The 72,089-nt window shown below is 51.9% G+C and overlaps 1 protein-coding gene and 1 long non-coding RNA gene across 2 annotated transcripts in view; both read left to right on the top strand.

The window, feature by feature from the left end:
* Positions 1–10,563: 10,563 nt before the first annotated feature.
* Positions 10,564–48,243, top strand: LOC142915486 (uncharacterized). The gene is made up of 3 exons (XM_076061246.1): positions 10,564–10,594; positions 47,008–47,855; positions 48,058–48,243. Exons 1-3 carry the CDS (start codon positions 10,564–10,566, stop codon positions 48,241–48,243), a joined length of 1,065 nt encoding a protein of 354 aa, XP_075917361.1.
* A 21,061-nt stretch (positions 48,244–69,304) lies between these two features.
* The window catches only part of LOC142915487 (uncharacterized), a 5,429-nt gene continuing 2,644 nt past the window's right edge, over positions 69,305–72,089 (top strand). The window contains exons 1-2 of the long non-coding RNA XR_012935974.1: positions 69,305–69,447; positions 70,310–70,395. This is a non-coding gene — a long non-coding RNA (uncharacterized LOC142915487). The remainder of the gene's footprint in view (positions 69,448–70,309; positions 70,396–72,089) is intronic.

Here is a 72,089-nt window from a genome sequence, read left to right on the forward strand (position 1 = left end):
GAGTCTGTGGGTCTCTGTGTGGTGAGTCTATGGGTCTCTGTGTGGTGAGTCTATGGGTCTCTGTGTGGTGAGTCTATGGGTCTCTGTGTGGTGAGTCTGTGAGTCTCTGTGTGGTGAGTCTATGGGTCTCTGTGTGGTGAGTCTGTGGGTCTCTGTGTGGTGAGTCTATGGGTCTCTGTGTTGTGAGTCTGTGGGTCTCTGTGTGGTGAGTCTGTGAGTCTCTGTGTGGTGAGTCTATGGGTCTCTGTGTGGTGAGTCTATGGGTTTCTGTGTGGTGAGTCTATGGGTCTCTGTGTTGTGAGTCTGTGGGTCTCAGTGTGGTGAGTCTATGGGTCTCTGTGTGGTGAGTCTATGGGTTTCTGTGTGGTGAGTCTATGGGTCTCTGTGTTGTGAGTCTGTGGGTCTCTGTCTGGTGAGTCTATGGGTTTCTGTGTGGTGAGTCTGTGGGTCTCTGTGTAGTGAGTCTGTGGGTCTCTGTGGTGAGTCTGTGGGTCTCTGTGTGGTGAGTCTATGGGTCTCTGTGTGGTGAGTCTGTGGGTTTCTGTGTGGTGAGTCTATGGGTCTCTGTGTGGTGAGTCTATGGGTTTCTGTGTGGTGAGTCTATGGGTCTCTGTGTTGTGAGTCTGTGGGTCTCTGTGTGGTGAGTCTATGGGTCTCTGTGTGGTGAGTCTATGGGTTTCTGTGTGGTGAGTCTATGGGTCTCTGTGTTGTGAGTCTGTGGGTCTCTGTCTGGTGAGTCTATGGGTTTCTGTGTGGTGTGTCTGTGGGTCTCTGTGTGGTGAGTCTGTGGGTCTCTGTGTGGTGAGTCTGTGGGTCTCTGTGTGGTGAGTCTATGGGTCTCTGTGTGGTGAGTCTATGGGTCTCTGTGTGGTGAGTCTATGAGTCTCTGTGTGGTGAGTCTATGGGTGTCTGTGTGGTGAGTCTATGGGTGTCTGTGTGGTGAGTCTGTGGGTCTCTGTGTGTTGAGTCTGTGGGTCTCTGTGTGGTGAGTATGTGAGTCTCTGTGTGGTGAGTCTATGGGTCTCTGTGTGGTGAGTCTATGGGTGTCTGTGTGGTGAGTCTGTGGGTCTCTGTGTGGTGAGTCTATGGGCAATCGTCATCAGGAGGAGAAACGAGGGGTAAGAAAGCTGCTGAGCAGGCAGCAGGCTGTTTTAAAGTTTTAAAGTTGGGTGTAGCCCAAGGGTCATAAACGAAGTGGGCACAACTTTACCGAAAGACCCAAAGAAAATGAATTCCTGCAGTCACGAAAGCTTTAGGTCGAGTCTAAGTGTGTCTCTATATATACACTACACTATACACTACACTACTATACACTACACTATACACTACACTATACACTATACTATAAACTACACACTACACTATACACTACACTATACACTACACACTACTATACACTACACTACTATACACTACACTATATACTACACTATACACTACACTACACACTACACTATACACTACACTATACACTACACTATACACTACACTACACACTACACTATACACTACACTATACACTACACTATACACTACACTACACACTACACTAGTATACACTACACTATACACTACACACTACTATACACTACACTACTATACACTACACTATACACCACACTATACACTACACTACACACTACACTATACACTACACTATACACTACACTCACGTAGCCACGGTCACCCTCCGCATTTCTCCGCGGTGCCTTGGGGAGAGTGGGGGGGATCCTCCCTGCACGCATGTGGGTAGTGGGGGGGTAGTGGGGGGGTAGTGAGGGGGTGGTGGGGGGGTAGCGGGGGGGGGGTGGTGGGGGGGGGCACAGCGGCAGGTCGTCACACAGATGACTCCGCGGGCACCGTCGACGTCCGCCCGACGTCCGAGAGAAGCGAGCGACTCACGTGGGGCCCCAGGGCTCCTGCCAATGCTGCTGCTGACGGCGGCGGCGGCGGTAGAGCAGCAGCAGCAGCAGCGTGGCCACCAGGGCGAGGGACACGGCGAGGATTGCGGCCGGAGCGGCCCAGCTGGCCCGGCTCGCCGCGGCCGCCTTCTCTGCGTGGCACAACGATCCCCCGCGTGGCGTCAGCGTGCCGCCGTAGCACGACGACGACAACCGCCGCGATGACCACACGTGCCAGGCTAGGTGCGCTTTGAGGCTCGTGCCGCTCGCACCCGGGCGTTGCGGGTCGAGGGAGCGAGACGGAGGGACGGACGGAGACAAAGTTCCCCCGTAAAGGCCCCGGCGGACGGTCGGGTCGGGTGCCGTTAGCGAGTATCAGCAGCTGTGAAGGCCGTGATTGTGACAAACGAGGGGATGGGTGGCCAGAACAGGGACACACACACGGAAACGTACCAACAACAACCGCCATTCGCCACTAAGTGGCGGTGACATCACCACGACGCTTGTGCCAGGCTATGTGCACCCTGAGGCCACGTGAAGTGTCGAACGCCCGCTGGCAGGAGGTCACGGGGCAGACCCAGGTGCCACGGGTCGACTGACTGAGATGACTGGCTGATGCACCACCTGTGCCCCCTACTGTGGCAACCTTCTGTGCTTTAGCCACCCGGCGCTCCGCTCGTTGTTGTGAGCGTCGCTCCTCCGCCCTCCGTTGTTGTTGGAGGGCGACTGCCTCCAACTGCCTAGTAGCGTTCTTCACGAGCCTCCTCCACAGAGGCCGATCTTGACACCGCTGGTACCAGTCATCGGCAAGTCCACTCAGCTCCACGTCCTCCTGTACCACATCACTCCATCTCTTCTCTAGCCCGTGCCGCGCCCGTTTAGCCCCCTCGATCCGGCCGAACAAAAGCTGATTCGGCATGCAGTGGCTGGGCATGCGGGCTACATGGCCCAGCCAACGCAGCCTTGCCTGCCGGAGGAGCTCACCGATGGGACTTTGTCCAGATCTTTCAAGGATTTGTGAGCTCCTCACACAATCCAGCCTGGTTAAACCCAGGATGGATTGTAGGCAGGCCAGCCTAAATGTTTCTAACCGGCGAAGATGTTCCATTAGGGGGGTCCACGTTTCGCAAGTGTAGGGAAGGGAGGGAATGACCGTGGCCGAGAAGACCTGAAGCTTAGTGCGGAGCGACAGACCAGGTAGCTTCCACACAGCGTTACGCAACCGATGAAAAGATATTGCCGCTCGACTGATTCGGAGACCTCTGCTGTTAAACAGGAGCCAGTCATAACACACTGCCCAGGTATGGGAAACTCTCCACTCTCTCCACAACTGCCCCATCACTGCCCCATCACCGATTTGGAGTTGTGGGGGTGGAGTGTCCGATGGTACAAAATACCCAGGCAGGTGCTTAGTTTTGGTGGGGCTGATGGTAAGGCCCCACCTCTTAGTGGCACGCTCCAGTCTCAGCAGCAGCGTCTCCAACTCCTCCTCTGAATGAGCAGCTATTACCAAATCATCAGCATACATAACGTGGTTGAGCAATAGGGAGCCATCCCTTGACCGCACCCGGGCATCGACCAGCCTCCCATCATATCTGTACCATATGGAGATTCCCCCGGTACAGCTATTGAAGGCTTCACGAACTACGTGGTCAAAATAGATGTTAAATAATGTGGGAGCCAGAGGACATCCCTGTCGCACCCCAAGGTGTACAGGGAATGACTCTGACTCCCGGCCACGTAGTTTTACCCGGGCCCGCTCACCATCATGAAGGTCCTTAATGATTATGAGCAGAGATTCAGGTACTCCAAAAGCACAAAAAACAACCCAGAGCCCAGGCCTACTGATGGTATCATAGGCCTTGACCAGGTCAATAAAGCAGAGATGTAGGTCTTGTTGGAATTCCCTACACCTCTGCTGTAGCAGACGGACAGAAAATATGGCATCTGTGCAGGACCGCCCTTTCTTGAAACCGCATTGGGGCTCCGCAAGCCTCTCCTCAGCGTGCCTGGCAAGGCAATGTTGAATAATCCTTGCCAGGACCTTTCCCGGCACACTGAGGAGTGAGATGCCCCTGTAGTTGTTACAGTCTGTGCGGTCCCCCTTCTTAAAAAGGGGGACCACCAGGGCATCCTTCCAATCCTGCGGAACCCGTCCAGTGGTCCAGACTGTTGTTATGATGTCATATAGGGCAGTCTGTGCACAAACGCCGCCCTCCCTCAGCATTTCGCTTGGGAGATCATCTCTGCCCGCTGCCTTTCCTAGTCTCAGACTCCGGATCGCCTTCAGTACTTCCTCAACAGATGGCACCTCAGGCAGCCACTCACAGGGGGTGACTTCTTCCAATATTTGAGGCACCGCAGCCTCAGCAGGGTCATCCTCGCTTTGTGCCACGATGTTTTCCTGGCTGAGGGATTTTCCCTCCCCCAGGACCTCACAGAAATGCTTAGCAAATCTGCAAACCTGTTCCTGGGGGTCGGAGATTGGGTCACCGTTTTTTCCCCTAATGATGGTAATAGGTGTGGCGCTGCAGATTACTTTTTTGATGGAGTTAAATAGAGATTTGTGATCACGGGCCACTGAGGCAGACTCATCTCCTCAGCAACCCGCGACCACCACCCATCCTTGCAGCGCCTCACGGCTCTCCGAACCTCCGAGCGAAGGCTGCGGTAAGCCTCCTCATTCTCTGACGTGGGATTCTGTAGCCGATGACAGTGGACCTGTCGCTTTTTCTCGACCATCCTGAACACCTCCTCTGTCAGCCAGGGTCTCTGGGGAGGTCTGGACCGCGTACCCAAAGCAGCCATTGCAGCTGCATGAGTCACAGTCCTAAACCTCGCCCATTTACCCTCGACATCAGGAGGAGTCGGGGACGATGCCAATCCCAGCCGCCAGCGATGATGAAATTCTCGCTTGCAACTTTCATCAGATAAGTGAGACCAGGCCACTTTAGGTTGGAATGGAGTCCTGGGTGTATACCCACCACCAGAGTGGAAGAATGGCAGGCGCATCTTCCATATGACTAGTCGATGGGCAGAGGGCAGGTCAGCTCCACGGTCGGTCCTGGTGTCAAGGACATGGGATTGCATCCGCTGGTCCGTCACTATGTAGTCCAGCAGATGTTCTTGCTTGGACCCGGCATGCATCCATGATGTTGTGTGGATGCGCCGATGCCGGAACAACGTGTTGGTAATTACAAGCCCATGGGCTGCACAAAAATCTAGCAGCCTCCTACCGTTGTTATTGAGCTGATCTGGCCCATGCCCTCCAATCACTCCAGACCAGGTGCAGTATAATGACCAACTCAGGCATTGAAGTCACCCAACATGATGACTCTATCCCAAGGGGCCACTTTAGCCAGCACCTGTGACAGGAGGTCATAGAAGGCATCTGACTCATCGGCTTTGCCTGCATCCCTCCACGGATGTTCATCTTCGGTGGGGGCATAAGTAACCACGACCACCATTCCTTGTCTCCGGTTGATGGGAAGGCGAGCCCAAAGTAGCCTGGGGCTTACAGCTTCCCACACCTCACCGCCACGCTCCCACGCCCCCTTCATTCTTTTGTTCAAAAGAAGAGCCACACCCTGTTGTTTGGCAGTCTGCTGCCCCGAGTAGAGGACTGTCCACCCCTCATGGTGGCAGGAGCCAGAGCCGGTCCACCGGACCTCCTGAATGCCACATAGATCCAGGCGGTACCGGTCCAGCTCCCGACAAAGGAGTGGCAGCCTCTCCTCCGCAGTGAGCGTTCGAACATTCCACGTGGCTACCCGTAGTGGTTTTTCGTTGTTTCTGGAGGAGCCCCGAGGGTAGATATTCAATCTCCTGGCTCCGCCAATTGGGGTTTGGGCAGGAGACGTCATAGACGCCTGGCCCCCCGGGGCCTCCGGCACAAGCTTATTAGTTATATACTTAATTCGCGGTTTAGTGGTAATTAATTGAAGGTGGAGGGGTTACCAGCCCCTCGCACCTGTCCAGAGCCCCCGTTAGCCCCTGTGGTGGACACATATGCCATGAGGGGAGGAGCCAATCACAATTGGACCTCCCCCCACAGCACTGTCCACGACAGAGTTGCCCGTCCGGCACCGCGAGGAGGTAGGGGGTTGTTTTGCCGGACATGCACGCACACACACACGCACACACACACGCACACACAAAGATCCCCCGTATAGCCTTAACAGACTGTAGGGGCAAGTGCTGTTAGCGAGCACCTATGAAGGCCGGAACGGTACACGAGGGGGTGGGTGGCCAGCACCACGCCCGACCGCCTTTGTCTCCCTAGTGGCAATGTTTACACACCGTACCAAGTACTCATTTGAGGCTGAGTCGACCTAGGGGAGGCCCGGGACCGGTTCAGATAATCGTCACTGGTGTTGGCCGTGAGCGAGAATCGAACCCGAGTCGCCAGGTTCATAGCGCAGCGCGCTAACCGCTACACTACCGCTCCCCACGCACACACACACGCACACACACATGCACACACACACGGACAGACATGCATGCACACGCACTCGGACAGACACGCACTAACACACATGCATGCACGCACACAGGTACATGGACACACACGCATGCAACATTCAGAGATGCAAACAAACCTGTTCGTGTGTCCAGTTGCCTGTTCGGACCGAAAGTTGTGAGTTCAACCGGCGTGCAACAGACGGCGGTGGTGGCGTCTACATCGGTAGAACGTGAAGATCCAGTGTCATTTACATCTGTAGAACGTGAAGAACCAGTGGCATCTACATCTCCAGAAGGTGAAGAACCAGTGGCATCTACATCTCCAGAAGGTGAAGAACCAGTGGCATCTACATCTGCAAAACGAGAAGAACCAGTGACATTAACATCAACAGAATACGAAAAACCAGTGACATGTACATCTGCAGAACATAAAGAACCAGTGGCATCTACATCTGCAGAACGTGAAGAACCAGTGGGATCTACATCTGTAGAACGTGAAGAACCAGTGGCATCTACATCTGTAGAACGTGAAGAACCAGTGGCATCTACATCTGTAGAACGTGAAGAACCAGTGGCATATACATCTGCAGAACGTGAAGAACCAGTGGCATCTACATCTGTAGAACGTGAAGAACCAGTGGCATCTACATCAATAGAATGTGAAGCACCAGTGGCATCTACATCTGCAGAACGTGAAGAACCAGTGGCATCTACATCTGTAGAACTTGAAGAACCAGTGCCATCTACATCTGTAGAACGTGAAGAACCAGTGGCATCTACATCTGTAGAACGTGAAAAACCAGTGGCATCTACATCTGCAGAACGTGAAGAACCAGTGGCATCTACATCTGTAGAACTTGAAGAACCAGTGCCATCTACATCTGTAGAACGTGAAGAACCAGTGGCATCTACATCTGTAGAACGTGAAAAACCAGTGGCATCTACATCTGCAGAACGTGAAGAACCAGTGGCATCTACATCTGCAGAACGTGAAGATCCAGTGTCATTTACATCTGCAGAACGTGAAGAACCAGTGGCATCTACATTGCAGAACGTGAAGAACCAGCGGCATCTACATCTGCAGAACGTGAAGAATCAGTGGCATGTACATCTGCAGAGCGTGAAGAACCAGCAGCATCTACATCTGCTGAACGTGAAGAACCAGTGGCATCTACATCTGCAGAGCGTGAAGAACCAGCGGCATATACATCTGTAGAACGTGAAGAACCAGTGGCATCTACATCTGCAGAACGTGAAGAACCAGTGGCATCTACATCTGCAGAACGTGAAGAACCAGTGGCATCTACATCTGCAGAAGATAATGAGCTTTGGGTCTCTGTGTGAGTCTATGGGTCTCTGTCTGAGAAGTCTATGGGTGTCTGTGTGAGTAGTCTATGGGTGTCTGTGTGATGAGTCTATGGGTTTCTGTGTGAGTAGTCTATGGGTCTCTGTGTGAGTCTATGGGTCTCTGTGTGAGTAGTCTATGGGTCTATTGGGTAAAGTCACGTAGGTAAAAATAAAATAACAAAAATCACGACGTTTCGGCCACAACACAAGCGGCCTTCATCAGGTGAAGGGACGAGACTATCTGGAGGACAGCGCTGGAGTGAAAAAAGCCACGCTCAGATCACGACCTTTAAGCTGTGTGAGAAGAAAAAGGCCAAGTGCCTTGACAAAGGAATTAGCATAGAATTTAGCATTGAAATGGCTTATTGAAATAGCGAAGTTAAAGTATATACATCTGCAGAGGCACCCCTTCACAAAGGAATTAGCATAGAATTTAGCAATGAAATAGCTGAGTGATTAGCTTGTAACTGGTCACAGAAATAGCTATGTTAAAGTCAGAGCATATACATTCACCGAGGCACCTAGTACAAATCAAACAGGAGAATTTAGCGAAACACAACCACGCTCAGACCGCGGACCTTTAAACTGTGTGCGAGCAAACAAGGTGTCCTGCCAAAGAAATTAGCATAAAAATTAGTATTTGATTGGCCGATTTTAGAAAAGAGGTGGTGTACGTGCCGGTGGACTTGCCGTTTGGTGCGGGGGGGGGAGGGGGAATTTACCTATTGGTGGTGTGAAAAGGGAATTTATAAGAGCTGCGAAAGTTTGGGGTACCACTACTTGAAAAAATATACTGTACCATTGAAATTAGTTTAATGTTTAGTTCGATTTAGAACATCTTTCCAATGGTTGTTTTTTTTGTTATTTAATTTTTTACCTACGTGACTTTACCCAATAGAACCAAAGAGTATGGATCCTAGCAGTCACGAAAGCTTTAAATCTAGAATAGTCTATGGGTGTCTGTGTGATGAGTCTATGGGTCTCTGTGTGAGTAGTCTATGGGTGTATGTGTGAGTAGTCTATGGGTGTCTGTGTGAGTAGTCTATGGGTGTCTGTGTGAGTAGTCTATGGGTGTCTGTGTGATGAGTCTATGGGTGTCTGTGTGAGTAGTCTATGGGTCTCTGCGTGAGTAGTCTATGGGTCTCTGTGTGAATCTATGGGTCTCTGTGTGATGAGTCTATGGGTCTGTGTGAGTAGTCTATGGGTGTCTGTGTGATGAGTCTATGGGTCTCTGTGTGAGTAGTCTATGGATCTATGGGTCTCTGTGTGATGAGTCTATGGGTCTCTGCGTGATGAGTCTATGGGTCTCTGCGTGGGGCAGTGCCAATCCTCACCGATGACAGAGAGGCTGACCCTCCCCTCGTAGTTGCCGTGGGGGAAGGTGGCCACGTGGCAGAGGAAGAGGCCCCCGTCGCCAGCCTGCACGTCCAGCAGCTCCAGCGAGACGTCGCCGGGATGCCCCCCAACGCGGAACCGCAGTCGGCCCGCGAGGGACGAGTTGGTGTACGCCGTGCCGTGCAGCGGGCTGAGCGCGGCCAAATTGGCCCCCGCCCAGACGTCGTCACGGGAGGCCTTCAGCCAGTTGGCCTGCACCACCACCACGGCCGCTCCCCACAGGACGCAGCGCAGCAGCGCCACCTTCTGGCCGACCACCGCCGTGACCTGGCCGTCCGTGTCGACACCCACACGAGGGGCTGGGTGGGAAGACCACGCAGAGACCCATAGACTACTCATAGAGACCCATAGACTACGCATAGAGACCCATAGACTACTCATAGAGACCCATAAACTACTCACACAGACACCCATAGACTACTCACAAAGATCCATAGACTACTCACACAAAGACCCATAGACTACTCACACAGAGACCCATAGACTACTCGCACAGAGACCCATAGACTACTCGCATAGAGACCCATAGACTACTCACACAGAGACCCATAGACTACTCACACAGAGACCCATAGACTTCTCACGCAGAGACCCAAGACTACTCACACAGAGACCCATAGACTACTCACATAGAGACCCATAGACTTCTCACGCAGAGACCCAAAGACTACTCATAGAGACCCATAGACCACTCACACAGAGACCCATAGACTAGTCACACAGAGACCCATAGACTACTCATGCAGAGACCCATAGACTACTCACGCAGAGACCCATAGATTACTCACGCAGAGACCCATAGACTACTCATAGAGACCCATAGACTCCTCACACAGAGACCCATAGACTACTCATAGAGACCCATAGACTACTCACACAGAGACCCATAGACTACTCACGCAGAGACCCATAGACTACTCACGCAGAGACCCATAGATTACTCACGCAGAGACCCATAGACCACTCATAGGGATCCACAAGACTACTCACACAGAGACCCACTTCACACGCACAAAAATACCTCTCACTCATTCACTCAGCCACCCACTCACCCACGGTGCTGTGTGGTGGAGGGACGGAGACACACGACAGTGGAGACCACTCCCCTGCCTTCCACCGTGGCAAGTCGGCTACCATTCTCACGCGGACGCAGTACTCATCCTCCCGTCCCGGCAGAAGCATCATTTGGTGTTGGTACCGGCATCCGATGAAGCGCTCCTGGCAGTAAGCATCATCATCATCAGTAGTAGCAGCAGTAGTAGCAGCAACAGCATCATCATCAGTAGTAGTAGCATCATCAGTAGTAGTGTCATTGGTAGTATCATCATCATCAGTAGCAGCATCACCACCCACCCACCCAACCACACACATCTCCCGCCACAACCTCCCGACCCCCGTCACAACTCCGGCAACCTCTCACCGTGCGTCGAACGCCGCCTCTTGTCGAGATGTCAACCTGATGGTGGAACTCCACGTCGTGGGACACCAGCGTCCTCAACCCACGCCCAACGGAGACCAACAACGACAGCTTCCACACCTCCGGCTCTCCGTCAACCGCCGCCTCCAACTCCCCAGCCTCCCCAGGACCACCGTCGTCGAGGTTGTCGCCATCGACCTCGACGTCGTCGTCACGGCGGTCATCATCACCGCCGTCATGGCCATCGTCATCACCGCCGTCATCGTCATCACCGCCGTCACGGCCATCATCGTCGTCGTCACGGCCATCGTCATCACCGCCGTCACGGCCATCGTCATCACCGTCGTCACGGCCATCGTCATCACCGCCGTCACGGCCATCGTAATCACCGCCGTCACGGTCATCATCGTCGTCGTCATGGCCATCGTCATCACCGCCGTCACGGCCATCGTCATCACCGCCGTCACGGTCATCATCATCGTCGTCATGGCCATCGTCATCACCGCCGTCACGGCCATTGTCATCACCGCCGTCACGGCCATCATCGTCGCCGTCACGGCCATCGTCATCACCGCCGTCACGGCCATTGTCATCACCGCCGTCACGGCGGTCGTCATCGTCGTCGTCACGGACATCGTCATCGTCGTCGAAGTCGTCGCCATCGACCTCAACGTTATAGTCACGGCGGTCATCATCACCGCCGTCACGGACATCGTCATCGTCGTTGTCTTCATCGTCACCCACAACACCGCACTCCTCATCCTCCTCCTCCTCCTCACCACCACCATCGCCCTCCTCCTCCTTCCCCAGCGTCAGTTTGTCGAGCCTCAGGGTGAACGACGGAGCGCTGAGCACAGCTGAGACACGGGAGAGGGGGGGTCATGGCGAGGGATGTTTGTGTGATCTCCCCCTGTCCTACAGAGTGTGTGGAGTTTGTGTGATCTCCCCCTGTCCTACAGAGTGAGTGAGTGGAGTTTGTGTGATCTCCCCCTGTTCTACAGAGTGAGTGGAGTTTGTGTGATCTCCCCCTGTCCTACAGAGTGAGTGGAGTTTGTGTGATCTCCCCCTGTCCTACAGAGTGTGTGGAGTTTGTGTGATCTCCCCCTGTTCTACAGAGTGTGTGGAGTTTGTGTGATCTCCCCCTGTCCTACAGAGTGAGTGGAGTTTGTGTGATCTCCCCCTGTTCTACAGAGTGAGTGGAGTTTGTGTGATCTCCCCCTGTTCTACAGAGTGTGTGAGTGGAGTTTGTGTGATCTCCCCCTGTTCTACAGAGTGAGTGGAGTTTGTGTGATCTCCCCCTGTCCTACAGAGTGTGTGGAGTTTGTGTGATCTCCCCCTGTCCTACAGAGTGTGTGGAGTTTGTGTGATCTCCCCCTGTCCTACAGAGTGAGTGGAGTTTGTGTGATCTCCCCCTGTCCTACAGAGTGTGTGAGTGGAGTTTGTGTGATCTCCCCCTGTCCTACAGTGAGTGAGTGGAGTTTGTGTGATCTCCCCCTGTTCTACAGAGTGAGTGTGTGGAGTTTGTGTGATCTCCCCCTGTTTTACAGAGTGAGTGGAGTTTGTGTGATCTCCCCCTGTCCGACAGAGTGAGTGAGTGGAGTTTGTGTGATCTCCCCCTGTCCTACAGAGTGTGTGGAGTTTGTGTGATATCCCCCTGTACTACAGAGTGAGTTGAGTTTGTGTGATCTCCCCCTGTCCTACAGAGTGAGTGAGTGGAGTTTGTGTGATCTCCCCCTGTTCTACAGAGTGAGTGGAGTTTGTGTGATCTCCCCCTGTCCTACAGAGTGAGTGTGAGTGGAGTTTGTGTGATCTCCCCCTGTCCTACAGAGTGTGTGGAGTTTGTGTGATCTCCCCCTGTTCTACAGAGTGTGTGGAGTTTGTGTGATCTCCCCCTGTCCTACAGAGTGAGTGGAGTTTGTGTGATCTCCCCCTGTTCTACAGAGTGTGTGAGGGGAGTTTGTGTGATCTCCCCCTGTTCTACAGAGTGAGTGGAGTTTGTGTGATCTCCCCCTGTTCTACAGAGTGTGTGAGTGGAGTTTGTGTGATCTCCCCCTGTTCTACAGAGTGAGTGGAGTTTGTGTGATCTCCCCCTGTCCTACAGAGTGTGTGGAGTTTGTGTGATCTCTCCCTGTCCTACAGAGTGAGTGGAGTTTGTGTGATCTCCCCCTGTCCTACAGAGTGTGTGAGTGGAGTTTGTGTGATCTCCCCCTGTCCTACAGTGAGTGAGTGGAGTTTGTGTGATCTCCCCCTGTTCTACAGAGTGAGTGTGTGGAGTTTGTGTGATCTCCCCCTGTTTTACAGAGTGAGTGGAGTTTGTGTGATCTCCCCCTGTCCTACAGAGTGAGTGAGTGGAGTTTGTGTGATCTAGCCCTGTCCTACAGAGTGTGTGGAGTTTGTGTCATATCCCCCTGTACTACAGAGTGAGTTGAGTTTGTGTGATCTCCCCCTGTCCTACAGAGTGAGTGAGTGGAGTTTGTGTGATCTCCCCCTGTCCTACAGAGCGTGTGGAGTTTGTGTGATCTCCCCCTGTCCTACAGAATGTGGGGAGTTTGTGTGATCTCCCCCTGTCCTACAGAGTGAGTGGAGTTTGTGTGATCTCCCCCTGTCCTACAGAGTGTGTGAGTGGAGTTTGTGTGATCTCCCCCTGTTCTACAGAGTGAGTGGAGTTTGTGTGATCTCCCCCTGTCCTACAGAGTGAGTGGAGTTTGTGTGATCTCCCCCTGTCCTACAGAGTGTGTGAGTGGAGTTTGTGTGATCTCCCCCTGTTCTACAGAGTGTGTGAGTGGAGTTTGTGTGATCTCCCCCTGTTCTACAGAGTGAGTGGAGTTTGTGTGATCTCCCCCTGTCCTACAGAGTGTGTGGAGTTTGTGTGATCTCCCCCTGTCCTACAGAGTGAGTGGAGTTTGTGTGATCTCCCCCTGTCCTACAGAGTGTGTTAGTGGAGTTTGTGTGATCTCCCCCTGTCCTACAGTGAGTGAGTGGAGTTTGTGTGATCTCCCCCTGTTCTACAGAGTGAGTGTGTGGAGTTTGTGTGATCTCCCCCTGTTTTACAGAGTGAGTGGAGTTTGTGTGATCTCCCCCTGTCCTACAGAGTGAGTGAGTGGAGTTTGTGTGATCTCCCCCTGTCCTACAGAGTGTGTAGAGTTTGTGTGATATCCCCCTGCACTACAGAGTGAGTTGAGTTTGTGTGATCTCCCCCTGTCCTACAGAGTGAGTGAGTGGAGTTTGTGTGATCTCCCCCTGTTCTACAGAGTGAGTGGAGTTTGTGTGATCTCCCCCTGTCCTACAGAGTGAGTGTGAGTGGAGTTTGTGTGATCTCCCCCTGTCCTACAGAGTGTGTGGAGTTTGTGTGATCTCCCCCTGTTCTACAGAGTGTGTGGAGTTTGTGTGATCTCCCCCTGTCCTACAGAGTGAGTGGAGTTTGTGTGATCTCCCCCTGTTCTACAGAGTGTGTGAGGGGAGTTTGTGTGATCTCCCCCTGTTCTACAGAGTGTGTGAGTGGAGTTTGTGTGATCTCCCCCTGTTCTACAGAGTGAGTGGAGTTTGTGTGATCTCCCCCTGTCCTACAGAGTGTGTGGAGTTTGTGTGATCTCCCCCTGTCCTACAGAGTGAGTGGAGTTTGTGTGATCTCCCCCTGTCCTACAGAGTGTGTGAGTGGAGTTTGTGTGATCTCCCCCTGTCCTACAGTGAGTGAGTGGAGTTTGTGTGATCTCCCCCTGTTCTACAGAGTGAGTGTGTGGAGTTTGTGTGATCTCCCCCTGTTTTACAGAGTGAGTGGAGTTTGTGTGATCTCCCCCTGTCCTACAGAGTGAGTGAGTGGAGTTTGTGTGATCTCCCCCTGTCCTACAGAGTGTGTGGAGTTTGTGTCATATCCCCCTGTACTACAGAGTGAGTTGAGTTTGTGTGATCTCCCCCTGTCCTACAGAGTGAGTGAGTGGAGTTTGTGTGATCTCCCCCTGTCCTACAGAGCGTGTGGAGTTTGTGTGATCTTCCCCTGTCCTACAGAATGTGGGGAGTTTGTGTGATCTCCCCCTGTCCTACAGAGTGAGTGGAGTTTGTGTGATCTCCCCCTGTCCTACAGAGTGTGTGAGTGGAGTTTGTGTGATCTCCCCCTGTTCTACAGAGTGAGTGGAGTTTGTGTGATCTCCCCCTGTCCTACAGAGTGAGTGGAGTTTGTGTGATCTCCCCCTGTCCTACAGAGTGTGTGAGTGGAGTTTGTGTGATCTCCCCCTGTTCTACAGAGTGAGTGGAGTTTGTGTGATCTCCCCCTGTCCTACAGAGTGAGTGGAGTTTGTGTGATCTCCCCCTGTCCTACAGAGTGAGTGGAGTTTGTGTGATCTCCCCCTGTCCTACAGAGTGAGTGGAGTTTGTGTGATCTCCCCCTGTTCTACAGAGTGAGTGTGTGGAGTTTGTGTGATCTCCCCCTGTTTTACAGAGTGAGTGGAGTTTGTGTGATCTCCCCCTGTCCTACAGAGTGAGTGAGTGGAGTTTGTGTGATCTCCCCCTGTCCTACAGAGTGAGTGAGTGGAGTTTGTGTGATCTCCCCCTGTCCTACAGAGTGAGTGAGTGGAGTTTGTGTGATCTCCCCCTGTCCTACAGAGTGAGTGGAGTTTGTGTGATCTCCTCCTGTTCTACAGAGTGAGTGGAGTTTGTGTGATCTCCACCCTGTCCTACAGAGTGAGTGAGTGGAGTTTGTGTGATCTCCCCCTGTCCTACAGAGTGTGTGGAGTTTGTGTGATCTCCCCCTGTTCTACAGAGTGTGGGGAGGTTGTGTGATCTCCCCCTGTCCTACAGAGTGAGTGGAGTTTGTGTGATCTCCCCCTGTCCTACAGAGTGTGTGAGTGGAGTTTGTGTGATCTCCCCCTGTCCTACAGAGTGTGTGAGTGGAGTTTGTGTGATCTCCCCCTGTTCTACAGAGTGAGTGGAGTTTGTGTGATCTCCCCCTGTCCTACAGAGTGAGTGGAGTTTGTGTGATCTCCCCCTGTCCTACAGAGTGAGTGGAGTTTGTGTGATCTCACCCTGTCCTACAGAGTGAGTGGAGTTTGTGTGATCTCCCCCTGTTCTACAGAGTGAGTGTGTGGAGTTTGTGTGATCTCCCCCTGTTTTACAGAGTGAGTGGAGTTTGTGTGATCTCCCCCTGTCCTACAGAGTGAGTGAGTGGAGTTTGTGTGATCTCCCCCTGTCCTACAGAGTGAGTGAGTGGAGTTTGTGTGATCTCCCCCTGTCCTACAGAGTGAGTGGAGTTTGTGTGATCTCCCCCTGTCCTACAGAGTGAGTGGAGTTTGTGTGATCTCCTCCTGTTCTACAGAGTGAGTGGAGTTTGTGTGATCTCCCCCTGTCCTACAGAGTGAGTGAGTGGAGTTTGTGTGATCTCCCCCTGTCCTACAGAGTGAGTGGAGTTTGTGTGATCTCCCCCTGTTCTACAGTGAGTGAGTGGAGTTTGTATGATCTCCTCCTGTCCTACAGAGTGAGTAGAGTTTGTGTGATCTCTCCCTGTTCTACAGAAGGAGTGTGTGGAGTTTGTGTGATCTCCCCCTGTTTTACAGAGTGAGTGGAGTTTGTATGATCTCCCCCTGTACTACAGAGTGAATGAGTGGAGTTTGTGTGATCTCCCCCTGTACTACAGAGTGAGTGAGTGGAGTTTGTGTGATCTCTCCCTGTCCTACAGAGTGAGTGGAGTTTGTGTGATCTCCCCCTGTCCGACAGAGTGTGTGAGTGGAGTTTGTTTGATCTCCCCCTGTCCTACAGAGTGAATGAGTGGAGCTTGTGTGATCTCCCCTTGTCCTACAGAGTGAGTGGAGTTTGTGTGATCTCCCCCTGTCCTACAGAGTGAGTGAGTGAGTGGAGTTTGTGTGATCTCCCCCTGTCCTACAGAGTGAGTGGAGTTTGTGTGATCTCCCCCTGTCCTACAGAGTGAGTGGAGTTTGTGTGATCTCCCCCTGTTCTACAGAGTGAGTGGAGTTTGTGTGATCTCCCCCTGTTCTACAGAGTGAGTGGAGTTTGTGTGAGCTCCCCCTGTTCCACAGAGTGAGTGTGAGTGGAGTTTGTGTGATCTCCCCCTGTTCTACAGAGTGAGTGGAGTTTGTGTGATCTCCCCCTGTCCTACAGAGTGAGTGGAGTTTGTGTGATCTCCCCCTGTCCTACAGAGTGTGTGAGTGGAGTTTGTGTGATCTCCCCCTGTTCTACAGAGTGAGTGGAGTTTGTGTGATCTCCCCCTGTCCTACAGAGTGAGTGGAGTTTGTGTGATCTCCCCCTGTCCTACAGAGTGAGTGGAGTTTGTGTGATCTCCCCCTGTCCTACAGAGTGAGTGGAGTTTGTGTGATCTCCCCCTGTTCTACAGAGTGAGTGTGTGGAGTTTGTGTGATCTCCCCCTGTTTTACAGAGTGAGTGGAGTTTGTGTGATCTCCCCCTGTCCTACAGAGTGAGTGAGTGGAGTTTGTGTGATCTCCCCCTGTCCTACAGAGTGAGTGAGTGGAGTTTGTGTGATCTCCCCCTGTCCTACAGAGTGAGTGAGTGGAGTTTGTGTGATCTCCCCCTGTCCTACAGAGTGAGTGGAGTTTGTGTGATCTCCTCCTGTTCTACAGAGTGAGTGGAGTTTGTGTGATCTCCACCCTGTCCTACAGAGTGAGTGAGTGGAGTTTGTGTGATCTCCCCCTGTCCTACAGAGTGTGTGGAGTTTGTGTGATCTCCCCCTGTTCTACAGAGTGTGGGGAGGTTGTGTGATCTCCCCCTGTCCTACAGAGTGAGTGGAGTTTGTGTGATCTCCCCCTGTCCTACAGAGTGTGTGAGTGGAGTTTGTGTGATCTCCCCCTGTCCTACAGAGTGTGTGAGTGGAGTTTGTGTGATCTCCCCCTGTTCTACAGAGTGAGTGGAGTTTGTGTGATCTCCCCCTGTCCTACAGAGTGAGTGGAGTTTGTGTGATCTCCCCCTGTCCTACAGAGTGAGTGGAGTTTGTGTGATCTCACCCTGTCCTACAGAGTGAGTGGAGTTTGTGTGATCTCCCCCTGTTCTACAGAGTGAGTGTGTGGAGTTTGTGTGATCTCCCCCTGTTTTACAGAGTGAGTGGAGTTTGTGTGATCTCCCCCTGTCCTACAGAGTGAGTGAGTGGAGTTTGTGTGATCTCCCCCTGTCCTACAGAGTGAGTGAGTGGAGTTTGTGTGATCTCCCCCTGTCCTACAGAGTGAGTGGAGTTTGTGTGATCTCCCCCTGTCCTACAGAGTGAGTGGAGTTTGTGTGATCTCCTCCTGTTCTACAGAGTGAGTGGAGTTTGTGTGATCTCCCCCTGTCCTACAGAGTGAGTGAGTGGAGTTTGTGTGATCTCCCCCTGTCCTACAGAGTGAGTGGAGTTTGTGTGATCTCCCCCTGTTCTACAGTGAGTGAGTGGAGTTTGTATGATCTCCTCCTGTCCTACAGAGTGAGTAGAGTTTGTGTGATCTCTCCCTGTTCTACAGAAGGAGTGTGTGGAGTTTGTGTGATCTCCCCCTGTTTTACAGAGTGAGTGGAGTTTGTATGATCTCCCCCTGTACTACAGAGTGAATGAGTGGAGTTTGTGTGATCTCCCCCTGTACTACAGAGTGAGTGAGTGGAGTTTGTGTGATCTCTCCCTGTCCTACAGAGTGAGTGGAGTTTGTGTGATCTCCCCCTGTCCGACAGAGTGTGTGAGTGGAGTTTGTTTGATCTCCCCCTGTCCTACAGAGTGAATGAGTGGAGCTTGTGTGATCTCCCCTTGTCCTACAGAGTGAGTGGAGTTTGTGTGATCTCCCCCTGTCCTACAGAGTGAGTGAGTGAGTGGAGTTTGTGTGATCTCCCCCTGTCCTACAGAGTGAGTGGAGTTTGTGTGATCTCCCCCTGTCCTACAGAGTGAGTGGAGTTTGTGTGATCTCCCCCTGTTCTACAGAGTGAGTGGAGTTTGTGTGATCTCCCCCTGTTCTACAGAGTGAGTGGAGTTTGTGTGAGCTCCCCCTGTTCCACAGAGTGAGTGTGAGTGGAGTTTGTGTGATCTCCCCCTGTCCTACAGAGTGTGTGATTGGAGTTTTTATGATCTCCCCCTGTCCTACAGTGTGAGTGAGTGGAGTTTGTGTGATCTCCCCCTGTTCTACAGAGTGAGTGGAGTTTGTGTGATCTCCCCCTGTTCTACAGAGTGAGTGGAGTTTGTGTGATCTCCCCTTGTTCCACAGAGTGAGTGTGAGTGGAGTTTGTGTGATCTCCCTCTGTCCTACAGAGTGTGTGAGTGGAGTTTGTGTGATCTCCCCCTCTTCTACAGAGTGACTGGAGTTTGTGTGATCTCCCCCTGTACTACAGAGTGAGTGGAGTTTGTATGATCTCCCCCTGTTCTACAGATTGAGATAGTGGAGTTTGTGTGATCTCCCCCTGTTCTACAGAGTGTGTGGAGTTTGTGTGATCTCCCCCTGTTCTACAGAGTGAGTGGAGTTTGTGTGATCTCCCCCTGTCCTACAGAGTGAGTGAGTGGAGTTTGTGTGATCTCCCCCTGTCCTACAGAGTGAGTGAGTGGAGTTTGTGTGATCTCCCCCTGTCCTACAGAGTGAGTGGAGTTTGTGTGATCTCCCCCTGTCCTACAGAGTGAGTGGAGTTTGTGTGATCTCCTCCTGTTCTACAGAGTGAGTGGAGTTTGTGTGATCTCCCCCTGTCCTACAGAGTGAGTGAGTGGAGTTTGTGTGATCTCCCCCTGTCCTACAGAGTGAGTGGAGTTTGTGTGATCTCCCCCTGTTCTACAGTGAGTGAGTGGAGTTTGTATGATCTCCTCCTGTCCTACAGAGTGAGTAGAGTTTGTGTGATCTCTCCCTGTTCTACAGAAGGAGTGTGTGGAGTTTGTGTGATCTCCCCCTGTTTTACAGAGTGAGTGGAGTTTGTATGATCTCCCCCTGTACTACAGAGTGAATGAGTGGAGTTTGTGTGATCTCCCCCTGTACTACAGAGTGAGTGAGTGGAGTTTGTGTGATCTCTCCCTGTCCTACAGAGTGAGTGGAGTTTGTGTGATCTCCCCCTGTCCGACAGAGTGTGTGAGTGGAGTTTGTTTGATCTCCCCCTGTCCTACAGAGTGAATGAGTGGAGCTTGTGTGATCTCCCCTTGTCCTACAGAGTGAGTGGAGTTTGTGTGATCTCCCCCTGTCCTACAGAGTGAGTGAGTGAGTGGAGTTTGTGTGATCTCCCCCTGTCCTACAGAGTGAGTGGAGTTTGTGTGATCTCCCCCTGTCCTACAGAGTGAGTGGAGTTTGTGTGATCTCCCCCTGTTCTACAGAGTGAGTGGAGTTTGTGTGATCTCCCCCTGTTCTACAGAGTGAGTGGAGTTTGTGTGAGCTCCCCCTGTTCCACAGAGTGAGTGTGAGTGGAGTTTGTGTGATCTCCCCCTGTCCTACAGAGTGTGTGATTGGAGTTTTTATGATCTCCCCCTGTCCTACAGTGTGAGTGAGTGGAGTTTGTGTGATCTCCCCCTGTTCTACAGAGTGAGTGGAGTTTGTGTGATCTCCCCCTGTTCTACAGAGTGAGTGGAGTTTGTGTGATCTCCCCTTGTTCCACAGAGTGAGTGTGAGTGGAGTTTGTGTGATCTCCCTCTGTCCTACAGAGTGTGTGAGTGGAGTTTGTGTGATCTCCCCCTCTTCTACAGAGTGACTGGAGTTTGTGTGATCTCCCCCTGTACTACAGAGTGAGTGGAGTTTGTATGATCTCCCCCTGTTCTACAGATTGAGTTAGTGGAGTTTGTGTGATCTCCCCCTGTTCTACAGAGTGAGTGGAGTTTGTGTGATCTCCCCCTGTTCTACAGAGTGAGTGGAGTTTGTGTGATCTCCCCCTGTCCTACAGAGTGAGTGAGTGGAGTTTGTGTGATCTCTCCCTGTTCTACAGTGAGTGAGTGGAGTTTGTATGATCTGCCCCTGTTCTACAGAGTGTGTGAGTGGAGTTTGTATGATCTCCCCCTGTCCTACAGAGTGAGTGGAGTTTGTATGATCTCCCCCTGTCCTACAGAGTGAGTGGAGTTTGTGTGATCTCCCCCTGTTCTACAGAGTGAGTGTGTGGAGGTTGTGTGATCTCCCCCTGTTTTACAGAGTGGAGTTTGTATGATCTCCCCCTGTCCTACAGAGTGAGTGAGTGGAGTTTGTGTGATCTCCCCCTGTTCTACAGAGTGAGTGAGTGGAGTTCGTGTGATCTCTCCCTGTTCTACAGAGTGAGTGGAGTTTGTGTGATCTCCCCCTGTCCTACAGAGTGAGTGAGTGAGTGGAGTTTGTGTGATCTCCCCCTGTTCTACAGAGTGAGTGAGTGGAGTTTGTGTGATCTCCCCCTGTCCTACAGAGTGAGTGGAGTTTGTGTGATCTCCCCCTGTCCTACACAGCAAGTGAGTTGAGTTTGTGTGATCTCCCCCTGTCCTACAGAGTGAGTGGAGTTTGTGTGATCTCCCCCTGTCCTACAGAGTGAGTGAGTGAGTTGAGTTTGTATGATCTCCCCCTGTCCTACAGAGTGAGTGGAGTTAGTATAATCTCCCCCTGTCCTACAGAGTGAGTGGAGTTTGTGTGATCTCCCCCTGTTCCACAGAGTGAGTGTGAGTGGAGTTTGTGTGATCTCCCCCTGTCCTACAGAGTGTGTGATTGGAGTTTTTATGATCTCCCCCTGTCCTACAGTGTGAGTGAGTGGAGTTTGTGTGATCTCCCCCTGTTCTACAGAGTGAGTGGAGTTTGTGTAATCTCCCCCTGTTCTACAGAGTGAGTGGAGTTTGTGTGATCTCCCCTTGTTCCACAGAGTGAGTGTGAGTGGAGTTTGTGTGATCTCCCTCTGTCCTACAGAGTGTGTGAGTGGAGTTTGTGTGATCTCCCCCTGTTCTACAGAGTGACTGGAGTTTGTGTGATCTCCCCCTGTACTACAGAGTGAGTGGAGTTTGTATGATCTCCCCCTGTTCTACAGATTGAGTGAGTGGAGTTTGTGTGATCTCCCCCTGTTCTACAGAGTGAGTGGAGTTTGTGTGATCTCCCCCTGTTCTACAGAGTGAGTGGAGTTTGTGTGATCTCCCCCTGTCCTACAGAGTGAGTGAGTGGAGTTTGTGTGATCTCTCCCTGTTCTACAGTGAGTGAGTGGAGTTTGTATGATCTGCCCCTGTTCTACAGAGTGTGTGAGTGGAGTTTGTATGTTCTCCCCCTGTCCTACAGAGTGAGTGGAGTTTGTATGATCTCCCCCTGTCCTACAGAGTGAGTGGAGTTTGTGTGATCTCCCCCTGTTCTACAGAGTGAGTGTGTGGAGTTTGTGTGATCTCCCCTTGTTTTACAGAGTGGAGTTTGTATGATCTCCCCCTGTCCTACAGAGTGAGTGAGTGGAGTTTGTGTGATCTCCCCCTGTTCTACAGAGTGAGTGAGTGGAGTTTGTGTGATCTCCCCTGTTCTACAGTGTGAGTGGAGTTTGTGTGATCTCCCCCTGTCCTACACAGCAAGTGAGTTGAGTTTGTGTGATCTCCCCCTGTCCTACAGAGTGTGTGAGTGGAGTTTGTGTGATCTCCCCCTGTTCTACAGAGTGAGTGGAGTTTGTGTGATCTCCCCCTGTCCTACAGAGTGAGTGGAGTTTGTGTGATCTCCCCCTGTCCTACAGAGTGAGTGGAGTTTGTGTGATCTCCCCCTGTCCTACAGAGTGAGTGGAGTTTGTGTGATCTCCCCCTGTTCTACAGAGTGAGTGTGTGGAGTTTGTGTGATCTCCCCCTGTTTTACAGAGTGAGTGGAGTTTGTGTGATCTCCCCCTGTCCTACAGAGTGAGTGAGTGGAGTTTGTGTGATCTCCCCCTGTCCTACAGAGTGAGTGAGTGGAGTTTGTGTGATCTCCCCCTGTCCTACAGAGTGAGTGGAGTTTGTGTGATCTCCCCCTGTCATACAGAGTGAGTGGAGTTTGTGTGATCTCCTCCTGTTCTACAGAGTGAGTGGAGTTTGTGTGATCTCCCCCTGTCCTACAGAGTGAGTGAGTGGAGTTTGTGTGATCTCCCCCTGTCCTACAGAGTGAGTGGAGTTTGTGTGATCTCCCCCTGTTCTACAGTGAGTGAGTGGAGTTTGTATGATCTCCCCCTGTCCTACAGAGTGAGTAGAGTTTGTGTGATCTCTCCCTGTTCTACAGAAGGAGTGTGTGGAGTTTGTGTGATCTCCCCCTGTTTTACAGAGTGAGTGGAGTTTGTATGATCTCCCCCTGTCCTACAGAGTGAATGAGTGGAGTTTGTGTGATCTCCCCCTGTACTACAGAGTGAGTGAGTGGAGTTTGTGTGATCTCTCCCTGTCCTACAGAGTGAGTGGAGTTTGTGTGATCTCCCCCTGTCCGACAGAGTGTGTGAGTGGAGTTTGTTTGATCTCCCCCTGTCCTACAGAGTGAATGAGTGGAGCTTGTGTGATCTCCCCTTGTCCTACAGAGTGAGTGGAGTTTGTGTGATCTCCCCCTGTCCTACAGAGTGAGTGAGTGAGTGGAGTTTGTGTGATCTCCCCCTGTCCTACAGAGTGAGTGGAGTTTGTGTGATCTCCCCCTGTCCTACAGAGTGAGTGGAGTTTGTGTGATCTCCCCCTGTTCTACAGAGTGTGTGAGTGGAGTTTGTGTGATCTCCCCCTGTTCTACAGAGTGAGTGGAGTTTGTGTGATCTCCCCCTGTCCTACAGAGTGTGTGGAGTTTGTGTGATCTCCCCCTGTCCTACAGAGTGAGTGGAGTTTGTGTGATCTCCCCCTGTCCTACAGAGTGTGTGGAGTTTGTGTGATCTCCCCCTGTCCTACAGAGTGAGTGGAGTTTGTGTGATCTCCCCATGTTCTACAGAGTGAGTGTGTGGAGTTTGTGTGATCTCCCCTTGTTTTACAGAGTGGAGTTTGTATGATCTCCCCCTGTCCTACAGAGTGAGTGAGTGGAGTTTGTGTGATCTCCCCCTGTTCTACAGAGTGAGTGAGTGGAGTTTGTGTGATCTCCCCTGTTCTACAGTGTGAGTGGAGTTTGTGTGATCTCCCCCTGTCCTACACAGCAAGTGAGTGGAGTTTGTGTGATCTCCCCCTGTTCTACAGAGTGAGTGGAGTTTGTGTGATCTCCCCCTGTCCTACAGAGTGAGTGGAGTTTGTGTGATCTCCCCCTGTCCTACAGAGTGAGTGGAGTTTGTGTGATCTCCCCCTGTCCTACAGAGTTGAGTGGAGTTTGTGTGATCTCCCCCTGTTCTACAGAGTGAGTGTGTGGAGTTTGTGTGATCTCCCCCTGTTTTACAGAGTGAGTGGCGTTTGTGTGATCTCCCCCTGTCCTACAGAGTGAGTGAGTGGAGTTTGTGTGATCTCCCCCTGTCCTACAGAGTGAGTGAGTGGAGTTTGTGTGATCTCCCCCTGTCCTACAGAGTGAGTGGAGTTTGTGTGATCTCCCCCTGTCATACAGAGTGAGTGGAGTTTGTGTGATCTCCTCCTGTTCTACAGAGTGAGTGGAGTTTGTGTGATCTCCCCCTGTCCTACAGAGTGAGTGAGTGGAGTTTGTGTGATCTCCCCCTGTCCTACAGAGTGAGTGGAGTTTGTGTGATCTCCCCCTGTTCTACAGTGAGTGAGTGGAGTTTGTATGATCTCCCCCTGTCCTACAGAGTGAGTAGAGTTTGTGTGATCTCTCCCTGTTCTACAGAAGGAGTGTGTGGAGTTTGTGTGATCTCCCCCTGTTTTACAGAGTGAGTGGAGTTTGTATGATCTCCCCCTGTCCTACAGAGTGAATGAGTGGAGTTTGTGTGATCTCCCCCTGTTCTACAGCTCCCCCTGTTCCACAAACTCACTCACTCTGTAGAACAGGGGGAGATCACACAAACTCCACTCACTCACTCTGTAGGACAGGGGGAGATCATACAAACTCCACTCTGTAAAACAAGGGGAGATCACACAAACTCCACACACTCACTCTGTAGAACAGGGGGAGATCACACAAACTCCACTCACTCTGTAGGACAGGGGGAGATCATACAAACTCCACTCACTCTGTAGGACAGGGGGAGAACATACAAACTCCACTCACACACTCTGTAGAACAGGGGCAGATCATACAAACTCCACTCACTCACTGTAGAACAGGGAGAGATCACACAAACTCCACTCACTCACTCTGTAGGACAGGGGGAGATCACACAAACTCCACTCACTCTGTAGAACAGGGGGAGATCACACAAACTCCACTCACTCTGTAGAACAGGGGGAGATCACACAAACTCCACTCACTCAATCTGTAGAACAGGGGGAGATCATACAAACTCCACTCACTCTGTAGTACAGGGGGAGATCACACAAACTCCAGTCACTCTGTAGAACAGGGGGAGATCACACAAACTCCACTCACACACTCTGTAGGACAGAGGGAGATCACACAAACTCCACTCACACTCACTCTGTGGAACAAGGGGAGATCACACAAACTCCACTCACTCTGTAGAACAGGGGGAGATCACACAAACTCCACTCACTCTGTAGAACAGGGGGAGATCACACAAACTCCACTCACTCACACTGTAGGACAGGGGGAGATCATAAAAACTCCAATCACACACTCTGTAGGACAGGGGGAGATCACACAAACTCCACTCACTCACTCTGTAGGACAGGGGGAGATCACACAAACTCCACTCACTCTGTAGGACAGGGGGAGATCATACTAACTCCACTCACTCTGTAGGACAGGGGGAGATCACACAAACTCCACTCACTCAATCTGTAGGACAGGGGGAGATCACACAAACTCCACTAACTCTGTAGAACAGGGGGAGATCACACAAACTCCACTCACTCTGTAGAACAGGGGGAGATCACACAAACTCCACTCACTCTGTAGGACAGGGGGAGATCACACAAACTCCACTCACTCTGTAGGACAGGGGGAGATCACACAAACTCCACTCACTCACTCACTCTGTAGGACAGGGGGAGATCACACAAACTCCACTCACTCTGTAGGACAAGGGGAGATCACACAAGCTCCACTCATTCACTCTGTAGGACAGGGGGAGATCAAACAAACTCCACTCACACACTCTGTCGGACAGGGGGAGATCACACAAACTCCACTCACTCTGTAGGACAGGGAGAGATCACACAAACTCCACTCACTCACTCTGTAGTACAGGGGGAGATCACACAAACTCCACTCATTCACTCTGTAGGACAGGGGGAGATCATACAAACTCCACTCACTCTGTAAAACAGGGGGAGATCACACAAACTCCACACACTCCTTCTGTAGAACAGGGAGAGATCACACAAACTCTACTCACTCTGTAGGACAGGGGGAGATCATACAAACTCCACTCACTCACTGTAGAACAGGGGGAGATCACACAAACTCCACTCACTCTGTAGGACAGGGGGAGATCACACAAACTCCAATCACTCACTCTGTAGGACAGGGGGAGATCACACAAACTCCACTCACTCTGTAGAACAGGAGGAGATCACACAAACTCCACTCACTCTGTATGACAGGGGGAGATCACACAAACTCCACTCACTTCTGTAGGACAGGGGGAGATCACACAAACTCCACTCACTCACTCTGTAGGACAGGGGGAGATCACACAAACTCCACTCACTCACTCTGTAGGACAGGGGGAGATCACACAAACTCCACTCACTCTGTAAAACAGGGGGAGATCACACAAACTCCACACACTCACTCTGTAGAACAGGGGGAGATCACACAAACTCCACTCACTCTGTAGGACAGGGGGAGATCACACAAACTCCACTCACTCTGTAGGACAGGGGGAGATCACACAAACTCCACTCACTCTGTAGGACAGGGGGAGATCACACAAACTCCACTCACTCTGTAGAACAGGGGGAGATCACACAAACTCCACTCACACACTCTGTAGGACAGGGGGAGATCACACAAACTCAACTCACTTGCTGTGTAGGACAGGGGGAGATCACACAAACTCCACTCACACTGTAGAACAGGGGAGATCACACAAACTCCACTCACTCACTCTGTAGAACAGGGGGAGATCACACAAACTCCACTCACTCACTCTGTAGGACAGGGGGAGATCATACAAACTCCACTCTGTAAAACAAGGGGAGATCACACAAACTCCACACACTCACTCTGTAGAACAGGGGGAGATCACACAAACTCCACTCACTCTGTAGGACAGGGGGAGATCACACAAACTCCACACACTCTGTAGGACAGGGGGAGATCACACAAACTCCACTCACTCTGTAGGACAGGGGGAGATCACACAAACTCCACACACTCTGTCGGACAGGGGGAGATCACACAAACTCCACTCACTCTGTAGAACAGGGGGAGATCACACAAACTCCACTCACTCTGTAGAACAGGGGGAGATCACACAAACTCCACTCACTCTGTAGGACAGGGGGAGATCACACAAACTCCACTCACTCTGTAGGACAGGGGGAGATCACACAAACTCCACTCACTCACTCACTCTGTAGGACAGGGGGAGATCACACACACTCCACTCACTCTGTAGGACAAGGGGAGATCACACAAGCTCCACTCATTCACTCTGTAGGACAGGGGGAGATCAAACAAACTCCACTCACACACTCTGTCGGACAGGGGGAGATCACACAAACTCCACTCACTCTGTAGGACAGGGAGAGATCACACAAACTCCACTCACTCACTCTGTAGTACAGGGGGAGATCACACAAACTCCACTCATTCACTCTGTAGGACAGGGGGAGATCACACAAACTCCACTCACTCTGTAGAACAGGGGGAGATCACACAAACTCCACTCACTCAATCTGTAGAACAGGGGGAGATCATACAAACTCCACTCACTCTGTAGTACAGGGGGAGATCACACAAACTCCAGTCACTCTGTAGAACAGGGGGAGATCACACAAACTCCACTCACACACTCTGTAGGACAGAGGGAGATCACACAAACTCCACTCACACTCACTCTGTGGAACAAGGGGAGATCACACAAACTCCACTCACTCTGTAGAACAGGGGGAGATCACACAAACTCCACTCACTCTGTAGAACAGGGGGAGATCACACAAACTCCACTCACTCACACTGTAGGACAGGGGGAGATCATAAAAACTCCAATCACACACTCTGTAGGACAGGGGGAGATCACACAAACTCCACTCACTCACTCTGTAGGACAGGGGGAGATCACACAAACTCCACTCACTCTGTAGGACAGGGGGAGATCATACTAACTCCACTCACTCTGTAGGACAGGGGGAGATCACACAAACTCCACTCACTCAATCTGTAGGACAGGGGGAGATCACACAAACTCCACTAACTCTGTAGAACAGGGGGAGATCACACAAACTCCACTCACTCTGTAGAACAGGGGGAGATCACACAAACTCCACTCACTCTGTAGGACAGGGGGAGATCACACAAACTCCACTCACTCTGTAGGACAGGGGGAGATCACACAAACTCCACTCACTCACTCACTCTGTAGGACAGGGGGAGATCACACAAACTCCACTCACTCTGTAGGACAAGGGGAGATCACACAAGCTCCACTCATTCACTCTGTAGGACAGGGGGAGATCAAACAAACTCCACTCACACACTCTGTCGGACAGGGGGAGATCACACAAACTCCACTCACTCTGTAGGACAGGGAGAGATCACACAAACTCCACTCACTCACTCTGTAGTACAGGGGGAGATCACACAAACTCCACTCATTCACTCTGTAGGACAGGGGGAGATCATACAAACTCCACTCACTCTGTAAAACAGGGGGAGATCACACAAACTCCACACACTCCTTCTGTAGAACAGGGAGAGATCACACAAACTCTACTCACTCTGTAGGACAGGGGGAGATCATACAAACTCCACTCACTCACTGTAGAACAGGGGGAGATCACACAAACTCCACTCACTCTGTAGGACAGGGGGAGATCACACAAACTCCAATCACTCACTCTGTAGGACAGGGGGAGATCACACAAACTCCACTCACTCTGTAGAACAGGAGGAGATCACACAAACTCCACTCACTCTGTATGACAGGGGGAGATCACACAAACTCCACTCACTTCTGTAGGACAGGGGGAGATCACACAAACTCCACTCACTCACTCTGTAGGACAGGGGGAGATCACACAAACTCCACTCACTCACTCTGTAGGACAGGGGGAGATCACACAAACTCCACTCACTCTGTAAAACAGGGGGAGATCACACAAACTCCACACACTCACTCTGTAGAACAGGGGGAGATCACACAAACTCCACTCACTCTGTAGGACAGGGGGAGATCACACAAACTCCACTCACTCTGTAGGACAGGGGGAGATCACACAAACTCCACTCACTCTGTAGGACAGGGGGAGATCACACAAACTCCACTCACTCTGTAGAACAGGGGGAGATCACACAAACTCCACTCACACACTCTGTAGGACAGGGGGAGATCACACAAACTCAACTCACTTGCTGTGTAGGACAGGGGGAGATCACACAAACTCCACTCACACTGTAGAACAGGGGAGATCACACAAACTCCACTCACTCACTCTGTAGAACAGGGGGAGATCACACAAACTCCACTCACTCACTCTGTAGGACAGGGGGAGATCATACAAACTCCACTCTGTAAAACAAGGGGAGATCACACAAACTCCACACACTCACTCTGTAGAACAGGGGGAGATCACACAAACTCCACTCACTCTGTAGGACAGGGGGAGATCACACAAACTCCACACACTCTGTAGGACAGGGGGAGATCACACAAACTCCACTCACTCTGTAGGACAGGGGGAGATCACACAAACTCCACACACTCTGTCGGACAGGGGGAGATCACACAAACTCCACTCACTCTGTAGAACAGGGGGAGATCACACAAACTCCACTCACTCTGTAGAACAGGGGGAGATCACACAAACTCCACTCACTCTGTAGGACAGGGGGAGATCACACAAACTCCACTCACTCTGTAGGACAGGGGGAGATCACACAAACTCCACTCACTCACTCACTCTGTAGGACAGGGGGAGATCACACACACTCCACTCACTCTGTAGGACAAGGGGAGATCACACAAGCTCCACTCATTCACTCTGTAGGACAGGGGGAGATCAAACAAACTCCACTCACACACTCTGTCGGACAGGGGGAGATCACACAAACTCCACTCACTCTGTAGGACAGGGAGAGATCACACAAACTCCACTCACTCACTCTGTAGTACAGGGGGAGATCACACAAACTCCACTCATTCACTCTGTAGGACAGGGGGAGATCATACAAACTCCACTCACTCTGTAAAACAGGGGGAGATCACACAAACTCCACACACTCCTTCTGTAGAACAGGGAGAGATCACACAAACTCTACTCACTCTGTAGGACAGGGGGAGATCATACAAACTCCACTCACTCACTGTAGAACAGGGGGAGATCACACAAACTCCACTCACTCTGTAGGACAGGGGGAGATCACACAAACTCCACTCACTCACTCTGTAGGACAGGGGGAGATCACACAAACTCCACTCACTCTGTAGAACAGGAGGAGATCACACAAACTCCACTCACTCTGTAGGACAGGGGGAGATCACACAAACTCCACTCACTCTGTAGGACAGGGGGAGATCACACAAACTCCACTCACTCACTCTGTAGGACAGGGGGAGATCACACAAACTCCACTCACTCACTCTGTAGGACAGGGGGAGATCACACAAACTCCACTCACTCTGTAAAACAGGGGGAGATCACACAAACTCCACACACTCACTCTGTAGAACAGGGGGAGATCACACAAACTCCACTCACTCTGTAGGACAGGGGGAGATCACACAAACTCCACTCACTCTGTAGGACAGGGGGAGATCACACAAACTCCACTCACTCTGTAGGACAGGGGGAGATCACACAAACTCCACTCACTCTGTAGAACAGGGGGAGATCACACAAACTCCACTCACACACTCTGTAGGACAGGGGGAGATCACACAAACTCAACTCACTTGCTGTGTAGGACAGGGGGAGATCACACAAACTCCACTCACACTGTAGAACAGGGGAGATCACACAAACTCTACTCACTCACTCTGTAGAACAGGGGGAGATCACACAAACTCCACTCACTCACTCTGTAGGACAGGGGGAGATCATACAAACTCCACTCTGTAAAACAAGGGGAGATCACACAAACTCCACACACTCACTCTGTAGAACAGGGGGAGATCACACACACTCCACTCACTCTGTAGGACAGGGGGAGATCATACAAACTCCACTCACTCTGTAGGACAGGGGGAGAACATACAAACTCCACTCACACACTCTGTAGAACAGGGGCAGATCATACAAACTCCACTCACTCACTGTAGAACAGGGAGAGATCACACAAACTCCACTCACTCACTCTGTAGGACAGGGGGAGATCACACAAACTCCACTCACTCTGTAGAACAGGGGGAGATCACACAAACTCCACTCACTCTGTAGAACAGGGGGAGATCACACAAACTCCACTCACTCAATCTGTAGAACAGGGGGAGATCATACAAACTCCACTCACTCTGTAGTACAGGGGGAGATCACACAAACTCCAGTCACTCTGTAGAACAGGGGGAGATCACACAAACTCCACTCACACACTCTGTAGGACAGAGGGAGATCACACAAACTCCACTCACACTCACTCTGTGGAACAAGGGGAGATCACACAAACTCCACTCACTCTGTAGAACAGGGGGAGATCACACAAACTCCACTCACTCTGTAGAACAGGGGGAGATCACACAAACTCCACTCACTCACACTGTAGGACAGGGGGAGATCATAAAAACTCCAATCACACACTCTGTAGGACAGGGGGAGATCACACAAACTCCACTCACACTCACTCTGTGGAACAGGGGGAGATCACACAAACTCCACTCACTCTGTAGGACAGGGGGAGATCATACTAACTCCACTCACTCTGTAGGACAGGGGGAGATCATACAAACTCAACTCACTCACTCACTCTGTAGGACAGGGGGAGATCACACAAACTCCACTCACTCTGTAGGACAGGGGGAGATCACACAAACTCAACTCACTTGCTGTGTAGGACAGGGGGAGATCACACAAACTCCACTCACTCTGTAGGACAGGGGGAGATCACACAAACTCCACTCACTCACTCTGTAGAACAGGGGGAGATCACACAAACTCCACTCACTCACTCACTCTGTAGGACAGGGGGAGATCACACAAACTCCACTCACTCTGTAGAACAGGGAGAGATCACACGAACTCCACTCACTCACTCTGTAGAACAGGGTGAGATCACACAAACTCCACTCACTCACTCTGTAGGACAGGGGGAGATCATACAAACTCCACTCTGTAAAACAGGGGGAGATTACACAACCTCCACACACTCACTCTGTAGAACAGGGGGAGATCACACAAACTCCACTCACTCTGTAGGACAGGGGGAGATCATACAAACTCCACTCACTCTGTAGGACAGGGGGAGATCATACAAACTCCACTCACACACTCTGTAGAACAGGGGCAGATCATACAAACTCCACTCACTCACTGTAGAACAGGGAGAGATCACACAAACTCCACTCACTCACTCTGTAGGACAGGGGGAGATCACACAAACTCCACTCACTCTGTAGAACAGGGGGAGATCACACAAACTCCACTCACTCTGTAGAACAGGGGGAGATCACACAAACTCCACTCACTCAATCTGTAGAACAGGGGGAGATCATACAAACTCCACTCACTCTGTAGTACAGGGGGAGATCACACAAACTCCAGTCACTCTGTAGAAGAGGGGGAGATCACACAAACTCCACTCACACACTCTGTAGGACAGAGGGAGATCACACAAACTCCACTCACACTCACTCTGTGGAACAAGGGGAGATCACACAAACTCCACTCACTCTGTAGAACAGGGGGAGATCACACAAACTCCACTCACTCTGTAGAACAGGGGGAGATCACACAAACTCCACTCACTCACACTGTAGGACAGGGGGAGATCATAAAAACTCCAATCACACACTCTGTAGGACAGGGGGAGATCACACAAACTCCACTCACTCACTCTGTAGGACAGGGGGAGATCACACAAACTCCACTCACTCTGTAAAACAGGGGGAGATCACACAAACTCCACACACTCACTCTGTAGAACAGGGGGAGATCACACAAACTCCACTCACTCTGTAGGACAGGGGGAGATCACACAAACTCCACTCACTCTGTAGGACAGGGGGAGATCACACAAACTCCACTCACTCTGTAGGACAGGGGGAGATCACACAAACTCCACTCACTCTGTAGAACAGGGGGAGATCACACAAACTCCACTCACACACTCTGTAGGACAGGGGGAGATCACACAAACTCAACTCACTTGCTGTGTAGGACAGGGGGAGATCACACAAACTCCACTCACACTGTAGAACAGGGGAGATCACACAAACTCCACTCACTCACTCTGTAGAACAGGGGGAGATCACACAAACTCCACTCACTCACTCTGTAGGACAGGGGGAGATCATACAAACTCCACTCTGTAAAACAAGGGGAGATCACACAAACTCCACACACTCACTCTGTAGAACAGGGGGAGATCACACAAACTCCACTCACTCTGTAGGACAGGGGGAGATCATACAAACTCCACTCACTCTGTAGGACAGGGGGAGAACATACAAACTCCACTCACACACTCTGTAGAACAGGGGCAGATCATACAAACTCCACTCACTCACTGTAGAACAGGGAGAGATCACACAAACTCCACTCACTCACTCTGTAGGACAGGGGGAGATCACACAAACTCCACTCACTCTGTAGAACAGGGGGAGATCACACAAACTCCACTCACTCTGTAGAACAGGGGGAGATCACACAAACTCCACTCACTCAATCTGTAGAACAGGGGGAGATCATACAAACTCCACTCACTCTGTAGTACAGGGGGAGATCACACAAACTCCAGTCACTCTGTAGAACAGGGGGAGATCACACAAACTCCACTCACACACTCTGTAGGACAGAGGGAGATCACACAAACTCCACTCACACTCACTCTGTGGAACAAGGGGAGATCACACAAACTCCACTCACTCTGTAGAACAGGGGGAGATCACACAAACTCCACTCACTCTGTAGAACAGGGGGAGATCACACAAACTCCACTCACTCACACTGTAGGACAGGGGGAGATCATAAAAACTCCAATCACACACTCTGTAGGACAGGGGGAGATCACACAAACTCCACTCACACTCACTCTGTGGAACAGGGGGAGATCACACAAACTCCACTCACTCTGTAGGACAGGGGGAGATCATACTAACTCCACTCACTCTGTAGGACAGGGGGAGATCATACAAACTCAACTCACTCACTCACTCTGTAGGACAGGGGGAGATCACACAAACTCCACTCACTCTGTAGGACAGGGGGAGATCACACAAACTCAACTCACTTGCTGTGTAGGACAGGGGGAGATCACACAAACTCCACTCACTCTGTAGGACAGGGGGAGATCACACAAACTCCACTCACTCACTCTGTAGAACAGGGGGAGATCACCCAACTCCACTCACTCACTCACTCTGTAGGACAGGGGGAGATCACACAAACTCCACTCACTCTGTAGAACAGGGAGAGATCACACGAACTCCACTCACTCATTCTGTAGAACAGGGGGAGATCACACAAACTCCACTCACTCACTCTGTAGGACAGGGGGAGATCATACAAACTCCACTCTGTAAAACAGGGGGAGATCACACAACCTCCACACACTCACTCTGTAGAACAGGGGGAGATCACACAAACTCCACTCACTCTGTAGGACAGGGGGAGATCATACAAACTCCACTCACTCTGTAGGACAGGGGGAGATCATACAAACTCCACTCACACACTCTGTAGAACAGGGGCAGATCATACAAACTCCACTCACTCACTGTAGAACAGGGAGAGATCACACAAACTCCACTCACTCACTCTGTAGGACAGGGGGAGATCACACAAACTCCACTCACTCTGTAGAACAGGGGGAGATCACACAAACTCCACTCACTCTGTAGAACAGGGGGAGATCACACAAACTCCACTCACTCAATCTGTAGAACAGGGGGAGATCATAAAAACTCCACTCACTCTGTAGTAAAGGGGGAGATCACACAAACTCCAGTCACTCTGTAGAAGAGGGGGAGATCACACAAACTCCACTCACACACTCTGTAGGACAGAGGGAGATCACACAAACTCCACTCACTCTGTAGGACAGGGGGAGATCACACAAACTCAACTCACTTGCTGTGTAGGACAGGGGGAGATCACACAAACTCCACTCACTCTGTAGGACAGGGGGAGATCACACAAACTCAACTCACTTGCTGTGTAGGACAGGGGGAGATCACACAAACTCCACTCACTCTGTAGGACAGGGGGAGATCACACAAACTCCACTCACTCACTCTGTAGAACAGGGGGAGATCACACAAACTCCACTCACTCACTCACTCTGTAGGACAGGGGGAGATCACACAAACTCCACTCACTCTGTAGAACAGGGAGAGATCACACGAACTCCACTCACTCACTCTGTAGAACAGGGTGAGATCACACAAACTCCACTCACTCACTCTGTAGGACAGGGGGAGATCATACAAACTCCACTCTGTAAAACAGGGGGAGATTACACAACCTCCACACACTCACTCTGTAGAACAGGGGGAGATCACACAAACTCCACTCACTCTGTAGGACAGGGGGAGATCATACAAACTCCACTCACTCTGTAGGACAGGGGGAGATCATACAAACTCCACTCACACACTCTGTAGAACAGGGGCAGATCATACAAACTCCACTCACTCACTGTAGAACAGGGAGAGATCACACAAACTCCACTCACACACTCTGTAGAACAGGGGCAGATCATACAAACTCCACTCACTCACTGTAGAACAGGGAGAGATCACACAAACTCCACTCACTCACTCTGTAGGACAGGGGGAGATCACACAAACTCCACTCACTCTGTAGAACAGGGGGAGATCACACAAACTCCACTCACTCTGTAGAACAGGGGGAGATCACACAAACTCCACTCACTCAATCTGTAGAACAGGGGGAGATCATACAAACTCCACTCACTCTGTAGTACAGGGGGAGATCACACAAACTCCAGTCACTCTGTAGAAGAGGGGGAGATCACACAAACTCCACTCACACACTCTGTAGGACAGAGGGAGATCACACAAACTCCACTCACACTCACTCTGTGGAACAAGGGGAGATCACACAAACTCCACTCACTCTGTAGAACAGGGGGAGATCACACAAACTCCACTCACTCTGTAGAACAGGGGGAGATCACACAAACTCCACTCACTCACACTGTAGGACAGGGGGAGATCATAAAAACTCCAATCACACACTCTGTAGGACAGGGGGAGATCACACAAACTCCACTCACTCACTCTGTAGGACAGGGGGAGATCACACAAACTCCACTCACTCTGTAAAACAGGGGGAGATCACACAAACTCCACACACTCACTCTGTAGAACAGGGGGAGATCACACAAACTCCACTCACTCTGTAGGACAGGGGGAGATCACACAAACTCCACTCACTCTGTAGGACAGGGGGAGATCACACAAACTCCACTCACTCTGTAGGACAGGGGGAGATCACACAAACTCCACTCACTCTGTAGAACAGGGGGAGATCACACAAACTCCACTCACACACTCTGTAGGACAGGGGGAGATCACACAAACTCAACTCACTTGCTGTGTAGGACAGGGGGAGATCACACAAACTCCACTCACACTGTAGAACAGGGGAGATCACACAAACTCCACTCACTCACTCTGTAGAACAGGGGGAGATCACACAAACTCCACTCACTCACTCTGTAGGACAGGGGGAGATCATACAAACTCCACTCTGTAAAACAAGGGGAGATCACACAAACTCCACACACTCACTCTGTAGAACAGGGGGAGATCACACAAACTCCACTCACTCTGTAGGACAGGGGGAGATCATACAAACTCCACTCACTCTGTAGGACAGGGGGAGAACATACAAACTCCACTCACACACTCTGTAGAACAGGGGCAGATCATACAAACTCCACTCACTCACTGTAGAACAGGGAGAGATCACACAAACTCCACTCACTCACTCTGTAGGACAGGGGGAGATCACACAAACTCCACTCACTCTGTAGAACAGGGGGAGATCACACAAACTCCACTCACTCTGTAGAACAGGGGGAGATCACACAAACTCCACTCACTCAATCTGTAGAACAGGGGGAGATCATACAAACTCCACTCACTCTGTAGTACAGGGGGAGATCACACAAACTCCAGTCACTCTGTAGAACAGGGGGAGATCACACAAACTCCACTCACTCTGTAGAACAGGGGGAGATCACACAAACTCCACTCACTCTGTAGAACAGGGGGAGATCACACAAACTCCACTCACTCAATCTGTAGAACAGGGGGAGATCATACAAACTCCACTCACTCTGTAGTACAGGGGGAGATCACACAAACTCCAGTCACTCTGTAGAAGAGGGGGAGATCACACAAACTCCACTCACACACTCTGTAGGACAGAGGGAGATCACACAAACTCCACTCACACTCACTCTGTGGAACAAGGGGAGATCACACAAACTCCACTCACTCTGTAGAACAGGGGGAGATCACACAAACTCCACTCACTCTGTAGAACAGGGGGAGATCACACAAACTCCACTCACTCACACTGTAGGACAGGGGGAGATCATAAAAACTCCAATCACACACTCTGTAGGACAGGGGGAGATCACACAAACTCCACTCACTCACTCTGTAGGACAGGGGGAGATCACACAAACTCCACTCACTCTGTAAAACAGGGGGAGATCACACAAACTCCACACACTCACTCTGTAGAACAGGGGGAGATCACACAAACTCCACTCACTCTGTAGGACAGGGGGAGATCACACAAACTCCACTCACTCTGTAGGACAGGGGGAGATCACACAAACTCCACTCACTCTGTAGGACAGGGGGAGATCACACAAACTCCACTCACTCTGTAGAACAGGGGGAGATCACACAAACTCCACTCACACACTCTGTAGGACAGGGGGAGATCACACAAACTCAACTCACTTGCTGTGTAGGACAGGGGGAGATCACACAAACTCCACTCACACTGTAGAACAGGGGAGATCACACAAACTCCACTCACTCACTCTGTAGAACAGGGGGAGATCACACAAACTCCACTCACTCACTCTGTAGGACAGGGGGAGATCATACAAACTCCACTCTGTAAAACAAGGGGAGATCACACAAACTCCACACACTCACTCTGTAGAACAGGGGGAGATCACACAAACTCCACTCACTCTGTAGGACAGGGGGAGATCATACAAACTCCACTCACTCTGTAGGACAGGGGGAGAACATACAAACTCCACTCACACACTCTGTAGAACAGGGGCAGATCATACAAACTCCACTCACTCACTGTAGAACAGGGAGAGATCACACAAACTCCACTCACTCACTCTGTAGGACAGGGGGAGATCACACAAACTCCACTCACTCTGTAGAACAGGGGGAGATCACACAAACTCCACTCACTCTGTAGAACAGGGGGAGATCACACAAACTCCACTCACTCAATCTGTAGAACAGGGGGAGATCATACAAACTCCACTCACTCTGTAGTACAGGGGGAGATCACACAAACTCCAGTCACTCTGTAGAACAGGGGGAGATCACACAAACTCCACTCACACACTCTGTAGGACAGAGGGAGATCACACAAACTCCACTCACACTCACTCTGTGGAACAAGGGGAGATCACACAAACTCCACTCACTCTGTAGAACAGGGGGAGATCACACAAACTCCACTCACTCTGTAGAACAGGGGGAGATCACACAAACTCCACTCACTCACACTGTAGGACAGGGGGAGATCATAAAAACTCCAATCACACACTCTGTAGGACAGGGGGAGATCACACAAACTCCACTCACACTCACTCTGTGGAACAGGGGGAGATCACACAAACTCCACTCACTCTGTAGGACAGGGGGAGATCATACTAACTCCACTCACTCTGTAGGACAGGGGGAGATCATACAAACTCAACTCACTCACTCACTCTGTAGGACAGGGGGAGATCACACAAACTCCACTCACTCTGTAGGACAGGGGGAGATCACACAAACTCAACTCACTTGCTGTGTAGGACAGGGGGAGATCACACAAACTCCACTCACTCTGTAGGACAGGGGGAGATCACACAAACTCCACTCACTCACTCTGTAGAACAGGGGGAGATCACCCAACTCCACTCACTCACTCACTCTGTAGGACAGGGGGAGATCACACAAACTCCACTCACTCTGTAGAACAGGGAGAGATCACACGAACTCCACTCACTCATTCTGTAGAACAGGGGGAGATCACACAAACTCCACTCACTCACTCTGTAGGACAGGGGGAGATCATACAAACTCCACTCTGTAAAACAGGGGGAGATCACACAACCTCCACACACTCACTCTGTAGAACAGGGGGAGATCACACAAACTCCACTCACTCTGTAGGACAGGGGGAGATCATACAAACTCCACTCACTCTGTAGGACAGGGGGAGATCATACAAACTCCACTCACACACTCTGTAGAACAGGGGCAGATCATACAAACTCCACTCACTCACTGTAGAACAGGGAGAGATCACACAAACTCCACTCACTCACTCTGTAGGACAGGGGGAGATCACACAAACTCCACTCACTCTGTAGAACAGGGGGAGATCACACAAACTCCACTCACTCTGTAGAACAGGGGGAGATCACACAAACTCCACTCACTCAATCTGTAGAACAGGGGGAGATCATAAAAACTCCACTCACTCTGTAGTAAAGGGGGAGATCACACAAACTCCAGTCACTCTGTAGAAGAGGGGGAGATCACACAAACTCCACTCACACACTCTGTAGGACAGAGGGAGATCACACAAACTCCACTCACACTCACTCTGTGGAACAAGGGGAGATCACACAAACTCCACTCACTCTGTAGAACAGGGGGAGATCACACAAACTCCACTCACTCTGTAGAACAGGGGGAGATCACACAAACTCCACTCACTCACACTGTAGGACAGGGGGAGATCATAAAAACTCCAATCACACACTCTGTAGGACAGGGGGAGATCACACAAACTCCACTCACACTCACTCTGTGGAACAGGGGGAGCTCACACAAACTCCACTCACTCTGTAGAACAGGGGGAGATCACACAAACTCCACTCACTCTGTAGAACAGGGGGAGATCACACAAACTCCACTCACTCTGTAGGACAGGGGGAGATCACACAAACTCCACTCACTCTGTAGGACAGGGGGAGATCACACAAACTCCACTCACTCACTCACTCTGTAGGACAGGGGGAGATCACACAAACTCCACTCACTCTGTAGGACAAGGGGAGATCACACAAGCTCCACTCATTCACTCTGTAGGACAGGGGGAGATCAAACAAACTCCACTCACACACTCTGTCGGACAGGGGGAGATCACACAAACTCCACTCACTCTGTAGGACAGGGAGAGATCACACAAACTCCACTCACTCACTCTGTAGTACAGGGGGAGATCACACAAACTCCACTCATTCACTCTGTAGTACAGGGGGAGATCATACAAACTCCACTCACTCTGTAAAACAGGGGGAGATCACACAAACTCCACACACTCCTTCTGTAGAACAGGGAGAGATCACACAAACTCTACTCACTCTGTAGGACAGGAGGAGATCATACAAACTCCACTCACTCACTGTAGAACAGGGGGAGATCACACAAACTCCACTCACTCTGTAGGACAGGGGGAGATCACACAAACTCCACTCACTCACTCTGTAGGACAGGGGGAGATCACACAAACTCCACTCACTCTGTAGAACAGGAGGAGATCACACAAACTCCACTCACTCTGTAGGACAGGGGGAGATCACACAAACTCCACTCACTCACTCTGTAGGACAGGGGGAGATCACACAAACTCCACTCATTCACTCTGTAGGACAGGGGGAGATCACACAAACTCCACTCACTCACTCTGTAGGACAGGGGGAGATCACACAAACTCCACTCACTCTGTAAAACAGGGGGAGATCACACAAACTCCACACACTCACTCTGTAGAACAGGGGGAGATCACACAAACTACACTCACTCTGTAGGACAGGGGGAGATCACACAAACTCCACTCACTCTGTAGGACAGGGGGAGATCACACAAACTCCACTCACTCTGTAGGACAGGGGGAGATCACACAAACTCCACTCACTCTGTAGAACAAGGGGAGATCACACAAACTCCACTCACACACTCTGTAGGACAGGGGGAGATCACACAAACTCCACTCACACACTCTGTAGGACAGGGGGAGATCACACAAACTCCACTCACTCTGTAGGACAGGGGGAGATCACACAAACTCCCCACACTCTGTAGAACAGGGGGAGATCACACAAACTCCACACACTCTGTAGGACAGGGGGAGATCACACAAACTCCACTCACTCACTCTGTAGGACAGGGAGGAGATCACACAAACTCCACTCACTCTGTAGAACAGGAGGAGATCACACAAACTCCACTCACTCTGTAGGACAGGGGGAGATCACACAAACTCCACTCACTCACTCTGTAGGACAGGGGGAGATCACACAAACTCCACTCACTCACTCTGTAGGACAGGGGGAGATCACACAAACTCCACTCACTCACTCTGTAGGACAGGGGGAGATCACACAAACTCCACTCACTCTGTAAAACAGGGGGAGATCACACAAACTCCACACACTCACTCTGTAGAACAGGGGGAGATCACACAAACTCCACTCACTCTGTAGGACAGGGGGAGATCACACAAACTCCACTCACTCTGTAGGACAGGGGGAGATCACACAAACTCCACTCACTCTGTAGGACAGGGGGAGATCACACAAACTCCACTCACTCTGTAGAACAGGGGGAGATCACACAAACTCCACTCACACACTCTGTAGGACAGTGGGAGATCACACAAACTCCACTCACTCTGTAGGACAGGGGGAGATCACACAAACTCCACTCACTCTGTAGAACAGGGGGAGATCACACAAACTCCACTCACACACTCTGTAGGACAGGGGGAGATCACACAAACTCCACTCACTCTGTAGGACAGGGGGAGATCACACAAACTCCCCACATTCTGTAGGACAGGGGGAGATCACACAAACTCCACACGCTCTGTAGGACAGGGGGAGATCACACAAACTCCACTCACTCACTCTGTAGGACAGGGGGAGATCACACAAACTCAAATCACTCTGTAGTACAGGGGGATATGACACAAACTCCACACACTCTGTAGGACAGGGGGAGATCACACAAACTCCACTCACTCACTCTGTAGGACAGGGGGAGATCACACAAACTCCACTCACTCTGTAAAACAGGGGGAGATCACACAAACTCCACACACTCACTCTGTAGAACAGGGGGAGATCACACAAACTCCACTCACTCACTGTAGGACAGGGGGAGATCACACAAACTCCACTCACACACTCTGTAGGACAGGGGGAGATCACACAAACTCCACTCACTCTGTAGGACAGGGGGAGATCACACAAACTCCACACACTCTGTAGGACAGGGGGAGATCACACAAACTCCACTCACTCTGTAGAACAGGGGGAGATCACACAAACTCCACTCACACACTCTGTAGAACAGGGGGAGATCACACAAACTCCACTCACTCTGTAGAACAGGGGGAGATCACACAAACTCCCCTCACACACTCTGTAGAACAGGGGGAGATCACACAAACTCCACTCACTCTGTAGAACAAGGGGAGATCACACAAACTCCACTCACACACTCTGTAGGACAGGGGGAGATCACACAAACTCCACTCACACACTCTGTAGGACAGGGGGAGATCACACAAACTCCACTCACTCTGTAGGACAGGGGGAGATCACACAAACTCCCCACACTCTGTAGAACAGGGGGAGATCACACAAACTCCACACACTCTGTAGGACAGGGGGAGATCACACAAACTCCACTCACTCACTCTGTAGGACAGGGAGGAGATCACACAAACTCCACTCACTCTGTAGAACAGGAGGAGATCACACAAACTTCACTCACTCTGTAGGACAGGGGGAGATCACACAAACTCCACTCACTCACTCTGTAGGACAGGGGGAGATCACACAAACTCCACTCACTCACTCTGTCGGACAGGGGGAGATCACACAAACTCCACTCACTCACTCTGTAGGACAGGGGGAGATCACACAAACTCCACTCACTCTGTAAAACAGGGGGAGATCACACAAACTCCACACACTCACTCTGTAGAACAGGGGGAGATCACACAAACTCCACTCACTCTGTAGGACAGGGGGAGATCACACAAACTCCACTCACTCTGTAGGACAGGGGGAGATCACACAAACTCCACTCACTCTGTAGGACAGGGGGAGATCACACAAACTCCACTCACTCTGTAGAACAGGGAGAGATCACACAAACTCCACTCACACACTCTGTAGGACAGGGGGAGATCACACAAACTCCACTCACTCTGTAGGACAGGGGGAGATCACACAAACTCCACTCACTCTGTAGAACAGGGGGAGATCACACAAACTCCACTCACACACTCTGTAGGACAGGGGGAGATCACACAAACTCCACTCACTCTGTAGGACAGGGGGAGATCACACAAACTCCCCACATTCTGTAGGACAGGGGGAGATCACACAAACTCCACACGCTCTGTAGGACAGGGGGAGATCACACAAACTCCACTCACTCACTCTGTAGGACAGGGGGAGATCACACAAACTCAACTCACTCTGTAGTACAGGGGGATATGACACAAACTCCACACACTCTGTAGGACAGGGGGAGATCACACAAACTCCACTCACTCACTCTGTAGGACAGGGGGAGATCACACAAACTCCACTCACTCTGTAAAACAGGGGGAGATCACACAAACTCCACACACTCACTCTGTAGAACAGGGGGAGATCACACAAACTCCACTCACTCACTGTAGGACAGGGGGAGATCACACAAACTCCACTCACACACTCTGTAGGACAGGGGGAGATCACACAAACTCCACTCACTCTGTAGGACAGGGGGAGATCACACAAACTCCACACACTCTGTAGGACAGGGGGAGATCACACAAACTCCACTCACTCTGTAGAACAGGGGGAGATCACACAAACTCCACTCACACACTCTGTAGAACAGGGGGAGATCACACAAACTCCACTCACTCTGTAGAACAGGGGGAGATCACACAAACTCCCCTCACACACTCTGTAGAACAGGGGGAGATCACACAAACTCCACTCACTCTGTAGGACAGGGGGAGATCACACAAACTCCACACACTCTGTAGAACAGGGGGAGATCACACAAACTCCACACACTCTGTAGGACAGGGGGAGATCACACAAACTCCACTCACAGTCACTCTGTAGGACAGGGGGAGATCACACAAACTCCACTCACTCTGTAGAACAGGGGGAGATCACACAAACTCCACTCACTCACTCTGTAGGACAGGGGGAGATCACACAAACTCAACTCACTCTGTAGTACAGGGGGATATCACACAAACTCCACACACTCTGTAGGACAGGGGGAGATCACACAAACTCCACTCACTCACTCTGTAGGACAGGGGGAGATCACACAAACTCCACTCACTCTGTAAAACAGGGGGAGATCACACAAACTCCACACACTCACTCTGTAGAACAGGGGGAGATCACACAAACTCCACTCACTCACTGTAGGACAGGGGGAGATCACACAAACTCCACTCACACACTCTGTAGGACAGGGGGAGATCACACAAACTCCACTCACTCTGTAGGACAGGGGGAGATCACACAAACTCCACACACCCTGTAGGACAGGGGGAGATCACACAAACTCCACTCACTCTGTAGAACAGGGGGAGATCACACAAACTCCACTCACACACTCTGTAGAACAGGGGGAGATCACACAAACTCCACTCACTCTGTAGAACAGGGGGAGATCACACAAACTCCCCTCACACACTCTGTAGAACAGGGGGAGATCACACAAACTCCACTCACTCTGTAGGACAGGGGGAGATCACACAAACTCCACACACTCTGTAGAACAGGGGGAGATCACACAAACTCCACACACTCACTCTGTAGGACAGGGGGAGACCACACAAACTCCACTCACTCACTCTGTAGGACAGGGGGAGATCACACAAACTCCACTCACTCTGTAAAACAGGGGGAGATCACACAAACTCCACAGACTCACTCTGTAGAACAGGGGGAGATCACACAAACTCAACTCACTCTGTAGGACAGGGGGAGATCACACAAACTCCACTCACTCTGTAGGACAGGGGGAGATCACACAAACTCCACTCACTCTGTAGGACAGGGGGAGATCACACAAACTCCACTCACTCTGTAGAACAGGGGGAGATCACACAAACTCCACTCACACACTCTGTAGGACAGGGGGAGATCACACAAACTCCACTCACTCTGTAGGACAGGGGGAGATCACACAAACTCCACTCACTCTGTAGAACAGGGGGAGATCACACAAACTCCACTCACACACTCTGTAGGACAGGGGGAGATCACACAAACTCCACTCACTCTGTAGGACAGGGGGAGATCACACAAACTCCCCACATTCTGTAGGACAGGGGGAGATCACACAAACTCCACACGCTCTGTAGGACAGGGGGAGATCACACAAACTCCACTCACTCACTCTGTAGGACAGGGGGAGATCACACAAACTCAACTCACTCTGTAGTACAGGGGGATATGACACAAACTCCACACACTCTGTAGGACAGGGGGAGATCACACAAACTCCACTCACTCACTCTGTAGGACAGGGGGAGATCACACAAACTACACTCACTCTGTAAAACAGGGGGAGATCACACAAACTCCACACACTCACTCTGTAGAACAGGGGGAGATCACACAAACTCCACTCACTCACTGTAGGACAGGGGGAGATCACACAAACTCCACTCACACACTCTGTAGGACAGAGGGAGATCACACAAACTCCACTCACTCTGTAGGACAGGGGGAGATCACACAAACTCCACACACTCTGTAGGACAGGGGGAGATCACACAAACTCCACTCACTCTGTAGAACAGGGGGAGATCACACAAACTCCACTCACACACTCTGTAGAACAGGGGGAGATCACACAAACTCCACTCACTCTGTAGAACAGGGGGAGATCACACAAACTCCCCTCACACACTCTGTAGAACAGGGGGAGATCACACAAACTCCACTCACTCTGTAGGACAGGGGGAGATCACACAAACTCCACACACTCTGTAGAACAGGGGGAGATCACACAAACTCCACACACTCTGTAGGACAGGGGGAGATCACACAAACTCCACTCACACTCACTCTGTAGGACAGGGGGAGATCACACAAACTCCACTCACTCTGTAGAACAGGGGGAGATCACACAAACTCCACTCACTCACTCTGTAGGACAGGGGGAGATCACACAAACTCAACTCACTCTGTAGTACAGGGGGATATCACACAAACTCCACACACTCTGTAGGACAGGGGGAGATCACACAAACTCCACTCACTCACTCTGTAGGACAGGGGGAGATCACACAAACTCCACTCATTCTGTAAAACAGGGGGAGATCACACAAACTCCACACACTCACTCTGTAGAACAGGGGGAGATCACACAAACTCCACTCACTCACTGTAGGACAGGGGGAGATCACACAAACTCCACTCACACACTCTGTAGGACAGGGGGAGATCACACAAACTCCACTCACTCTGTAGGACAGGGGGAGATCACACAAACTCCACACACTCTGTAGGACAGGGGGAGATCACACAAACTCCACTCACTCTGTAGAACAGGGGGAGATCACACAAACTCCACTCACACACTCTGTAGAACAGGGGGAGATCACACAAACTCCACTCACTCTGTAGAACAGGGGGAGATCACACAAACTCCCCTCACACACTCTGTAGAACAGGGGGAGATCACACAAACTCCACTCACTCTGTAGGACAGGGGGAGATCACACAAACTCCACACACTCTGTAGAACAGGGGGAGATCGCAAAAAATCCACACACTCTGTAGGACAGGGGGAGATCACACAAACTCCACTCACACTCACTCTGTAGGACAGGGGGAGATCACACAAACTCCACTCACTCTGTAGAACAGGGGGAGATCACACAAACTTCACTCACTCACTCTGTAGGACAGGGGGAGATCACACAAACTCCACACACTCTGTAGGACAGGGGGAGATCACACAAACATCCCTCGCCATGACACCCCCTCTCCCGTGTCTCAGCTGTGCTCAGCGCTCCGTCGTTCACCCTGAGGCTCGACAAACTGACGCTGGGGAAGGAGGGCGATGGTGGTGGTGAGGAGGAGGAGGAGGATGAGGACTGCGGTGTTGTGGGTGACGATGAAGACAACGACGATGACGATGTCCGTGACGGCGGTGATGATGACCGCCGTGACTATAACGTTGAGGTCGATGGCGACGACTTCGACGACGATGACGATGTCCGTGACGACGACGATGACGACCGCCGTGACGGCGGTGATGACAATGGCCGTGACGGCGGTGATGACGATGGCCGTGACGGCGACGATGATGGCCGTGACGGCGGTGATGACAATGGCCGTGACGGCGGTGATGACGATGGCCATGACGACGATGATGATGACCGTGACGGCGGTGATGACGATGGCCGTGACGGCGGTGATGACGATGGCCATGACGACGACGATGATGACCGTGACGGCGGTGATTACGATGGCCGTGACGGCGGTGATGACGATGGCCGTGACGACGGTGATGACGATGGCCGTGACGGCGGTGATGACGATGGCCGTGACGACGACGATGATGGCCGTGACGGCGGTGATGACGATGACGGCGGTGATGACGATGGCCATGACGGCGGTGATGATGACCGCCGTGACGACGACGTCGAGGTCGATGGCGACAACCTCGACGACGGTGGTCCTGGGGAGGCTGGGGAGTTGGAGGCGGCGGTTGACGGAGAGCCGGAGGTGTGGAAGCTGTCGTTGTTGGTCTCCGTTGGGCGTGGGTTGAGGACGCTGGTGTCCCACGACGTGGAGTTCCACCATCAGGTTGACATCTCGACAAGAGGCGGCGTTCGACGCACGGTGAGAGGTTGCCGGAGTTGTGACGGGGGTCGGGAGGTTGTGGCGGGAGATGTGTGTGGTTGGGTGGGTGGGTGGTGATGCTGCTACTGATGATGATGATACTACCAATGACACTACTACTGATGATGCTACTACTACTGATGATGATGCTGTTGCTGCTACTACTGCTGCTACTACTGATGATGATGATGCTTACTGCCAGGAGCGCTTCATCGGATGCCGGTACCAACACCAAATGATGCTTCTGCCGGGACGGGAGGATGAGTACTGCGTCCGCGTGAGAATGGTAGCCGACTTGCCACGGTGGAAGGCAGGGGAGTGGTCTCCACTGTCGTGTGTCTCCGTCCCTCCACCACACAGCACCGTGGGTGAGTGGGTGGCTGAGTGAATGAGTGAGAGGTATTTTTGTGCGTGTGAAGTGGGTCTCTGTGTGAGTAGTCTTGTGGATCCCTATGAGTGGTCTATGGGTCTCTGCGTGAGTAATCTATGGGTCTCTGCGTGAGTAGTCTATGGGTCTCTGCGTGAGTAGTCTATGGGTCTCTGTGTGAGTAGTCTATGGGTCTCTATGAGTAGTCTATGGGTCTCTGTGTGAGGAGTCTATGGGTCTCTATGAGTAGTCTATGGGTCTCTGCGTGAGTAATCTATGGGTCTCTGCGTGAGTAGTCTATGGGTCTCTGCATGAGTAGTCTATGGGTCTCTGTGTGACTAGTCTATGGGTCTCTGTGTGAGTGGTCTATGGGTCTCTATGAGTAGTCTTTGGGTCTCTGCGTGAGAAGTCTCTGGGTCTCTATGTGAGTAGTCTATGGGTCTCTGTGTGAGTAGTCTTGGGTCTCTGCGTGAGAAGTCTATGGGTCTCTGTGTGAGTAGTCTATGGGTCTCTGTGTGAGTAGTCTATGGGTCTCTATGCGAGTAGTCTATGGGTCTCTGTGCGAGTAGTCTATGGGTCTCTGTGTGAGTAGTCTATGGGTCTTTGTGTGAGTAGTCTATGGATCTTTGTGAGTAGTCTATGGGTGTCTGTGTGAGTAGTTTATGGGTCTCTATGAGTAGTCTATGGGTCTCTATGCGTAGTCTATGGGTCTCTATGAGTAGTCTATGGGTCTCTGCGTGGTCTTCCCACCCAACCCCTCGTGTGGGTGTCGACACGGACGGCCAGGTCACGGCGGTGGTCGGCCAGAAGGTGGCGCTGCTGCGCTGCGTCCTGTGGGGAGCGGCCGTGGTGGTGGTACAGGCCAACTGGCTGAAGGCCTCCCGTGACGACGTCTGGGCGGGGGCCAATTTGGCCGCGCTCAGCCCGCTGCACGGCACGGCGTACACCAACTCGTCCCTCGCGGGCCGACTGCGGTTCCGCGTTGGGGGGCATCCCGGCGACGTCTCGCTGGAGCTGCTGGACGTGCAGGCTGGCGACGGGGGCCTCTTCCTCTGCCACGTGGCCACCTTCCCCCACGGCAACTACGAGGGGAGGGTCAGCCTCTCTGTCATCGGTGAGGATTGGCACTGCCCCACGCAGAGACCCATAGACTCATCACGCAGAGACCCATAGACTCATCACACAGAGACCCATAGATCCATAGACTACTCACACAGAGACCCATAGACTCATCACACAGACACCCATAGACTACTCACACAGACCCATAGACTCATCACACAGAGACCCATAGATTCACACAGAGACCCATAGACTACTCACACAGACACCCATAGACTCATCACACAGACACCCATAGATTACTCACACAGACACCCATAGACTACTCACACAGACACCCATAGACTACTCACACATACTCCCATAGACTACTCACACAGAGACCCATAGACTCATCACACAGACACCCATAGACTATTCTAGATTTAAAGCTTTCGTGACTGCTAGGATCCATACTCTTTGGTATGGATCCTCGCAGCTCTTATAAATTCCCTTTTCACACCATAAATAGGTAAATTCCCCCTCCCCCCCCCGCGCCAAACGGCAAGTCCACCGGCACGTACACCACCTCTTTTCTAAAATCGGCCAATCAAATACTAATTTTTATGCTAATTTCTTTGGCAGGACACCTTGTTTGCTCGCACACAGTTTAAAGGTCCGCGGTCTGAGCGTGGTTGTGTTTCGCTAAATTCTCCTGTTTGATTTGTACTAGGTGCCTCGGTGAATGTATATGCTCTGACTTTAACATAGCTATTTCTGTGACCAGTTACAAGCTAATCACTCAGCTATTTCATTGCTAAATTCTATGCTAATTCCTTTGTGAAGGGGTGCCTCTGCAGATGTGTATACTTTAACTTCGCTATTTCAATAAGCCATTTCAATGCTAAATTCTATGCTAATTCCTTTGTCAAGGCACTTGGCCTTTTTCTTCTCACACAGCTTAAAGGTCGTGATCTGAGCGTGGCTTTTTTCACTCCAGCGCTGTCCTCCAGATAGTCTCGTCCCTTCACCTGATGAAGGCCGCTTGTGTTGTGGCCGAAACGTCGTGATTTTTGTTATTTTATTTTTTACCTACGTGACTTTACCCAATAGACCCATAGACTACTCACACAGAGACCCATAGACTCACACAGAGACCCATAGACTACTCACACAGAAACCCATAGACTCATCACACAGACACCCATAGACTACTCACACAGACACCCATAGACTTCTCAGACAGAGACCCATAGACTCACACAGAGACCCAAAGCTCATTATCTTCTGCAGATGTAGATGCCACTGGTTCTTCACGTTCTGCAGATGTAGATGCCACTGGTTCTTCACGTTCTGCAGATGTAGATGCCACTGGTTCTTCACGTTCTACAGATGTAGATGCCGCTGGTTCTTCACGCTCTGCAGATGTAGATGCCACTGGTTCTTCACGTTCAGCAGATGTAGATGCTGCTGGTTCTTCACGCTCTGCAGATGTACATGCCACTGATTCTTCACGTTCTGCAGATGTAGATGCCGCTGGTTCTTCACGCTCTGCAGATGTAGATGCCACTGGTTCTTCACGTTCTGCAATGTAGATGCCACTGGTTCTTCACGCTCTGCAGATGTAAATGACACTGGATCTTCACGTTCTGCAGATGTAGATGCCACTGGTTCTTCACGTTCTGCAGATGTAGATGCCACTGGTTCTTCACGTTCTACAGATGTAGATGCCACTGGTTCTTCACGTTCTACAGATGTAGATGGCACTGGTTCTTCAAGTTCTACAGATGTAGATGCCACTGGTTCTTCACGTTCTGCAGATGTAGATGCCACTGGTGCTTCACATTCTATTGATGTAGATGCCACTGGTTCTTCACGTTCTACAGATGTAGATGCCACTGGTTCTTCACGTTCTGCAGATGTATATGCCACTGGTTCTTCACGTTCTACAGATGTAGATGCCACTGGTTCTTCACGTTCTACAGATGTAGATGCCACTGGTTCTTCACGTTCTACAGATGTAGATCCCACTGGTTCTTCACGTTCTGCAGATGTAGATGCCACTGGTTCTTTATGTTCTGCAGATGTACATGTCACTGGTTTTTCGTATTCTGTTGATGTTAATGTCACTGGTTCTTCTCGTTTTGCAGATGTAGATGCCACTGGTTCTTCACCTTCTGGAGATGTAGATGCCACTGGTTCTTCACCTTCTGGAGATGTAGATGCCACTGGTTCTTCACGTTCTACAGATGTAAATGACACTGGATCTTCACGTTCTACCGATGTAGACGCCACCACCGCCGTCTGTTGCACGCCGGTTGAACTCACAACTTTCGGTCCGAACAGGCAACTGGACACACGAACAGGTTTGTTTGCATCTCTGAATGTTGCATGCGTGTGTGTCCATGTACCTGTGTGCGTGCATGCATGTGTGTTAGTGCGTGTCTGTCCGAGTGCGTGTGCATGCATGTCTGTCCGTGTGTGTGTGCGTGTGTGTGTGCGTGTGTGTGTGCGTGGGGAGCGGTAGTGTAGCGGTTAGCGCGCTGCGCTATGAACCTGGCGACTCGGGTTCGATTCTCGCTCACGGCCAACACCAGTGACGATTATCTGAACCGGTCCCGGGCCTCCCCTAGGTCGACTCAGCCTCAAATGAGTACTTGGTACGGTGTGTAAACATTGCCACTAGGGAGACAAAGGCGGTCGGGCGTGGTGCTGGCCACCCACCCCCTCGTGTACCGTTCCGGCCTTCATAGGTGCTCGCTAACAGCACTTGCCCCTACAGTCTGTTAAGGCTATACGGGGGATCTTTGTGTGTGCGTGTGTGTGTGCGTGTGTGTGTGCGTGCATGTCCGGCAAAACAACCCCCTACCTCCTCGCGGTGCCGGACGGGCAACTCTGTCGTGGACAGTGCTGTGGGGGGAGGTCCAATTGTGATTGGCTCCTCCCCTCATGGCATATGTGTCCACCACAGGGGCTAACGGGGGCTCTGGACAGGTGCGAGGGGCTGGTAACCCCTCCACCTTCAATTAATTACCACTAAACCGCGAATTAAGTATGTAACTAATAAGCTTGTGCCGGAGGCCCCGGGGGGCCAGGCGTCTATGACGTCTCCTGCCCAAACCCCAATTGGCGGAGCCAGGAGATTGAATATCTACCCTCGGGGCTCCTCCAGAAACAACGAAAAACCACTACGGGTAGCCACGTGGAATGTTCGAACGCTCACTGCGGAGGAGAGGCTGCCACTCCTTTGTCGGGAGCTGGACCGGTACCGCCTGGATCTATGTGGCATTCAGGAGGTCCGGTGGACCGGCTCTGGCTCCTGCCACCATGAGGGGTGGACAGTCCTCTACTCGGGGCAGCAGACTGCCAAACAACAGGGTGTGGCTCTTCTTTTGAACAAAAGAATGAAGGGGGCGTGGGAGCGTGGCGGTGAGGTGTGGGAAGCTGTAAGCCCCAGGCTACTTTGGGCTCGCCTTCCCATCAACCGGAGACAAGGAATGGTGGTCGTGGTTACTTATGCCCCCACCGAAGATGAACATCCGTGGAGGGATGCAGGCAAAGCCGATGAGTCAGATGCCTTCTATGACCTCCTGTCACAGGTGCTGGCTAAAGTGGCCCCTTGGGATAGAGTCATCATGTTGGGTGACTTCAATGCCTGAGTTGGTCATTATACTGCACCTGGTCTGGAGTGATTGGAGGGCATGGGCCAGATCAGCTCAATAACAACGGTAGGAGGCTGCTAGATTTTTGTGCAGCCCATGGGCTTGTAATTACCAACACGTTGTTCCGGCATCGGCGCATCCACACAACATCATGGATGCATGCCGGGTCCAAGCAAGAACATCTGCTGGACTACATAGTGACGGACCAGCGGATGCGATCCCATGTCCTTGACACCAGGACCGACCGTGGAGCTGACCTGCCCTCTGCCCATCGACTAGTCATATGTAAGATGCGCCTGCCATTCTTCCACTCTGGTGGTGGGTATACACCCAGGACTCCATTCCAACCTAAAGTGGCCTGGTCTCACTTATCTGATGAAAGTTGCAAGCGAGAATTTCATCATCGCTGGCGGCTGGGATTGGCATCGTCCCCGACTCCTCCTGATGTCGAGGGTAAATGGGCGAGGTTTAGGACTGTGACTCATGCAGCTGCAATGGCTGCTTTGGGTACGCGGTCCAGACCTCCCCAGAGACCCTGGCTGACAGAGGAGGTGTTCAGGATGGTCGAGAAAAAGCGACAGGTCCACTGTCATCGGCTACAGAATCCCACGTCAGAGAATGAGGAGGCTTACCGCAGCCTTCGCTCGGAGGTTCGGAGAGCCGTGAGGCGCTGCAAGGATGGGTGGTGGTCGCGGGTTGCTGAGGAGATGAGTCTGCCTCAGTGGCCCGTGATCACAAATCTCTATTTAACTCCATCAAAAAAGTAATCTGCAGCGCCACACCTATTACCATCATTAGGGGAAAAAACGGTGACCCAATCTCCGACCCCCAGGAACAGGTTTGCAGATTTGCTGAGCATTTCTGTGAGGTCCTGGGGGAGGGAAAATCCCTCAGCCAGGAAAACATCGTGGCACAAAGCGAGGATGACCCTGCTGAGGCTGCGGTGCCTCAAATATTGGAAGAAGTCACCCCCTGTGAGTGGCTGCCTGAGGTGCCATCTGTTGAGGAAATACTGAAGGCGATCCGGAGTCTGAGACTAGGAAAGGCAGCGGGCAGAGATGATCTCCCAAGCGAAATGCTGAGGGAGGGCGGCGTTTGTGCACAGACTGCCCTATATGACATCATAACAACAGTCTGGACCACTGGACGGGTTCCGCAGGATTGGAAGGATGCCCTGGTGGTCCCCCTTTTTAAGAAGGGGGACCGCACAGACTGTAACAACTACAGGGGCATCTCACTCCTCAGTGTGCCGGGAAAGGTCCTGGCAAGGATTATTCAACATTGCCTTGCCAGGCACGCTGAGGAGAGGCTTGCGGAGCCCCAATGCGGTTTCAAGAAAGGGCGGTCCTGCACAGATGCCATATTTTCTGTCCGTCTGCTACAGCAGAGGTGTAGGGAATTCCAACAAGACCTACATCTCTGCTTTATTGACCTGGTCAAGGCCTATGATACCATCAGTAGGCCTGGGCTCTGGGTTGTTTTTTGTGCTTTTGGAGTACCTGAATCTCTGCTCATAATCATTAAGGACCTTCATGATGGTGAGCGGGCCCGGGTAAAACTACGTGGCCGGGAGTCAGAGTCATTCCCTGTACACCTTGGGGTGCGACAGGGATGTCCTCTGGCTCCCACATTATTTAACATCTATTTTGACCACGTAGTTCGTGAAGCCTTCAATAGCTGTACCGGGGGAATCTCCATATGGTACAGATATGATGGGAGGCTGGTCGATGCCCGGGTGCGGTCAAGGGATGGCTCCCTATTGCTCAACCACGTTATGTATGCTGATGATTTGGTAATAGCTGCTCATTCAGAGGAGGAGTTGGAGACGCTGCTGCTGAGACTGGAGCGTGCCACTAAGAGGTGGGGCCTTACCATCAGCCCCACCAAAACTAAGCACCTGCCTGGGTATTTTGTACCATCGGACACTCCACCCCCACAACTCCAAATCGGTGATGGGGCAGTGATGGGGCAGTTGTGGAGAGAGTGGAGAGTTTCCCATACCTGGGCAGTGTGTTATGACTGGCTCCTGTTTAACAGCAGAGGTCTCCGAATCAGTCGAGCGGCAATATCTTTTCATCGGTTGCGTAACGCTGTGTGGAAGCTACCTGGTCTGTCGCTCCGCACTAAGCTTCAGGTCTTCTCGGCCACGGTCATTCCCTCCCTTCCCTACACTTGCGAAACGTGGACCCCCCTAATGGAACATCTTCGCCGGTTAGAAACATTTAGGCTGGCCTGCCTACAATCCATCCTGGGTTTAACCAGGCTGGATTGTGTGAGGAGCTCACAAATCCTTGAAAGATCTGGACAAAGTCCCATCGGTGAGCTCCTCCGGCAGGCAAGGCTGCGTTGGCTGGGCCATGTAGCCCGCATGCCCAGCCACTGCATGCCGAATCAGCTTTTGTTCGGCCGGATCGAGGGGGCTAAACGGGCGCGGCACGGGCTAGAGAAGAGATGGAGTGATGTGGTACAGGAGGACGTGGAGCTGAGTGGACTTGCCGATGACTGGTACCAGCGGTGTCAAGATCGGCCTCTGTGGAGGAGGCTCGTGAAGAACGCTACTAGGCAGTTGGAGGCAGTCGCCCTCCAACAACAACGGAGGGCGGAGGAGCGACGCTCACAACAACGAGCGGAGCGCCGGGTGGCTAAAGCACAGAAGGTTGCCACAGTAGGGGGCACAGGTGGTGCATCAGCCAGTCATCTCAGTCAGTCGACCCGTGGCACCTGGGTCTGCCCCGTGACCTCCTGCCAGCGGGCGTTCGACACTTCACGTGGCCTCAGGGTGCACATAGCCTGGCACAAGCGTCGTGGTGATGTCACCGCCACTTAGTGGCGAATGGCGGTTGTTGTTGGTACGTTTCCGTGTGTGTGTCCCTGTTCTGGCCACCCATCCCCTCGTTTGTCACAATCACGGCCTTCACAGCTGCTGATACTCGCTAACGGCACCCGACCCGACCGTCCGCCGGGGCCTTTACGGGGGAACTTTGTCTCCGTCCGTCCCTCCGTCTCGCTCCCTCGACCCGCAACGCCCGGGTGCGAGCGGCACGAGCCTCAAAGCGCACCTAGCCTGGCACGTGTGGTCATCGCGGCGGTTGTCGTCGTCGTGCTACGGCGGCACGCTGACGCCACGCGGGGGATCGTTGTGCCACGCAGAGAAGGCGGCCGCGGCGAGCCGGGCCAGCTGGGCCGCTCCGGCCGCAATCCTCGCCGTGTCCCTCGCCCTGGTGGCCACGCTGCTGCTGCTGCTGCTCTACCGCCGCCGCCGCCGTCAGCAGCAGCATTGGCAGGAGCCCTGGGGCCCCACGTGAGTCGCTCGCTTCTCTCGGACGTCGGGCGGACGTCGACGGTGCCCGCGGAGTCATCTGTGTGACGACCTGCCGCTGTGCCCCCCCCCACCACCCCCCCCCCCGCTACCCCCCCCACCACCCCCTCACTACCCCCCCACTACCCCCCCACTACCCACATGCGTGCAGGGAGGATCCCCCCACTCTCCCCAAGGCACCGCGGAGAAATGCGGAGGGTGACCGTGGCTACGTGAGTGTAGTGTATAGTGTAGTGTATAGTGTAGTGTGTAGTGTAGTGTATAGTGTAGTGTATAGTGTAGTGTATAGTGTAGTGTATAGTAGTGTAGTGTATAGTAGTGTGTAGTGTATAGTGTAGTGTATACTAGTGTAGTGTGTAGTGTAGTGTATAGTGTAGTGTATAGTGTAGTGTATAGTGTAGTGTGTAGTGTAGTGTGTAGTGTAGTGTATAGTGTAGTATATAGTGTAGTGTATAGTAGTGTAGTGTATAGTAGTGTGTAGTGTATAGTGTAGTGTATAGTGTAGTGTGTAGTTTATAGTATAGTGTATAGTGTAGTGTATAGTGTAGTGTATAGTAGTGTAGTGTATAGTGTAGTGTATATATAGAGACACACTTAGACTCGACCTAAAGCTTTCGTGACTGCAGGAATTCATTTTCTTTGGGTCTTTCGGTAAAGTTGTGCCCACTTCGTTTATGACCCTTGGGCTACACCCAACTTTAAAACTTTAAAACAGCCTGCTGCCTGCTCAGCAGCTTTCTTACCCCTCGTTTCTCCTCCTGATGACGATTGCCAATAGACTCACCACACAGAGACCCACAGACTCACCACACAGACACCCATAGACTCACCACACAGAGACCCATAGACTCACCACACAGAGACTCACATACTCACCACACAGAGACCCACAGACTCAACACACAGAGACCCACAGACTCACCACACAGACACCCATAGACTCACCACACAGACACCCATAGACTCACCACACAGAGACTCATAGACTCACCACACAGAGACCCATAGACTCACCACACAGAGACCCATAGACTCACCACACAGAGACCCACAGACTCACCACACAGAGACCCATAGACTCACCACACAGAGACCCACAGACTCACCACACAGAGACCCACAGACTCACCACACAGAGACCCACAGACACACCACACAGAAACCCATAGACTCACCAGACAGAGACCCACAGACTCACAACACAGAGACCCATAGACTCACCACACAGAAACCCATAGACTCACCACACAGAGACCCACAGACTCACCACACAGAGACCCACAGACTCATCACACAGAGACCCATAGACTCACCACACAGAGACCCACAGACTCACCACACAGAGACCCATAGACTCACCACACAGAGACCCATAGACTCACCACACAGAGACCCATAGACTCACCACACAGAGACCCACAGACTCACCACACAGAGACCCACAGACTCACCACACAGAGACCCACAGACTCACCACACAGAGACCCACAGACTCACCACACACTGTGCGTGTTGTGGGGATGCTCCGTGTGTAGTTGCTAACGCTAGAGAGTGGCAACAAGGCGGATATGGAGCTGCACGAGTTGCCACCGCAGCCTCAGCACCAAGACAGCGGAGCTGGCAGCTACGACTACACGGTGAGGAGGGGTGGGTGGCGAGCGAGCGAGCGGTGAGCGAGTGTCCGCCCACTGCTTAGGCTGAGTGAGCGATCCACTTCTGGCCACCCCAGTGGGTGGGGGTGGGTGGGGGTGGGGTCGGTCACCGTCTCTCTAATTTATTCCGACCCCCGCAGGTTTTCACAGACGAAGATGACGACGAGGAGTGGAAGGAAGATTTTTGAGAAGCGGCTCGGGGTGGGGCGGGGGGGGGAGGAGCGAGAGTGCTCCACCTTGCCGTGCTCCACCTTGCCGTGCTCCACCTTGGAGTGCTCCGCCTTGCCGTGCCTCCGGTTGCCAGGGGCAACGCCGGGGATTGTCGCTTCGCGAGCGGGTGAACCCCCCCCCCCCCCCGAAAGAACCAAGAAGAATTGTTGTTGTTGTTGTTGTTTGATCCCAACTGAGCGATGTTTTTCAGCATTGGGGGATATTTGCCTCGTGCCGGTTACAATCGGTGCCCCGAGTTTGGCTTTTCACTTTTTTTTTGGGTGGGGTGGGGGTGGGAATTTTGTTTTACGAAAGAGCTCTCCGTTAACCGGACGCAGTGTTTTTGTTATTTTATTTTAGTCTTCGCGACGGTCTCTCACCTCCCAGCGCTTTCCCCCGGCGTTGTGCCGCTGGACCGGAGGCGATCGGGCGTCGTGCCAGGGAGCCAGGGAGAAGGGGGTGGGGGGTGGGGGGAGAATTTAAATTCTCCCTCGCGTGGCTGGGGATCGACGAGCGGCGACATCGGCACGGTCCGTCACGACGTCCGGCACCGAGAGGGAGTTCCGCGTGTTTATATTATTGTTTTGTCGGGGCGACAGGCGGCGTCACGATGGCGCGTACAACGCCGTGGGCCTTCGTGCGCCACGTCAGCGTCTCGGTTTTTTTATTTCTCCCCGAACCCGGCCAGTTTCATCGGCCGCTCCCGCGATGCCACGACACTTTCGTAGTTTGACGCTGTTGGTTTTCGGCGAGCCGATATCAGCCGGGTTAGATTGTGTGAATGAATAAATGCACAAATGTGGCTGTCGCCTGACGAAGCTGGTTGTTGTGATTGCTGGCGAAATGTCACGGTGTCCAGAGTGCAAATGTTGTTGCTTGGCTCGCTAACCCACCAGTGTGATGTGCTAGTGTACTACACTACACTACACACTACACTATGCATTACACTATACACTACACTATATATACTACACTATACTGTACACTACACTATACACTACACTATACATTACACTATACACTACACTATACACTACACTATACTCTACACTATACAATACACTGTACACTACACTATACACTACTATACACTACACGATACACTACACTATACACTACACTATACACTACACTATACACTACACCATACACTACACTATACACAGGTTGAAATTGTGTCTGCTGTGTATATGGATGGCTTCATGAACGAATCTTTGTTGATGGCCATCGTCTTAGAGAAATCAACTTCGTGTGAGCCAGCCGTAGTATTAAAATAATCATCAGCCACGGTAGAAGCGTTGGTCCTACCGTGTTACCAAATCTGCCTTCTGCTCACGAACACGGTCTGAGACACGTCGCTTAGTTTCCCCAATGTAACTGCAGACACAGCTTAGTTTGTAGACGCCGGGATATTGCATGTCAGGAATCTTGTCTTTCACAGATGGGATCAGATCGCGAATTTTATGTACTGTGTTAAATCGTACCTGGATCTTGTGTTTGTTCATGATTTTGGAAATCCTTTTGGTTACCCCTGCTATGTATGGCAGGGTGATGGTTTTTATTGGATCCTCAGATGGCTCCTTCCTCACGTACTCTTTGGTTCTATTCGGTAAAGTCACGTAGGTTAAAAAAATAAAACAACAAAAATCACGACGTTTCGGCCACAACACAAGCGGCCTTCATCAGGTGAAGGGACCGGGCTGTTTCGAGGACAGAGCTGGAGTGAAACACAGCCACGCTCAGACCGCGACCTTTAAGCTGTGTGCGAGGAAACAAGGTGCCTTGACAAAGGAATTAGTGTAAAAAATTAGCATTTGATTGGCCGACTTAGCATGATGAATGGTGTACATGCGGGTGCACATGCCGGTTGGCGCAGGGGGGGGGGAGGGGGAGTTTACATATTGATGGTGTGAAAAGAGAATTTTTAAGAACTGCGAAAGTTTGGGGTACCACTACTTTGCGGATTGTGTAGTCAGACAATCCATTCGCCTTGAGGGCTTGGTGTACGTGTTTTGAGTTCACTGGTCAGGCGTTCGTGGCCGGAGATGCACTGAGCTCTGGTGTAGCGTTTTGACGAGGGAATTCTTCCGGGATGGATGGTGCTGGGATTCGGGTTTTAGGTAGCCGTCAGTCTGGGTTACTCTCCTGTAGAAAGAATGGCTCATTGAGCCATCTGGTCTCTCTTTGATTGAGACATACAAGAAAGGTAGCATGCCATCCGTTTCTACCTCCGTGGTGAATTTGATGGCTGGGTTTATGGAATTGATGTGGTTGAGGAATTTTATTTTGAGCCGGTCGGCCATGTGGCCAGATGACAAACGTGTCATCCACGTAGCTCTTCCACAAGGACGGACGTAGAGTGGATGCCTGGATGGCGTCCGTCTCAAAAATTTTCCATGAAAACATTGGCCACAACCGGTAATAAGGGAGAACCCATAGGGGTGCCTTCAACTTGTTTGTCGAATGTTCCATTCCGGGTGAGTATTGGTGAGGCAGTGTCTCGCCAGGGCCGGTACATCGGCATTCAATCCTCGTTGGACCAAATCCTCAATGATTGCAATGGGTATCGGGCACAGGAACTTTGGTGAACAAAGAAACTACATCGAAACTGACGAGTAAGTCACCTGGGAACAGTGAGATGTCTTTCATTGACGATACCAGGTGAGCTGAGTTAAGTACAGAAGAGGTGGTCTTACCAGTGAATGGCTGAAGGTCTCAGATATCGGGCCAGTTCGTAGGTGGGTGAGCCAATGGTGGAGACGATGGGACGGAGTGGTGTACCTTCTTTATGGATTTTTGGTAAGCCATATAATCTGGGTGGTCTAGCAGCAGAAGGTTTTAAGGAAAACCGTTTTGGTCTGTTCAATTAATGAAGCTGAATCAGTGATGATGCTGTTCGTTTTTGTAACGAGGCTGTTGGTGGGATCTCTTTAAATTTTTTGTGTAGCTACCATCATTAAGTAGCTCCTGAATTGTTATTGTTCTATGTGATTTTGTCCATGATGACCGTGGCATTGCCCTTATCGGCTGGGAGGATCACGATATCTCTCTTTTTCAATTGAGATTATACATGTATTTATTTACTGCCAAGATGGCGCCGATGATGGCAGCCTCGGCCGGTTGGTGCGCCCTGTTTTGTCCAGTTTTGTCTTGAGAGGGGCTTGCTGTTCAACACACTCGTGCTGGTGAGAGAGGCCTGCTGTTCATCACACCCGTGCTGGTGAGAGAGGCCTGCTGTTCAGTACACCCGTGTTGAGGGGCCTGCTGTTCAGCACACCCTTGCTGGTGAGAGAGGCTTGCTGTTGAGAGGCCTGCTGTTCAGCACACCTGCGCTGGTGAGAGAGGCCTGCTGTTGAGGGGCCTGCTTTTCAGCACACCCGTGCTGGTGAGAGGGGCCTGCTGTTCAACACACCCGTGTTGAGGGGCCTGCTGTTCAGCACACCCGTGCTGGTGAGAGGGGCCTGCTGTTCATCACATCCGTGTTGGTGAGAGGGGCCTGCTGTTCAGCACACCCGTGTTGAGGGGCCTGCTTTTCAGCACACCCATGTTGGTGAGAGAGGCCTGCTGTTCAGCACACCTGTGCTGGTGAGAGAGGCCTGCTGTTCAGCACACCCGTGTTGAGGGGCCTACTGTTCAGCACACCCGTGCTGGTGAGAGAGGCCTACTGTTGAGGGGCCTACTGTTCAGCACACCCGTGTTGGTGAGAGAGGCCTGCTGTTCAGCACACCCGTGCTGGTGAGAGAGGCCTGCTGTTCAGCACACCCGTGTTGAGGGGCCTGCTGTTCAGCACACCCGTGCTGGTGAGAGGGGCCTGCTGTTGAGGGGCCTACTGTTCAGCACACCCGTGTTGGTGAGAGAGGCCTGCTGTTCAGCACACCCGTGCTGGTGAGAGAGGCCTGCTGTTCAGCACACCCGTGTTGAGGGGCCTACTGTTCAGCACACCCGTGCTGGTGAGAGGGGCCTGCTGTTCAACACACCCGTGCTGGTGAGAGGGGCCTACTGTTCAGCACACCCGTGCTGGTGAGAGGGGCCTGCTGGTCAACACACCCGTGCTGGTGAGAGGGGCCTGCTGTTCAACACACCCGTGCTGGTGAGAGGGGCCTGCTGTTCAACACACCCGTGCTGGTGAGAGGGGCCTGCTGTTCAACACACCCGTGCTGGTGAGAGGGGCGTGCTGTTCATCACACCCGTGTTGGTGAGAGGGGCCTGCTGTTCACTCCCATGCTGGTGAGAGAAGTATACTGTTCATCACACCCGTGTTGGTGAGAGGGGCCTGCTGTTCACCACTCCCATGCTGGTGAGAGGGGCCTACTGTTCAACGCACCAGTGCTGGTGAGAGAGTCTTGCTGTTCAGCACACCCGTGCTGGTGCGAAGATGGCGCTGATGATGGTAGCCTCAGCCGGTCGGTGCGCCCTGTTTTGTCTTGTTTTGTCTGTCAATTCAGTGTTTTGCCAAGATTTTCGGAGTTCTCTAACAAGAGACGAACTTTTAAATATCAGGGAAACAACTCCTGTGGATTTAATTCCTACTTTTCTGCTTCCAGCGGCAGAATTAGTAGGCATTCTAGTCAATGCCGCGCTAGGCTTTGCTCAAGCAACGGTATGCCGCCCAAGGGGTAAACGGTCGGGGGCTCTAGTACGGCTACGCAGACGCGGAATCCGAACAGTGCTTCCGAGCTTTTTCCTCTCCAACGTACGTTCACTGTACAACAAAATGGATGAACTTCAGCTACTGATGGTAAAAAACAAAGACTTTCTTTCAGCTTCTGCATTGTGCTTCACGGAAACATGGCTGTGTGATTTGATTCCGGACACTTCGCTACAACTAGCAGGATTCCATCTTGTAAGATCGGATCATGACATAGCACTCTCCGGCAAGACGAAAGGCGGTGGTATTTGTTTTTACATTAACAGTGGCTGGTGTGTAGATGTCACAGTGATTCTGCAACATTGTTCTCCACTCCTTGAATCAATTTTTATAACCTGTAAACCGTTTTACTCGCCTCGCGAGTTCGCGTCGCTCATTTTGGTCGGAGTTTATTTGCCGCCTTGTCCTCAGGTTAAAGAGGCCCAACGCATGCTCGCCGATCAGATTCTGAGTGTGGAGCGAGCAAATCCAGATTCGTTGGTTATCGTACTTGGCGACTTTAACAAAGGTAATCTCAGCCACGAACTCCCCAAATACATACAATTCATTAAATGCCCAACCAGAGAAGGGAACACTCTGTATCACTGCTACACTACAGTCAGTAGAGCCTACCACGCCGTCCCCCGAGCAGCACTAGGACACTCTGACCATGCCATGGTCCACCTGATTCCTGCATACAGGCAGAAACTAAAACTCTGCAAACCTGCTGTGAGGACATCTAAACAGTGGACCAGTGAGGCTGTGGAAGATTTGCGGGCGTACTTAGACTGTACTGACTGGGATATGTTCACGACTGCTACCAATAGTCTGGATGAACTCACAGAGGCTGTGACGTCCTACATCAGCTTCTGTGAGGACTGCTGTATCCCAACACGTACCAGGGTGAACTTTAACAACAATAAGCCCTGGTTCTCAGCAAAGCTCAGAAGGTTGAGGTTGGAGAAGGAGGAAGCATTTAGGAGTGGAGATAGAGACAGATTCAAGGAGTCGAAGAACAGGTTTAGCAAAGCGGTGAGAGAGGCTAAACGACTGTACTCAGAGAGACTAAAACACCAGTTCTCTACAAACGACGCTGCTTCTGTCTGGAGAGGGCTCAGGCAGATCACCAACTACAAACCCAGAGCCCCCCACACCACTAATGACTCCCGCCTAGCCAACGACCTGAACGAGTTCTACTGTAGATTTGAAAGACAATTGGACTGTCCTGAACCACCCCTTCCGACCCAAGAGGCCCCATCCCCCACCAATACTACAGAGATGACTATCTCCCTTCAGGAGGGAGAAGTTAATATACTTTTCAAGAGGCAGAATCCACGCAAAGCAGCCGGGCCGGACTCTGTCTCTCCAGCCACCCTCAGGCACTGCGCTGACCAGCTGTCTCCGGTGTTCATCAACATCTTTAACACCTCCCTGGAGACATGCCATGTACCAGCCTGTCTCAAGTCCTCCACCATCATCCCTGTGCCCAAAAAGCTAAGGCCAACAGGACTAAATGATTACAGACCGGTCGCCCTTACATCTGTGGTAATGAAGTCTTTTGAGCGCCTGGTCCTGGCACACCTCAAAGCCATCACAGACCCTCTCCTGGACCCCCTTCAGTTTGCCTACAGAGCCAACAGGTCTGTGGACGATACAGTTAACATGGCCCTCCACTTCACCCTACAGCATCTGGATGCCCCAGCATCCTACGCCAGGATCCTGTTTGTGGACTTCAGCTCTGCCTTCAACACCATCATCCCTGCCCTGCTTCAGGACAAGCTCTTCCAGCTGAACGTGCCATACACCACCTGTAAATGGATCACAGACTTCCTGTCTGACAGGAAGCAGTGCGTTAAGCTGGGAACACAAGTCTCTGACTCCAGGTCCATCAGCACCGGAACTCCTCAGGGCTGCGTCCTTTCCCCTCTGCTCTTCTCCCTGTATACCAACAGCTGCACCTCCAATCATTTGTCCGTCAAACTATTGAAGTTTGCCGATGACACCACCCTCATTGGGCTGATCTCTGGTGGGGATGAGTCTGACTATAGGTGGGAAGCTGACAATCTGGTGACCTGGTGTAGCCAGAACAACTTAGAGCTAAATGCTCTAAAGACAGTTGAGATGGCTGTGGACTTCAGGAAGAATACAGCACCACTCACCCCCATGACCCTGTTAAACTCCCCAGTCAAAATTGTAGAGTCCTTCCGCTTCCTGGGCACTATTCTCTCCCGGGACCTCAAGTGAGAACTGAACATCAGCTCCCTCACCAAGAGAGCTCAACAGAGGATGTACTTTCTACGGCAGCTGAAGAAATTCAACCTGCCAAAGACAATGATGGTGCAATTCTATACAGCGATCATTGAATCCATCCTCACCTCCTCCATAACCGTCTGGTACGCTGCTGCCACTGCCATGGACAAGAGCAGACTGCAGCGTATCATCCACACTGCTGAGAAGGTAATTGCCTGCAATCTACCAACCCTCGAGGACCTGCACACGACAAAGTCCATGAGGCGAGCGAGGAAGATTATGGCCGATTTCTCCCACCCTGGACACTCTCTGTTTCAGCTACTCCCCTCCGGCAGAAGGCTTCGGTCCATCAGGACCAAAACCTCACGCCATAAAAACAGTTTATTCCCATCTGCTGCTGGCCTGTTAAACAAGGCCAAGGGCTAACACTGTTTTTAACATTTGATCTACAGAACGACACCTTACCGATATTAACTATGTTACCCTATTTGTATTTTTAATTTTTAAATTATATCTTAAAGCTATTTTATATTCGATATTTATTTAATTTTATATACTTCAGCCCCTTGGTGTTAGACTTTTAACCCTTATTATAGTAAGACTTGTTTAAAACTTATTTAAGATTTTAGATTCCTATATGTTGAATGTATGCACCATCCTGCCAAAGTAAATTCCGTGTCGGTGTGAACTTACATGGCGAATAAAACCCTTTCTGATTCAAAACACTCATCCTTACTGACTTTGCTGGCTGGCATCTTAGCGCTCTTGAGGGTTGCAGCGATCTCAGATCTTGTCGCGTCTGCAGCCACGTGTCCCCAAACCCTTAAGAGCGACATGGACCTGGGCAACGATATGATCCGCTGGTTTGTGTTTGTGGTGACTACAAAGTTTAACCGTTAGCCAAAGCCGGCTTCAGACCGTTGCAAATAGGGCTATTACTCAAGATTAATAACAACCTCGTCAACGTCAAACTTTTTAACGTGTTGATCTGACTTCTTCTTGGAAAGGAGGTTGAACTTGGAAATCAGGTTATCTTTACATTCAGCTGACACGTTATCTACACGTTCCCAATCAGACGTAGACATTTTATTTCCCCCCCGTCATTGTTAAGTGCGATTTCCAGAGTGTCTCGTCCGCGTGATCTAGTTCAGCGCGTAGCAGTCTAATTCTCTCTTAGATCAGGGGCCAAGCTATAGGCCCCTGAACAAGATTCGTTTGGCATTGGAAGATGTGATGTGTGGTGCCACCGGAGCGGGGCAGCTCGGCCTCCCCCCCCCCCACGAACGCACGCACGCCCCACTAAACACTCGCATGCGCCCCCCTAGGGTCTCGAGGAGGAATCACGTGGTACGATGGGTTTTCACCCGAAGACCCCACTAGCAGGGATCACGTGGTACGATGGGTTTTCACCCGAGGACTCCGCTAGCAGGGATCACGTGGTACGATGGGTTTTCACCCGAGGACCCCGCTAGCAGGGATCACGTGGTACGATGGGTTTTCACCCGAGGACCCCACTAGCAGGGATCACGTGGTATGATGGGTTTTCACCCGAGGACTCCACTAGTAGGGATCACGTGGTACGATGGGTTTTCACCCGAAGACCCCACTAGCAGGGATCACGTGGTACGATGGGTTTTCACCCGAGGACCCCACTAGCGGGGACGTTCCACGGCTTCCCCGGACCAGGAAATTTTCCGAGCCCCCCCAGACAGGATTATGTGGCGCCCTCCCCCCACAAAAAGGAGGGCATAGAGCTTAGAGCTTTACAGGCCGGCCGCGATGAAGCATACACAACACGTGGGGGTGGTGGGAACTTCATCCAGCACCCAGCGTCAGAGTAAACAGCGGGCTGGGAGGGTTAAAGCAACAGGCCGATAATAAGTAGACACACAGAGAGAGAGACAATGGGGAGGGGGGTGGATGACGCGACCACCCCCTCCCCCCATCCCCAACGGCCAGAGCGCTCCTAACGGCCGTAAAGAGGATTCGATTGGATGCGCAGGATGACGTCACATGACCCGGGGGAGGGGGTGGGGAGGATTCGATTGGATGCGCGGGATGACGTCACATGACCCGGGGGGTGGGGTGGGGGGGATTCCATTGGATGCACAGGATGACGTCATATGACCCGGGGGGGTGGGGGGCGGGGTTAAGGGGCTTGGGACATATATAAGGGTGGTGCAGGAGGGAGAATTTGTGGCAGAGTCCTTCTGGAGCGGCGGCGGTGGCGGGGAGACAAGTTAGCCGTCCTCAGGGTCCGCGCTCGGGACGCCCGCAGGGTGGAGCTGAGAGCGATCGACGAGACAAAGTCCCCCAAGGCGAGAGAGAGAGAGAACATCTCCCTCGGCCCCGTCGGGCGGCAGCGGGAGCGGCCGCAGAGGTGAGCGGTGGACACGGACAAGGGAGGCCAGTTCGGTCGGCTCGGGCTCAGGCGGTAGACGCACTCTGAGACGGGTAGGTGAGAGAGGAGGAAGGGCTGCTGCTGGCTGGAGGGAGACATACACGGGAAATAAATTTTAGCACAGACTGACTTTGTGACGCGTGTGTGCGTGCGTGTGTGTGTGAAGAGCGGTTACGGCCTTCATAGGTGCTGCTCGCTAACAGCACTTGCCCCTACAGTCTGTTAAGGCTATATGGGGGATCTTTGTGAAGAGCGGTGGGACAGCGATCGGCGTACCACGCTGTGTGTGTGGGTGGCTTGAATCAGCATAGGCACCCGTAAATAAATAATTAAACAGAGGGACGTTTGACCTTCACCACGAGCGAGCGCGCAGAGATTAATTAATTGTTTACCGAGCGCGCGCAGAGATTAATTAATTAATTGTTTACCGAGCGCGCGCAGAGATTAATTATTTATTTAATTGCTTGCCCGGCGCGTGCATATTAAACTCCCCTACTACGGCTGCCCGCACCCACGCGCGTGGGGCGGGGGGGTCACGTGGGTGGGGGAGGGCCGTCCAGCGCCCGTTGGCTATTGACACAACGGCTTAGTATAAATAAATAATTAACTCTGAGCAGCCGCCAGCGGCGAGTGGGGGGGGTGCTGACGTCACACCCCACCCGCTCGCGGGGGAGTGGGGAGGGGGAGATCAGCCCCCCCCCCCACCTAATGGGGAGTGTGGAGGGGGGCACTAGCCCCCCACAGATGGAACCAGGGGGGTCGGTGTGTAAATGAGACCGGCGTTCCCTTTGAGAGTGGCTCACATCTCTTCAGGACATGCGAGCGACTCGATCGGGATGGGCTTTCTTGTGCTCGGGAGTTTGTTAAAAGATCTTCACGGCGACGTGGAAACGCTCCCCGTAGAGGCTTCACAGCTCTTGGGATTCTCCTCCTGCACGCTGAACACAACAGCAGCCTCCATCTGTCACGCGCCGGGGCTGTGGGCGGGGCTGTGGGTGTGGCTGTGGGCGGGGCTTGGGTGGGGCTGTGGGCGGGGCTGTGGGTGGGGCGGAGCCTGTGAGGGGCGGGGCTTTGTGGGGTAGTGAGTGTGTGTGGAGTGTGACCTCTGTGGAGGAGGAGGTTCGTGAAGGACGCTGCTGCTGCTGCTGCTGGGTAGTTGGAGGCAGTCGCCCTCCAACAACAACGAAGGGTGGAGGAGCGACGCTCACAACAACGAGCGGAGCGCCAGCTGGATAAAGCACAGCAGGTTGGCACAGTAGGGGGCACAGGTGGTGCATCAGCCACTCATCTCGGTCACCCGTGGCACCTGCTGGGTCTGCCCCGTGACCTCCTGCAAGCGGGCGTTCGACACTTCACGTGACTGCCTCAATGTGCACCTAGCCTGGCACAAGCGTCGTGGTGACGTCATGTTGTGTAGTGTGAGGCTGTGTGTGTGGTGTGAGGCTGTGTGTAGTGTGAGGCTGTGTGTGTGTAGTGTGAGGCTGTGTGTGTGTGGTGTGAGGCTGTGTGTAGTGTGAGGCTGTGTGTGTAGTGTAAGGCTGTGTGTGTAGTGTGAGGCTGTGTGTGGTGTGAGGCTGTGTGTGTGTAGTGTGAGGCTGTGTGTGTGTAGTGTGAGGCTGTGTGTGTTTAGTGTGAGGCTGTGTGTGTACTGTGAGGCTGTGTGTGTGTGTTGTGAGGCTGTGTGTAGTGTGAGGCTGTGTGTGGTGTAAGGCTGTGTGTGCAGTGTGAGGCTGTGTGTTGCCCTGGCTTGCCCTGGCTTGCCCCGGCAACGTCACGTGGTGTGCTTCGTCACTGCTGCTGCTGCCACCACAACACGCTTAGGGCTTTAAGGCTTTTCTGTTTATTATTAATCTGTCATTTTCCATGATTAGTCTGTGGTTTTAATTATTAATCATTGTTCATTATGAGTCTGTCATTAGTCTGTCATTTTTCATTATTAACCTAATTTGTGTGTATTATTAATCTGTCATTTTTCATTATTAACCTAATTTTTGTTTATTATTAATCTGTCATTTTACGACGGCAAAAACGTGGTAGTCACGGCGACATTTGTCATCAGTGTTGTGAGTAGCCCGCAGTGAGAGCACGACTACACACACACAGACATACACAGACACACAGGTTGTGTGTCTGTGTGTGTGTGTGGGGTGAGGTTGCACAAGAGACACACACACAGACACACAGAGACACACACAGAAACACAGGTTGTGGGTGTGGGGTGAGGTTGCACAAGAGACACACACAGACACACACAGAGACACACACAGACACACAGGTTGTGTGTGTGGGGTGAGGTTGCACAAGAGACGCACACACAGACACACACAGAGACACACACAGACACACAGGTTGTGTGTGTGTGTGGGGTAAGGTTGCACCACAGACACACACAGAGACACAGACACACACAGACACACACAGACACACAGAGGTGGTTGTGTGTGTGGGGTGAGGTTGCACCAGAGACACACACGCACAGACACACACACAGACACACACACAGACACACAGAGAGACACACACACAGACACACAGAGGTTGTTGTGTGTGTGTGTGGGGTGAGGTTGCACCAGAGACACACACACAGACACACACACAGACACACACACAGATACACACACAGACACACAGAGAGACACACACACAGACACACAGAGGTTGTTGTGTGTATGTGTGGGGTAAGGTTGCACCAAAGACACACACAGACACACACACACAGAGACACAGGTTGTTGTGTGTGTGTGTCTGTGTGTGTGTGTCTGTGTGTATCTGTGTTTGTGTATCTGTGTGTGTGTCTGTGTGTGTGTGTCTGTGTGTGTGTCTGTGTGTGTGTGTGTCTCTGTGTGTGTGTGTGTGTCTGTGTGTGTGTGTATGTGTGTGTGTCTCTGTGTGTCTGTATGTGTCTGTCTCTGTGTGTGTGTTAAGGTTGCACCATGTCGAGCCCATTGAAGCTGATCGTGAGCGCCGATTCCAACCGTGGGGGGCGGCGCTACATGGAGAACATCACAGAGGTGGGCGGAGTCTCTGTGTGTGTGTGTCTGTGTGTCTGTGTGTGTGTGTCTGTGTGTCTCTGTGTGTCTGTGTGTGTCTGTGTGTGTCTCTGTGTGTGTGTGTCTGTGTGTGTGTCTCTGTGTGCCGGACGGGCAACTCTGTCGTGGACAGTGCTGTGGGGGGAGATCCAATTTTGAGTGGCTCCTCCCCTCATGGCATATGTGTCCACCACAGGGGCTAAACGGGGGCTCTGGACAGGTGCGAGGGGCTGGTAACCCCTCCACCTTCAATTAATTACCACGAAACCACGAATTAAACTGAAATATGTAACTAATAAGCTTGTGCCGGAGGCCCCGGGGGGCCAGGCGTCTATGACGTCTCCTGGCCAAACCCCAATTGGCGGAGCCAGGAGATTGAATACCTACCTTCGGGGCTACTCCAGAAACAATGAAAAGCCACTACGGGTGGCCACGTGGAATGTTCGAACGCTCACTGCAGATGAGAGGCTGCCACTCCTCTGTCGGAAGCTGGACCGGTACCGCCTGGATCTATATGGCATTCAGGAGGTCCGGTGGACCGGCTCTGGCTCCTGCCACCATGAGGGGTGGACAGTCCTCTACTCGGGGCAGCAGACTGCCAAACAACAGGGTGTGGGTCTTCTTTTGAACAAAATAATGAAGGGGGCGTGGGAGCGTGGCGGTGAGGTGTGGGAAGCTGTAAGCCCCAGGCTACTTTGGGCTCGCCTTCCCATCAACCGGAGGCAAGGAATGGTGGTCGTGGTTACTTATGCCCCCACCGAAGATGAACATCCGTGGAGGGATGCAGGCAAAGCCGATGAGTCAGATGCCTTCTATGACATCCTGTCACAGGTGCTGGCTAAAGTGGCCCCTCGGGATAGAGTCATCATGTTGGGTGACTTCAATGCCTGAGTTGGTCATTATACTGCACCTGGTCTGGAGTGATTGGAGGGCATGGGCCAGATCAGCTCAATAACAACGGTAGGAGGCTGCTAGATTTTTGTGCAGCCCATGGGCTTGTAATTACCAACACGCTGTTCCGGCATCGGCGCATCCACACAACATCATGGATGCATGCCGGGTCCAAGCAAGAACATCTGCTGGACTACATAGTGACGGACCAGCGAATGCGAGCCCATGTCCTTGACACCAGGACCTACCGTGGAGCTGATCTGCCCTCTGACCATCGACTAGTCATCTGTAAGATGCGCCTGCCATTCTTCCACTCCGGTGGTGGGTGTACACCCAGGACCCCATTCCAACATAAAGTGGCCTGGTCTCAGTTATCTGATGAAAGTTGCAAGCGAGAATTTCATCATCGCTTGCGGCTGGGATTGGCATCGTCCCCGATTCCTCCTGATGTCGAGGGTAAATGGGCGAGGTTTAGGACTGTGACTCATGCAGCTGCAATGGCTGCTTTGGGTACGCGGTCCAGACCTCCCCAGAGACCCTGGCTGACAGAGGAGGTGTTCAGGATGGTTGAGAAAAAGCGACAGGCCCACTATCATCGGCTACAGAATCCCACGTCAGAGAATGAGGAGGCTTACCGCAGCCTTCGCTCGGAGGTTCGGAGAGCCGTGAGGCGCTGCAAGGATGGGTGGTGGTCGCGGGTTGCTGAGGAGATGGAGTCTGCCTCAGTGGCCCGTGATCACAAATCTCTATTTAACTCCATCAAAAAAGTAACCTGCAGCGCCACA

The sequence above is a fragment of the Petromyzon marinus genome, unplaced genomic scaffold, assembly GCF_048934315.1.
Source record: "Petromyzon marinus isolate PM22_M1 ecotype Great Lakes invasive population unplaced genomic scaffold, UKy_Petmar_22M1.pri1.0 PM_G_Scaffold_32, whole genome shotgun sequence".
Lineage (NCBI taxonomy): Eukaryota > Metazoa > Chordata > Hyperoartia > Petromyzontiformes > Petromyzontidae > Petromyzon > Petromyzon marinus.

Bases quoted from the DNA above. Each gene is read 5' to 3' on its own strand.
- LOC142915486 (XM_076061246.1), top strand. From the start codon at position 10,564: ATGGTGGAACTCCACGTCGTGGGACACCAGC. The intron at 10,595-47,007 runs GTCCTCAACCCA...CCCGTGTCTCAG, and splicing joins CCACGTCGTGGGACACCAGC to CTGTGCTCAGCGCTCCGTCG. The intron at 47,856-48,057 runs GTGAGAGGTTGC...GCTTACTGCCAG, and splicing joins GAGGCGGCGTTCGACGCACG to GAGCGCTTCATCGGATGCCG.